Source organism: Peromyscus maniculatus, chromosome 5 (assembly GCF_049852395.1).
Source record: "Peromyscus maniculatus bairdii isolate BWxNUB_F1_BW_parent chromosome 5, HU_Pman_BW_mat_3.1, whole genome shotgun sequence".
NCBI lineage: Eukaryota > Metazoa > Chordata > Mammalia > Rodentia > Cricetidae > Peromyscus > Peromyscus maniculatus.
In genome coordinates, this window is record NC_134856.1 from 85,120,481 (window position 1) to 85,192,569 (window position 72,089).

Here is a 72,089-nt window from a genome sequence, read left to right on the forward strand (position 1 = left end):
TGGCAGATCCTATATATGCCAGGTTTCAAAGAAGGTGTGGCTTGAACTTATAAAGGGATACTATCTAAACCCCAAACATAAAGATAACAGAAATGATTACTGTTATTTGATTCTGTGTAATGTTTTAAACCATGAGTACTCGCTGATTCTCATGCTCATTATAAGGAGGGAATGTGACTCATCTCCATCTCCCGGATGGAAGACAGCTTTACCAAGCTGAAATGTCTTGCTCAAGATCATAGGGCTAGCAATTGGCTGACCATTAGCCCAGTCCCTTGACAACGTAACTCCATTACCCTTTCTACATTCCACATTCTTCTGGTGGCCTAGAAAAATGTGTTCCTGGTAGTCACCAATTAATGACAGCAATTATTCTCTTCAATGTAAGAATGAAGTTCTTTTCTTCCAGACATGTGGATGAGAAATTGCTTCCAAGACCCCAAGCACACCCAATTCCACAGATGCTCAATTGCCTTATAAAAATCAATACACTGTTTCCATGTGATCTTTGCACAACTTCCTATAAATTTCTATCGCCTCTAAACTACTTATAATATGTATTGCATACAAATATGTAGATAGTTATTATACTACAACATTTATGGAAAAAAGACAAAAAATGTGTTCAGTAAATACATACTTTTCTTTTTTAAAGATTTAATTAGTTATATAGCATGTGTGTGTACGTGTGTGTGGGTGTGTGTGTGTGTGTTTGCCTGAGTGAATGTATGTGTACCACTTGTGTAAAGTTCCAGTATGAATGAGAGTGTTTCAGATCCCTTGGATCCCATAGAGTTATAGGGCTGATGGGAAACAAAGTCATGTCCTCTAGAAGATCAATGAACTCTATTAGCCACTAAAACACCTATTCAGCCTCCGATTGCTGTGCTTTCTTTTTCTAAATATTTTCTACTTCCTGAGTTGAACCCGTGGATGCAAACCACAAATATGGAGCCCTGAGACAGAATATGGTAGTGCCCACAACCAACAATGATACTGACTTCATCAAAGCAAGAAATGAAGTACCTTATAAAGACCATTTTCTTATTTGCGATTATCTTTCCTCCTTTTTTAATAGTTATCCATTCATTTATTATCATGCATATGTGCATGGTGGGAGCACATGCCACAGATCAGGAGTCCGAGAATATCTCTGTAGAGTTGGCTCTCTACTTCTACCTTTAGTGGTTTCCGGGCATATAACTTTAACATCTGAGCCATCATGGCAGCCCTTCTTTAACCAATCCTGGAAAAGAGGAGAGAAACAGGACAGCAAGGCAGGAGATGAGGTATCCGCAGAATCTGTTGGATGGATCACAAACGAGAGCATATTCTGAAGTAACTCAAACATCAATTTTTATATGTGTGTTTAATGATTTCCTACCATTGTAGTTGTAGTGAGTTTCTTACCTCCTTACCATCCCCCATACTGGGTAGAAGTGGCAACTTGTTTCTAAGTTTTAAAAGAACTGTCCATGAAGTCAAACAGCACGCACTGCCCTGTAGATACCCCCCCCCCCAAAAAAAAAAAACCAGTTCAAGTAATTCAGGGAGAATTACAAGGTGCAGACATCTATGGTGCAGCTACATGTGTGGAATTGCAGCTTCAGTCTTCCAGAAACTGATGTCATCTTTTAATTGCCCTCCAACAAGTCAATTTTGTGAAGTCAAACTGGGATTTCAGCATATGCAATGTTTTTACTTCAGTTGTTGATAAATGCCATCATATCAAACTCCAAACTCGTGTGCTGAAATGGACCAAGTGTTCAGCTAGATTAAAATTACTGTTACTTAATTATCTGCTTAAGGTAATATTTTTTAAGCCAAGCCTTTTACAGTAGATCTATATAAATAAACACATCTGTGAGAAGTTGCTTGAGGTAATCCATTCTAGCCTTGGATCTCTCTAATTCATTAATGGTTTATCCATTGTTCATGGACCCCTAGAAGTGCCCATAACAATTTTAGGTCAGAACATAAAAACAAATAATAAAACTGGCTATGTATATGCCTTTGATTTGTTGTTGTTGTTGTTTCGAGATAGGGTTTCTCTGTGTAGTTTTGGTGCCTGTCCTGGATCTTGCTTTGTAGACCAGGCTGGCCTCGAACTCACAGAGATCCACCTGCCTCTGCCTCCCAGCTGCTGGGATTAAAGGCATGTGCCATCACTGACTGGCATGCCTTTGATGTGTTTTTGTCTGTATAAAAGAAATACATCATCCTATTCCATACAAATCCCACCATAACTCACAAGTAAGCCTTAAATGGAAAAGACCAATTTTTAATTTTGATGATTTCCTTCATAAGGTTAATCAAGGAGACAGTCCTAGCTGGGGCCACTAATTGCTTACATGGAAGTACAAAATGGCGGTCACCATTGGGATTCAGCTTTGCTGTACAAATTACCATTACCAGTTTGGTGCACAAAAGCTTGCTTCTACACGCGGATCTGAGTGGGAAGCGAGGATCCACAGTAGCCTTTCAGTATAAGTGAGACAAGAAACACAGTGTAGTACAAAGCTAACTTTCCATCTCCTTTTCTCCTCTAGTTTTGAAGGGCTGGAGATGCATCAAAGCAGAATATTCTCAGTAGAAGGAAAGTCATCTGTGAACAGAGCAGAGTTTGTGGAGAAATGTTTCCAAGTCATATGACAGTTGGTGATAGTTGACTCCCAAGTTTAAGTTCATTGGGAATGATTGCATTTAAAGATGAGCACGGTGACATTTAGTTTCTTCACAAATTTGTATATAAACTGGGTAGGTCATGCAAAAGCTTTTAGGGGAGCATATTTGGATGTTTTCAGAGGATGAATTCTGACCAGGTTTGGTGGCACATGTCTTTAATCCCAGTACTCAGGAGACAGCAGGGAGAACTGTCACAAATTTGAAGCCAACCAAGGTTACATAGAGAGACCTTGCCTCAAAAAAAAATCACAAAGTAAATAAATAAGTCAATGAATAGATAACTGGTTTATTAACTCTATGTTAACTTAAAATTAGACTAGCTGCATGTCCCATGGTTGCTCTGTTCTGTTTTGTTGTTGCTGCTTTATTGTTTTAGGTAATGTACATGTGCATAATGAGTTTGATCAACAATGGAAAAAAGAGAAAAAAATGGTTACCATGGAGGATTTTCCTTCAAATTGTCACTTGATAAACATAATCTTTCCATATTCTTGCTTCACTGATCGGAAAGGCTGGTAGTTAGTGGCCTTTTATTACAAACTTCCTTTACTACGCAGCCCAGTAATTAGCTTAGAGCACGTTCCATGTCCCCGCAGTCAACCCAATGGCTTTGATCAGAACTTTGCTCAGTGACACACATCTAATGAGCAGGAGTGGCACGAACTGAAGCCTTAAGGCCCTGATTTATTCCTTAACTCACATCCTTGACCAAATAGGGCTGTAATTAGCCGTTATGCCAGTTGCCAATAGACCCTGACCTCACCTTCAGTTGGGGACTAAAACAAAGGAAAACACAGCAGGCAGAGCGGTAGCACCCTGGAATAAGAAAAAATATAGGGAGAGAATCACAGGGATTTGGGTCTGAGAGATTAAACAGCGTGGTAGTTCAGAGGCAACTCCACTTAGAGTTAGGTCCCTTTGCTTTACCTTGTCTTTAGATCTTCATTTAACAGGGCAACTAAAGAGTGAAAAGGTGGATTTGGAATGATTACACGTGAGATTCTATCGAGCAAACTTCCAAGACGTATAATCTGAAATTATGAGCATTAGATTATAACTCATGGCACAGAGAAACATTTGAGACATGATCACCCTCAATTGCAAATCTAAAACATATGGAAAAATAAAACAGCTCTAATTTAATTTCCTTGTCCAACAATGGAACCCCTGGGGGCAGCATGAGCAGGACAACAAAACTCCCCAAAGTCCAGAGTTCTATCTCCACAGTCTTCAGGTGCCTGTTTCACCGATCACTTGGGGGATCTGATTAAATCACAGATGCTAATTCCTCAGGGCTAAGACAGAATCAGAGCTTGAGCGGTTCTGAAAGGCCTCAGGTGAGCCCAATGCTGCAGGGTTCTCAGCCACACCCAGTAGCAGTGAAGGGTTAGGCAACTGCACAGCCATTTTGGGTTCATTGAGTCTCATCTTGATTGGCAACATTATTTTCTGAATTCCTTGTTGCTGCTTCACTAACAGACTCAAAGTATCAGAAAGTGTTTAAAGTGGGCTGTAAAGAGGGAAATGTAATGTCTTTACAGAGACAGTTCAAAGTAGGACTTCCTAAACATGGGCACAAGGATGACACTTGACGGAGAGGAGAGGGAAGTCCTTGAGGTCACAACCCTACACAAAGAGCTCCAGGCAAGAGAGGAATGCTGAGAGCAGGCGAAATCGTCTTCCCTAGGGAAGAGCCCCAATCTCTCATCCAATACCATATGGTCACATGCATACAAATGAAAACATACATACAAGTACATTAGACAGACTGAGCTGGTTTTCTTTATGTAATTAGGAACATATATATACATGTATGTAATAAAAGTTCATGAAAAAAGAGGTCATTAATTTGAAAAAAAGCCAAGAAGGGTCCTTGAGAGAGTTTAAAAGGAGGAAAGGGAAGGAAAAACTACATAATTATAATCTCAAAATTAAAATAAACAATTTTAAAAATAAGACTTTATGAGATAAATTTTCAAAATTATATTTCTATTACTCTGAAAAATTTGGAAGATATAAAACATTCTAATTAGTAAAACAAAGCTCTGTGACCATTTTACCTTCCAGAAATGAATCAACACATTCATGTTTATTTCTTATGAAAATCAAGAATGTTTCCATACATGGACCAATTCTTCTCTTTCAAAAAGATAAACTTTAGTATTCTTCCCTAGGTTTCAATGCCCATGTTGTTTTACATATTTCCTCATTTTAAGTATCAGAAATTTTGAAAAGAAGATATCTGCCCCTCTTACAACTTACTTTCTGCAAGTTTTCATTTTTGTTTGTTATGTTTTTGGAGAGAGTTGCTCTCTCCCCACTAGGGATCTCTCTTTAGGGCAGTCCCTAAAATACTCCAGAAACCAAACTCACTGTGTGATTGTCTCCATGGTTCAGGTAGAGAAGACTGTGGAAGGATTTACCACCTGGGTTGGCCTCAGTACAACTTAGTTGAAAACCACCAATCTTCCACATGATCTTTCCCTTAGTGGAGAATGTGCAGTCACTAATTTTCTTTAATGTATCAACAATAACCCAGTTTTGGTTTTAGCTAATGGCGCCATGGTGCTGTGCCGTTCTTTGAGGGTAAAAGTCCTCATAAGCAAAGAACAAGGTTAATAACTTACCCATGATGTGACTCAGAGTTCTTTCGCATAATTGGATTTACTGACTTTCAACCATTCCTCCCCAAGCACACATTGTCTTTTCCTCCCAGCTCCTCCTTCCTGGGACAGTGATGTGGTAGTTTCATCATAAATGCAAAGCCTATGACCTGATCATTTTTATAAGAACAGCATGGGTTTTGTTAGTTTGGTCTTCAGTAATAAAAAATACAATTTACAATGATCTTTAAAGGAGAAAGAAGAGTTTATTGACAATGTAACTGGAGTAATTCAGCAGAGAAGTTGTCAGTAGCTGGCAACACGATCCAGAATTGGATGAATGTCATCTGCTTTGTCTTCCATCCCTATATCTCACAGCAATTCTTCTGTCATGTGTTGGCTTTCCTGAGCAGATGTTTCCAACTGAACTATGGGCACAGCCTACAAATGTTCTAGGATTCCATGTCACTTGGAATCTGAGAAAGGGCCTTACAAAAACCAACCTCCTATCACAGGTCATTGATAGACATGGCCAAACTCATGCTCCTGTTTCTGTAGCATTCTGTGTGATTGAGGGATTCACTGAGTCAACCAGCCAGCAGCTGGATTGTGGGTCTATCATTAAGAACATGTACTGGTGTGGTTACCACCTAAAGCACATGGGCTGTGAGAGGAAGGTTATGGTCTGTGAAGGAACACTTTAGATACTACTGTCAAAACAGACAAAATGCACGTACTGGAACGGTAAACAAGGATTTCTCCTGTAAGAGGAATGATCATCCATTGAGTTAGTGTCCTAACAGCGTCAGCATTTGCCTCTAGTGCTTTGTTTTATGCATACACATATTAATAACTGAAGTAAAAGGTGCCAGAATGGATTAGCTACTCTCTTCTCTTCTAGGTATATCCATAAGCTTTTCTCCACATTTGTGGCAGGTTACTCACAATCAGCTGTTATTCCAGCTACAGGTATCTGACTCTTTTGGACACACACACACACACACACACACACACACACACACACACACAATGTATTCCTGCAACCACAAATACACATACACATAAAAATAAATATATTTTAAGTGTATAGTAAATACATAGGAAATAAAAAGACTAGAAATGTATTTCACACAAAAATTAATGATTAAAATTTCTTCTTTTCAAACATGATGTTGGTTGTATAAGTGGTGCCACACATTTTAATGAACTTAGTATCTCCTATGGTTGTCAGAATATCACTGTGAAATGACCAAAACAACCCAGAAACACCACCATATGAACAAGTATTTTCTGGTGTTTCAAACATTGGTGGAAATGTGGAAAGAAAAGACTGTATAAGACAGAAGTATTTTAAGAGCTCCTCAAGAGTGTGTAACCATATTCCTTTGATCATTGTTTTTCATTTAGAGCAAATAACCATTATTCTAAACTCATTTTCTAAGTTAGTTCATTTACAAATTACAAATATTCTTGTACAGGAGCAAGTTCAGTAATTATTCACTTTTACTCTGTGTTTTACATTGTGTCATTGGATGACCAAACAGAAATCAATTGTGGGCTGAGAAGTGTATACCATGCACATGTAAGGATTGGAGTTGAGACTTCCAGAACACATATTAAAGCCAGGGGAGCCTGGTGGCTCACATGGAGCAGAGGTGACTAAGGAACCTCAGTGCACGCTGCTGGTTACCTAAGCTTCAGGTTCAGTAAGACCCTGCCTCAGCTCATAAGAGTGGTCAAGGAAGCTATCTAATATAAATCTTGGGCTGCTACATGAACATGCACACACATGTTCACAACCCCCAAACACACACACACACGCACACACGCACACATGCACGCATGCACGTGCGCATCACACAAATGCATATAGAAAATAACTGAATTAATTTTGAACTAAGTTCTATTTTCAATCCCAAGTATATGTGGAAATTTGTTTTGTTTAGGGATGGTGAAGCACTAGGTATCAGTATAAATGTTATCATAAATCCAGATTAAAACATCAAAACTAAGTACCTACTTTTTTGTGTGTGGGATGTTGGGTTTCAAAACAGTGTTTCTCCATGTAGTTTTGGTGCCTGTCCTGGATCTCACTGTGTAGACCAGACTGGCCTTGAACTCACAGAGATCCACCTGGCTCTGCCTCCCAAGTGCTGGGATTAAAGGTATGTGTCACCACTGCCTGGCTGGACCTACTTATTTTTAAGGTGCTATTATAATTATAAACATTAGTAAAAATATTGCTGATCTGGAGTATCACAGCAAAGTAGTGTCCTTACTACATTATAAATCTGTATTTTAAAAATTATTTACTTCTAAATTAAAATTAACAGTAACATTTTGCTAATGAAATATAGCCCACACTTCTTAAATTTTACAACGGCTGCCATCATACAATCTGTTTTCCCTCTTGCTTCAACTGATATAAACTCCTCTCTCACCCCCACATACACACAGCATTTCATGCCAGTAAACCCATGGTTTTTATGGCTGCTACCACCATGAAACTCCCAAAATGTTGGATTCTTTAATGAATTTCTTTATGAATCAACCCAAGAGTTCTATAGTTATGTTGAACTCTTTTGTAAATGAGTCATTAAATGTTTGGTTCCATTTTATTCAAAGTAAGCTAGAAATATTTAAGCACAGTAAGAAAACAATTGCCCCTTTGGAATTTTTAACAAATGGAAATTATTGATGAAAATATTAGGTAAACAAGAAAATATGGCTGAGTGTTGAGAAATAAACCACATGCATGGTGGGCTTTGGGTGGTTTCACAACTATTGTTTTAGAACATGTCAACTTGAAGGGCATGTTCCCAATCAAAGCTACTTCTGTGTACTAAGCATATTCTATTTTATGTGAAAATACAGTTGAAGAATCCTGGGATGGTTGTATAGCATCTAATCTGTATGAGATATTTGGAAGAGTTGTAAATAGAGACAACTTGTCAGATGGCTTTTAACTTATAAGCATATAATCCTATTATTTTATGTATGTTCTGTGTAAGAGAGAGAGGTAAGGAAAGGGGAAAAAGAGAGAGACAATAGTTTATGTGTGCAAAGAAACACAAGATAGATTAACCGTGGCTAGCCCTGTGTAGTGGGACAGAGGAGTCTGAGAGCAAGAAGCCACCAATGGCTCCTTGGGATCACACTATTTGAAACCTTTTTCTTGAGCATGGATTGCTATGAAATTGGTAAAAAGATTTATTAATTCAGAGTCATAAACATAATGTGATATTTTGAAAAAATCTTGTTCTACTATCCTTCCCAGATGGTATAGGGGACATTAGAGACTTTAAAAATCAATCTAAATAATTGTAATGATAAAAGTTTATAAGATGTAGATGGCCCAAGGGCAAGGAAGGCTAGAGAAAGAAGTCCAGGTGTAAAGGACTGTCATGGATGTGTTTTCATTGATAATTGATTTTGTGACCGTGTCAGTGGCACATAGTAAACCAAGCTTCCTGCATTTAAGAAAGGACACATATTAATCTTGGAAATAGGTAACTGGCTGTTTTAAGACTGGAGAATAACTGTTACCATCATACATTTCAACACCAATGAATGAGAAGAATGAGCCAGCTAGGAATATTTGTTGAACTTACCTTGGCAGCACAAAACACTATTGCTGGCAGTGATCATGTACTTAGCTGATAAAGGAAAAAATATGGTGGGAGACCACATTTAAGTGTGTGAAGGCTTTATTTCACCTGAAATCTTCCTGGCTCTAAAGAATCTGCTACTTACCACCTCAACTTCGACCTAAGCCACTCAAGTGATTCTTTGTCTATAGGCAGTTTAAGTTGATTAGGGATACAGATACTGATGTGGATATACAGAAAGATATCTTCCCAGATTTCAGCACTTGATGTTAAATAAAGTGAATACTTAAACAGACAATTGGCAAATATGTTTCCTAGCTGATACTTTAGCATCAGGACACAGCCATCATTTCTTTTAGTGTACGAACAGTTTTATATCCACAAAGACATAGCTCTAGATAAACTGTTCAGTCCCAGAAGGAATGTAAAGTTCAACTCCTCTAGTCACACACTCAGGTCTAAGAGAAGGTATTGTTTTCCCATCCTTAAGAGGTCTCAGGTCTCTCTGTGACAGCATTACAAACCATTTTAGTCAGAAACAGGTGAAACCGGGAATGTTATAAAAAGAGCCATATTGGATGAATTTGGTGAGCCACTGACAACCGTGACCCAATCTAAAACTATTTCACAAAACATTTACATTTCTCAAGAATGAGCTTCATGAGTTCAAAAGGTTTTGATGGAGAAATTTGCTGAGGCTTGGTCATGAACTTGGCACAGTGTGAAGAGCTTGACCTCCACCAGTGTGGGACCGGGTTGACATTCTCCGAGTGGACTCATTTGCTTAGTCACCATGCAACTGAAAAAGAACAAACAAATGTAAGGTTTAATGATGACTAAGCCTAGTACAATCACTCACATGAAATAAGACAATATCACATGCAAAATGGCTTTAGACTTTGACATATCTAGACTCAAGAATAGTATGACACCCTTCTCCCTTTTGAAATCCAGTTCAAGTATTTAGCTAAATATGATCTCTTCTCCATTTCCAGTTTAGTGCAACAAAATGCTGTCTGTCCATCCATTCATCCTTTCATCATAATTACATTCTAAATTAGGAGAAATAGATACCTAAGAAAAGCCACATAGGACATGGCTTCCAAGAAAGAGTTTTGTCCCACATCTGCTTCTACTGAGGCATGGGTGGGGCAGACGATGAAAAAAGAATAAAGAAATGTCATTCTTATGGATAAGTCTAAGGAAAGAGAAGCTGGAATCTTGACCCTCAAACGCAGCACTGTAGAAGCAGAGGCAGATTTAGTTCAAAGCCTGTGGGTGCTACATACTGAATTTAAGAGCAGCCTGAGCTGTATAGGCAGGTCTCAAACAGAAACAAATAAATAAAAACATTTGATTAACTTAGAGCCTAAATATTCCTAGTCTACATCCTTTTTCCTACATGTCCCATTAAGATTACTGTATTCTTCTTTATGGAGAAGTTTATAATTTTAAACATTTGTATATAACAATATAGTACACAAGACTCAAAAAATGCTAACCAGTGTGTTTATGGGTTGAGTTCATTAGGGTTGAACTTCTGATTTTCTTCTACAGAAAAAGGGTTGAGATGAAGCTATGTACAACTCTAAATTACTCCATGTTGTATAAAACACTGGTGTGTCAGGCTGTGCCTTGCCCTAGGAGACTCCATTTTGTAAGCAGCCTTTGACTCCATTTTGAGGAAGAAGGATGATTGAAGCCCCTTTGTGGACCCTAACTATATACCATGTCATGCACTACCCATCTGTCCTAGGGTGATAAATGAATTTTCTAGAAAATAGAAAGTGAGTCATACTATAAACTTATTGGGGAGAATTGAAACCATGGAGTCTCGTGAACATATTAAAAATGTCTCAGGGAAATCAGCCAAAGAATCTTTCAGATACACCAAATTTGAGGAAGGGTGTATCTCCTGGACCCTATCATGCGATGGATAGCCTACATATGATGGCATGACCCCATCCCAACCATCTGATACAAGGTGTTTTCATCAGGGACCAAGGACTCCTCTGCTTGTGCCCCCCCCATACACACTATTGATACAGCCTACTCACTCTACAGCTTGCCCAGCTATTCACTCTCTGGACTTAGACCTGACTCACCATCTTCTGATCCATCTCCTGCTCTGGACCTGGTTCAGTCTTTCCACCCTGAAGTTGAGTTCTGCAGCTCTCCTCTCAAACAGAATTCTAAGAACTTCAGCAGCATTCCTTCCCAGCTCTGTGCTGGCTCATTAGCTTATCTGCACAAACTCTTTCTCAGCCTCATTCTGAAGCCTCCTGAACTCTTCTGCAGTGGCTTTGGCTTGCATTTATTCTGTAATCCATATACATGTACAGGGATATATAGGTACATTTTCTCTGTCTACTATATGATGTCTGATCTAAGAGTTAATATTAGTAATTAAGATTAGAATAAAGATCTCACATGTCCCTAGGCCAGTCTGCCAATGTAGGAGGATTTTATGACAAAATGCTTCACGGAAACCACTAAGCCTTGTACATTTATTGTTATTCAGTTATCTCTGAAATTGGGAAAAGACACAAGTATGTTGATCTGTTTCTTGCATAGGATCAGCTTTCAACTTTTATACTGGGTTTTCAAAACCTTATGGTGGGTTGAGGAAATGGCTCTGCTGGCAAGGCACTTAACTTGCAAGCACAAGGCTCTGAGTTCAATCCCAAAACCCATGTAAAGAATGTTGGGCAAGATAATGTACACTCACTTGTAATTCCAACTCAGTAGAGCTAAAGTCAAGGTGATCCCTTGGCCACACTGACCAGCCGGTGTAACCTAATTAATGAGAAACTCTAACTTCAAATAGGTGGGTGCTATTCCTGAGGATGACACCAGAAGTTGTTCTCTGGCCTGCGTACACACACATACACACATACATGAACACACACATACAAGCACACACAAGTACACATCAACGTATGGCAATAGAAATAATTTGACAATGAATGTTTTTAATTACAAAATTATATATTATTTCTCTCATAAATAATAGATAATAATAATATAGCTGCCATAAGAGCCTGTTATTACTTCAATCTCAGAAAGAATATATATTCAATGATCCAAGAAGATGAAAATCACATCAAAAGACTGGACTCAGTGTCTGGGAAAGCTCTCTCTTCTGTTCCACCCCTCAAAACCCAGTAGACATAGACATTAGCTTCCCTAAAGGCATGAGAACATTATGATTTCATAGTGTCTGCCTGCCCAGGAGGACGTTTGGAGGAAGAGGTAATGGAGGAGACAAATATACCAAAGAGACTCTCTTATCTCTGTAGAGTGTAGCAATAGACAAGACACAAGTATGGGGTCTCATAGGATCCAAAAGACATGGAAAATGGCTTCTAGTTATCTGTACTTAAATATGACCTTGAAGAGATTCCAAAATCTCACGTGTACAGAGTGGTGCCCTCACCCAGGGCCTTGTAGGCTTAGCCACCCAGAGATCTCCAGTACTTGCCTTCTCCATGCTTTCTATGCTGTGATTCCAGTAGGTGCTCTGCATTATGCAAAAACACTAAAAGTAATAATAATACACTGTTGAGCACACTAGAGAATGGGACCCAAGGTTAAAAGGATGGGACTAATGCAAACGGTAGTTGATCCTCTTCAGGTATGCAGTGGGTATCACACTTCTGTGGCTTTTGGGTGTTCATTCATTGCCTGAATCATTCAGTAGAACCTTGAAATGGCTTAGGTTTCTTTCTCTGTCCTGTCAGCATATGGATTGCAATACTTCTTGGCAGTTTGTGGCTTTCTCCTTTTTGTTTGTTTTCACACGCTAACTTCTTCTAGGAAATCCACAAATTCACCTATTCAATTGGCAGAGCCAGTGAACTTGGTAAATCAGAGCCACAGGCACATGCTGCCTTCTTATTTTGATACAAATTACTAAAGTGCATCTCAGTGATGCGGTGGGATTAGCACTCTGTGGCAGGGCTCTAGGAATGCTGATCAACTTCAACTTGTTAGAACAGTGTCCCAAATCCCAAAGAAGACAATTGGCCTTTTGTGAAGTAATTTGCAAGTATCCTGTTCCACCCTTAAAATTTACTATGCCCTGTTATTATGTGATTAGTAGAGTCAAAGGCAGATGTATGTTTTTTACCTACCTCACATTCTTCTTAGGACCTTACAAAGCAGGCTGTGTATGTGATTCTGTCAGTAATATTTCCTCAAGGTGTAGTTTATTGTGCACTCAGTATCTAATTGCCATAAAGAAGCTCACAGGTAGCACCTACAGCATGAACCAGCATCACAGAATAAGGCTTGTGCAGTGCCTGAGAACACCATCAGTGGAAAGTATTAACAGAAAACAGGGCTGGGAAGATGGCTTACCCAAGGATAAGGACTTGAGTTGGAATCAGTAGCACCCAAGGAAAGGACTGCAGTGGTACCTATCCATAGTCCCTGTGCTGGGAGGCAGAGACAGATGGATGCTCAGAGCTCACTGGCCAGTCACTGTAGCCAAGTGGCTAAGTGAAAGATTCTGTCTCAAAAAAAAAGTAAAGTAGAAAGAGATGGAGACAAGTACCAGATGTTAATTTAGACTTCCATATGCATGCAAAGATAAGTTCATAAGTACTCACACTCAAACACATAAACATATACACAAATACACATACCACATATGCAAGCACACTCAAAAAGTTGTACAAATGACAGAATTCCTTCATTACCACTGAAAAGTTAAAGAATGGTAACAGGAGTCCAATGGTGAGCAAGTTAAAGAGAAGCATTAAGAAGTATTTCCCAGACTTCCATAGTGCAGACAGACAGGGACATGGTCGTTTATGATCTCTTTACCCTGTGTACCATGTTGCCAGAATCTTCAAAGTATACATTATCAAAGGTGCATTTCTGTGCATTTCAATCACCTCTGTCAACTGGATGTGATCTCTTATTTATCCAAACCTTCTTAGCACTTCTGTAGATGGCTCTTAAGACCCATGGGACCAGGAAAATCTATATTATTCAAAGTCCCATCTATAAATTAATGTAGTATCTATCAAATTCTACTGCCATTGTTTTTCATGGAATTAGAAAACATCATCCCAAAATTTTTGTTGAAGCACAAATGACCCTATGGAGTCAAAAACAAGGACAAAACCAGGGATATCAGACTTCATGATTTGAACTATTTTATAAAGCTATGGTACCCAATACAGTGCAGCAATTTCATAAAAGACAGAAAGGCCAAGGGAACAGAATAGAGAGAGGCACCAAAGTAAACTCACACTTACTATATCTAACTTACCTTAGACAAGTATCCCAAGTACAATCAGATGGTATTGTGTTAAAAATGTTAACTATTAATCGGTAAAGTAAGGGTGTTCATTGTCCCACTGGTTCTTTATCAAACTCAAACTCCCTCATACATATACAGACCTCAATATCCAGTACTTGTATGTCTGTATATTTGGGCTGAGTGTGGAGTTGTGCTAAGAAGCTAGAAAGGAGAGCTCAAGTGGAGGAAAGAGAAGTCCCGCAATGGAGGTAGAAGAAAGGAGGCTATGGGGGAGGGCAGATGGATAGAGGGGACCAGGGAGTAGGAGAGAATTAGAAAAGGAGAGTTAACAATTCTTTTTGAAAATGTTATAATAAGACCTAACTGTATATGCTACTTTAGAGAAAGTAAGGGGAGGCGGGGAGAATGAGCATGAGCTAGATTTGGGATTTTCTGGACATTGATTGTCCAATCAGGTAGGCAAGACCACGCAAAACAAACATGGCTGCTAACGGTGAGGGGCCCATGTCTGCAGACAGAGGAGGGTGGGACAGTCACCAAGGACTTGAGATGTGAAGGTTACTACTGCTCATCTTTGAGGGCTGTCATTATCACACATACTATGGTTTGAGTACTTGTGTTTTTTTCAAACTTCCTGTTGAAAGTCAACCTCCAATACAATATTAAGAGGTATTACCCTTGAAAGATAATGAAGTCCCAAGGACTCCTGATTCTTGAACGGCATCAGGTCCTTCTAGGAGATCTTTCACACAGAAGCTTCCTGCCTTCAAGCCATTTCAGGTTGCAGTGTTTGTCCCTGGATAAGGAACAGCAATAAGGCATCATCCAGAAGTAGATGCTGAATCTGTCAGCATCCTGAACTTGGCCTTCCCAGGCTCTGCAAGTGCAAGAAACAAATTCATAAAGTTTGTAAGCGCACACAAAACTGGTCAAATGGCCTGACTAGACATTCTTCACCTAGGAGCTATACATATGACCTACAGGTACACAAAATGTGGTACAAGATCAATAATCATATGGAAATGCAAATTGAAATCACAATATGACGTCACTTCACACCTGCTAGAATCAAAGGTGAGAGATAAGAAGCATTGGCAAGGTTATAGAAAGAAGGGAACCCTTGCACACTGTGGGTGGGAATGTAAATCACTACAGCTGTTTTGGAAAAATGATATGAGGGTTGCTCAGAACATATCAGAACTGCTATCTGATCCAGCAGTCCCATTTCTGGGTACATATCCAAAGTAAACAAAGTCAATGTCCCAAGGAGGTGTATGCATGTCTATCTTCATGGGGTATTATGCTCATGTGCAAGGGGCTTTATGCTTCTTTTTATTATAGTCTGTTTTGGTTTGGTTTGGTTTTGAGATGGTGTTTCATGTAGCCAAGCCTTACCTTGAATTCTTGATTGCCCTGCCTCCTCCTCCCAAGTTCTTAGATGTTCCCATTGCTCTAACTGCTCAGCTACACAAGCATCTTAAACACAGCTGTCTGATCCTGTCTGTCTCTGTGAAATAGAGAATGTATGGGTGGTTGCCTGAAACTGAGGGGTGAAGAGACCAGGAAGGTGTGGTGGAAATACACAACCTTCAATTTTAAAAGGAGTGAATTCTCAGGGTCTAATGAGCACTGGGATGACTCTAGCTATAAACACAAAGAGAGAGAAAGATTCTGAAATGTGAAAAAGACTTGAGACCTTAGGGTTCTCAACAAAGGAAAAAGGACTCACTGAGGACATAGAGGCACTCACTGATTTGACTCTAACCATCTGTATATCTACCAAGTCATCATATTGTACACCTTAAATACATGCTATTCTCATTTTCAGTTATGCCTCAATGAAAATGGGGAAAAGCTACAGAACCTGTAAGATTCCTAATGAAAGTTTGAGAAAGGATGTGTGGTAATCTTTTTGGATGTACTTAGAGTAACACCTTTGAAGAGGCTATTTAAAATAAGTCTCTTTATCTTTTCATCTGTCAATCACCAAGAAGCGTTTCTCGATCTCAATTGATCTATGATTCAGAAACAAATTACACGAAAATCTGACAGAGGATACTTAATGGTTTATGTTTATCACAGAGGGGTTTAGGAAGTCTTACTGTGCTTCACCCTGTCCCATTGACTGGCATTGCTGATTTAAGCTAACCCTGTCCCTAACCAGTCCCCTTTTCCCTAGAGACTCCTTTTTACTAGACTATGGCCAGAAATGATAAGGGACCTTCAGCATGGAGATTTGGATGGTTCTGAACTGGAAGAGGCAAACTATTCCTCCTAACTTTTGCCTATGCATTAGTCATACAGTCTCTGTGGACACAAGGGAGGCTGAGAAACATATTAGAACCCTCTAGTCATACTGGAAACATACTAGAACCCTCTAGTTATACCGGAAACATACTAGAACGCTCTAGTCATGCCAAATGCTCACTTTTCCTTCTATTCTCATATATCAGTTCATCCCCTGTATTAATTGCTTTTCTCATTGTTTTGACAAAATACCCATAAGAAGCATCTTAAGAAAGGAATGGTTTATTTGGTTCATAGTTTGAGGGTATAGTCCATCATGGGGAAGGCATGAGAGCAGAAGCATGTGGTAGATTGTCACAGGAAATCTATAGTTAGGAAGCAAAGACAGATAAAAACTAGTGCTCAGTTCACGCTTATCTTTTTACTCACTCTAGGGCCCCAGCCTAGGGAATGGTGCTACCTTCATTTGGGTCAATTGACCTCATCTAGAATCTCTCACAAGCAAGCCCAGAGGTTTGTCTCTGAGATCATCCTAGAGCCAATCCAGTTGATGATCAATATCAACCATTGTATCTTCCAATTGTTTTATTCCCCCATAAAGGCATATCACTAAGCATTCTGTGTCTGCTCACAATGAGATATCAGGAATCCACAACAGATCCAGGGTATCATAACTAAGTAGTGTTATGTTCCTGTCCCAGTCAAGCTACATCGTTGCAACTGGAATCATTACAGTGATTAAGATCACAGTATTGGAAAGGAGATATCTGAATTTGAGTCCAGTGAGGAATTCTTAAGACAAGAACTTAAATTCCCTGTGTCTCCATGTTCTCATCTATAATATAGAGTTAAACATGCTCATTTCACAGTATTGCTACAAATTTTCAAAGAAATAACTATTATAGCAAAGAAGCACCTGATATAAGCTTGTAAAAACATTCAGCATAATGCTCAAAACTCAGAGGAAATACTCAATTGTTATATCCATCTTCAGGTCACTATGCAAACTATTCAGACACTGAAAAAAAATCCATCAGCAGACCTGTACCAGAGTGTCTACCCTATGTATGTCTCAGAGAGTTCCTCCCTGGCCTCCTGATCTAAAATAGGTCAATCAATCCACAAAACTTTAACATATTGGATTCCTTACAAACATAAAACCTGATTACACACACACACACACACACACACACACACACACACACACACACATACACACACACACACACATTATCATTCCCATCAAATAAAGACAAAAGTCTTGACATTTCAGAAACCATATCTACCCTGACTTATAATATAGTTGCACTATTAATTTGGAGGCTTAATTCTAATACACTGATCTTTGGATTTATTTTTCTTTTCTTTTTTTAAGCTAGCATAAAACTATGGTTTCACTATGAAATCTTGAAACAAAATTTGTTTCTGTTGATTGTCCTCTGCACTCTTTCTCTTCCATGCTCCATCTTCAATGTTGATGAAAACACTACTAAAGGAACAATAATCATTGAGTTTGATAACTCTGAGAAAGGAATTAGCTTGTGTTTGTGTATGTGTTTAGGTATGTAATACATATGTGTGAACACTCATGCAGATATTAAGCTCAGACATTAACTGTCTTCCATAATTCCTCTCCACCTTGTTTTTTGAGGCAAGGTCTCTCAGTGAAGGTGCTGACTCAGCTAGACTGGCTGCCCAATAAGCCCTGGGGGAACCTCCTGTCTCCTCCTCTCAACCCTGGTCACATTGTCACAACCTGGCTTTTGAGTAAATGCTGGAGATCTCCAGATGCCCATGTTTGCAAAGCAAGTGCACTACCAACCACCATCCCCAGAATCAACATTGTCAGCGACTCGAAATTCCTCTGTAGGCTGTTAGTTAATTATAAAAACTGTTCCGGGCACAGAGAAATGCCATTTTCAGGACACTGTATGTCAGTTTTGTTTTCTGGATAAACATTCTTAGAACTTTACAGAAAGGGAGAGTCTTTGTCAGTGGCAATGCATGACAGAAGCCAAAGTGTTCAAAAGTAAACATTCAAAGGTATCATCTGACAGTCCATCAACTAGCCCCTCTTACACTGCTAAACGTTTCTATCTCTCCCTACCAGATTTTAATCAGTAGCCTCTTTATATGCACCCATGTCAGTTCAGCAACCTACCTACTAAGGTTCTTTATGCCCATGAAATCGACTCTGTGGGGCCTCAAGGAAACATTTCACTGTCTTGTTTTGTCTCCCACTCTATTCACATTCACATAATAGTTTTTAGTTGGATTGTACTTGTGATTAGTCAGCAAAGATGACGTTCTTTCTGAAGAAATTGCCTGCAGGACAAGAGGCAGATGATCCAATGGGACAATGTCTGAAGACATCTGCAGAGTGAAAGATGGCTGAGGAAACAGAGAACCCCAATTACCTCCTCCCTACATGATGGAAGTTCATTGGGCTATCCATGAAGGCATTCAGACTTGAATATCTAGAATGTTCTTGTTTGGGTTTATTTTCTGTTTTCTAACCAGCATAGAACTATTAGGTTTTATTAAGTCATCTTTTAAGGAAATGTATTTCTGTTGATTCTGCATCTCTACTCCTTCTCTCCCATGCTCCTGCCTGACTGTAGATCCTTCCACCCTCAGTAGCCACCTTTTTGCTTCCATGTCACATGTGTCCTACTGTGTCCCAGTACTTTTTCTGCTACTCTTGTGCTCTTTGTAGTTGCACAACCTGTACCCACTGTAACACCCACTCGAATGCACACACACTGACAATGTGAGCTAGACTCCACATTTGAAATAGAATGTGTTACTTTTACCTTTCTGAGTCCAAGCTACTTTGCTTAATATTCTTTTCATTCTCCCTCAAGTTTTATGGTTTTATTTTTTCACAGTTGAATAAAACTCCATTGTGTATGTATACCACAATTTCATTATCAATTGGTGGATGTCTACACTGCCTCCACTTCCTTATTATTCTGAATCATACCATGAAAAGATCAAAGACAAAACTACCATATGACCCAGCTGCACCACTCCTGGCACATACCCAAAGGACCCCATATCCCACAGCAGAGATTTGTACACATGTACTTTTATCTCCAAAGTTTTATTAATAGTCAAATATATATTCCCATGAACATCTATGGGAATATATGGAAGAGAAAGGTAAATAGGTACATGTAATTTTAGAGGCAGAGAAGAAAAAGACATTCCCAAGCATAACACAATGGCAGCACCATAAATACAATGGCAGCTACTGAGCAGGAAAAAGGTGAGTGATAGAATGCTCACCTAGCAATGCGAGGTCCAGAATTTGATCCCTAGCAAAATAAAAATGAATAAAAAGTAAGTAAAATCAAATGACTTCGTGTATTACTGTATGTAAATATGATAACATGATTATGTATAACAAATGGCAAAAACTCTGACACATTTATATACATTTATAATGTATTTCATAGTCAAACATTCATACTAATATACGTATAGGCACAGATAGATAAAGCATGAACAGCACATTCAGATAACTGGTATAAAAAGAAATTCACTATGAAAGTTGAATGAAGACATGAGAAAACACATTCTCCCTGTTACTGGAAAATGTATGGACTAAGATAACATTCTTACGCCTCAAAACTGAGAAAACAAGTTGCCTAATCTTTTCAGGGAACAAAGCATACATATCTACATTTTAAAATTATCCCCAGCAATTAGACAAGAAAAAGAAATGTAAAGCAAGCAGATGAGAAAGGAAGAAGAAAAGATGTCTTTATCCACAAATGACATCTTTTCACACAGAGAAAATGCTGAGGAGCCCATCACTAAAAGCTGTTAAATATAATAAGGTAGATTCAGCAAGGTTAAAAAATGGAATCATAAATATTTAGTGTCAGTTATATTTAACAATGAACCATCTGCAGAAGAGAAGTTTAAGAATAAAATTTGACTCAAAATAACATCAAAATGCATATAAATGAAATAAATGCATGTGATGAGTTTAGTAACAGAAGCACATGATTTATAAAATATTAAATACTGTTGAAAAATTAAATAATACCTAATTAAATGGAAAATTAACCCCTGTGCACAGATCAAGATATAATATTGGTAAAAACAGTTTTGATCCTCTAATTGATCTAAAGATTAACAAAAGTCCTTGTCAAATGTTGGCTTTTATGCAAGAATTGATACATTTACTCTAAAGTTCATGGGTAAATTCTTGCAACCCAGCATCACAAAATAAATAAAATATCTTTAATAAGGAACAGGCTTGAAGAATTCCCAGTTACATCACTATAAAACTGCAGTAATCAATACAGTACAACGCCGGCCCAAGAAAAGCCATAAAGATCAATGCATTAGAATTGTTTCCAATTTTACTCTTTCTATCAATAGGCAATCAGTTTTTGATAAGAGCACGTACAGAGACTAGATCTGCCTGTATCCCATTTCTAACTCATTCCCACAGGCTCTCCAGATATCTTTGAAGACAACAAACCTCTCCCTTTAGACAAACACCAACAACATGTATCATTCTCTTTATCACCTCACATATATAGACTGCTACTGGTCAACAAGTCCAACCACTCAGAATGCTCTACACAACCACCAGGACAAAAGAAGAGAAAATATTTGAAACAATCTCTGTTTAAATAAGAAGCCAACAACATAAGAAAATGTAAAAGCTCTGCTAAGGATATGGCTCATTGTGAAAGGTCGGCTAAGGATATGGCTCAATGTAAAAGCTTGACTAAGGATATGGTTCAGTGTAAAAGCTCAGCTAAGGATATGGCTCAGTGTAAAAAGTTGGCTAAGGATATGGCTCAGTGTAAAAAGTTGGCTAAGGATATGGCTCAGTGTGAAAGCTCGGCTAAGGATATAGCTCAGTGTAAAAGTTTGGCTAAGGATATGGCTCAGTGTGAAAGCTCGGCTAAGGATATGGCTCAATTTGTAAAAGGCTCTTGCGGCAAACCTAACTTTGATCCCAGAACCCATGTGATATATGGAAAGAACAGACTCCTGCTGTTCTTGTAGGACTCCCAATAGTGGGAGTGAGGCTGTCCCTAACTCTTTTGCTTGAGCTCAGGACCTTTTCCCTCCTACTGGGTTGCCTTGTCCAGCCTTGATATGAGGGTTTGTGTCCAGTGTTATTGTATCTTATTAGGCTGTGTTTGGTGGATATCCCTGGGAGGCCTGCTCTTTTTTTGAAGGGAAATGGAGGAGGAATGGATCTCAGGACAAAGAGAGGTAGGGGGAAGGACTGGGAGGAGTGGAGGGAGGGGAAACTCTGGTAGGGATGCAATGTATGAGAGAAGAGTAAAAGTTTGCCAAAAAAAAAAAAAAAGAACTGACTCCTGCAAGTTGTCCTCTAACCTCTATATGTGTGCTGTAGCATATGCATGTGCACGTACGTGTGCGCGCGCGCGCACACACACACACGCACACACACACACACACACACACACACACACACACACACATACACGTGTAAATTTCAAATTTAACGGTCAAAAAATTTCAGCAGTAATTGCAATAATTAGTTCAATGCTTCCTTTTCTTTTTACATATAGTGAACATATTCTTTATTTACCTAATAAAAATGTGATTTTTTTATTGTATATGTTTCAGATACAACATTAGATACTAGGAACATAATGAGGAGTATTAGTCAGTACGTACCCGTCATAGGCTTACAACTTATTCAGAACTATAGAATTCACTAGCTGAGCAGATACTAATTTCTTTTTTTATTTTTATTTTATTTTATTTTATTTTTGGTTTTTCAAGACAGGTTTCTCTGTGTAGCTTTGTGCCTTTCCTGGAACTCACTTGGTAGCCCAAGCCCAGGCTGGCCTCAAACTCACAGAGATCTGCCTGGCTCTGCCTCCCGAGTGCTGGGATTAAAGGCGTGCGCCGCCACCACCCGGCCACTTATTTCTAACTATACTAAGAATTGGATGTTATGATTGTTTCTAAGCCTATGATAATACTTAGGACATAGTTCCTAATTTAAGAAGTATACCACCTTATATAAGAATCTATGAGCAAATAATTCAGATAGGGAAAGAGGGGGAAGAGAGGAGGGAGGGAGAGAAGAAAGAAGGGAGGAAATGATAGGAATAAGAGAGTTAGGGAAAGGAAAAAGGAAAAGAAGAAATATGGAAGGGGAAGGCATGAGGGAGAAGGTAAAAAGAAAGGAAGGACAAATAAAATACATGCAAATAAACAGAGTGAACTGTGTAGACGCACTCTAACAAATTGAAAGGAATCTGTGAAGTTACAAAGGATGTTGTGGTGAATTCCATAGAACAAAGAGCATACAAGGGATTTGAACTCTGTCTCATAAGTAATGGTAAGTCTCAGATCTATAGAGCATGCTCCGCCTTCACCTGTCTTCCAGAGAAAACAAGTACCATGGACTTGATGTCACAATGAGTTCAAGTGACTTTATTCTACAAAGTAAAAAAATTATAGAAGCTATTAGAAAGATTTTTTGTAAGCTTTATTTGTGGTTGTAAACTAAACAGATGCTTATAGAAACCACCCACTTAAAATGTGAATTTTATGAATGTTTACAGTGACCAAAGCCTAAGATTAACAAGCCTAAGTAGAAGGTGTTATCAACAGAATGGGAAATTAACTCTGTTTTTTTGTTTTGTTTTGTTTGTTTTTTCTTTGAGACAGGGTTTCTCTGTGTAGCTTTGTGCCTTTCCTGGAACTCACTCTGTAGCCCAGGTTGACCTCAAACTCACAGAGATCCTCTTGCCTCTGCCTCCCGAGTGCTGAGATTAAAGGTGTACGCCACCACCGCCCAGCTCAGTGTTTTAAATGTATGGAAAAACCCTCTGTATTTACAAAATACAAGGAACTAACAAGAGACTGCTTTTTACTAAGTTTTACAGTGGAAATAAAAAGTTAAGAAGTGTATTACAAAAAGTGAAAGCCAAGATTTTACTTAGTAACTTTCACTGATCCAAAGCTCAGCAGAGCTATGGCGGTGGCCTGGGGTCTCGTGTGCTGCAGGGCTCCTCTCTTTCTGGTTCTCACACTTTGTCTGATACTTGAGTGAGAAACTACTCTTCCTATCTCAAACCAATATCATTTTAAACTTATTTTACCATAGGGAAGGCTCTGTGCATACTAGTCGCACACTGACACACTCTCCAATGAATGTGAAGTGTGATTCTCAGGTCTTCTGATCACGCACAGAAGGACTATACACAGTCCTTTTTGTAGGTAGACTCGCCAGGCAAAGCAGTCACAATGCTGTTATCATATAAGACTTGCCCAGTCTCTAATCTAACATCCATAACATGCCATCAGTCAACATGTTAAGCTCATGTCTGAATCAAATCCTTATGTTCAAAATGGAGGGAAATGGTCATCAATTCTGATGGCCAAGGTTGGATTTTCTTAATATTTACAACAGGTAAGATGTTGAGTGTTAGTAAAACAATAATGACAGTAATGGAACAAGACTGTGTCTCCTGCCTCTACATGCTGAGGACATGAGATCAGGAACAGTAAGTGTTGTTACCCAAGTGACACTAAGATAAGTACTTCAAGTACATCTCAAGAGTGTTTCATTTGTTCCTTAAAACAGTTCTTCCACAGTTTGATTTCTCTAGAAAAGAAAAGATATTTAAATCATTAACTGATTTGTCAAAGATGTAATAGATAAATGGCAGAGAAAATATGAGAGCCGTCTAGTTAAAAAAATGGGTTTCTGGACAATTAGGTAAATTCTGACTCACTAAGTAGAGTTGGCTTTTAGTGTCAGTATTTTGCCTCTCGTAGCCTGAGTTCCCTGGGGAAATAGCTGGTTATATACCTGAAGTGCTTCGAGGTTGAATTCAAATCACCATATAATGGCTAAACAGTAGACAGCATGATGCTGCCCATAGCACATATTCTCTACATAAGTGACTCCCAGTAACGCTATGTGGTATATTTTGTGTAATTTCATCTGAAATGATGCCATGAAGGATAGTAACAGTGTCTATGGTCACTGCTGTTTGAAGAAGTCTCTTAAAAGAGGGTTCATAAGTATGGAAGTCCATCTCAAGAATGTAGCAAACATGCCTGCCCAAGTCTTCTCCCACATGGTCCTAGCCCCACCTCTTCAGGAAGTTCTCCTTATCGCATCATTCTCAGGATTCGTTTACCTGGGATGATGTATTTCTATAAAGGCTATTTCTCCCTCAAGAGAAGAGTCTTTTATCAGTAAAAACATCCTTATATTAAAGAGAGAGGGGAAGGAGGAAAGAAAAGAGGGGAGGAGGGGCAGACAGAAATAGAGATCGACAGAGAAAGACAGAGAGAGAAGATAAGGTTAACATTTCCTCTACAATACTATACTCTGCACCCTCAGACAAAATGGTTCCCAAATTAATATACCCTTTATTTCCAATAAATTACTGTGGATTGTTTGCCTTTGTGAGTCAATTTTTCAAAAAAAAAGAAAGAAAGAAAGAAAGAAAGAAAGAAAGAAAGAAAGAAAGAAAGAAAGAAAGAAAGAAAGAAAGAAAGAAAGAAAGAAACAGAACCCAGAAGAGGAGTGGGGTTACACAAGTGTGGCCAAGCCCTGGAACCCCCAATGCTGATCTGGAAGATTTGGTGGGATTTGGGATTTTCTCAGAGATGCCTACCAGCACTCACACCTCACTCATTTAAATCTTTTAAAATTGTTGCAGTGATTTTGTCATCTGAAATCTGGACACAAGTATCACAAATGTTCCCCTGGAAAAATAAATAGAAACCAATAGAGGATACAGAACCTTCCGTTCTTTGCATTGTTTATCTTTGCTCTAAAATCAAATATAAAATTGAAGAAAAAAATGAACCAGGAACTAAAATCAAAACACAAGGAAAAGGAATAAACATTACACCAAATAATAAATTACAAATACCTCTTATTTCTTGAACTCTTAAATTCATTAGTAATGATAATAATATATCTTCGTTTTTATGAAGGCAAAATAGAGCTGGTATTTATCAAACACGTAGAATGTGAAGATGAAAGGATAGTCAGTATCCTATAGGGGATCTGGGAATCATGTTTACAATACACCAAGTATATGCTTCTGCTTAATAAATTAGTTCAGTAAGAGTAAACCGCTCTTGCTGTGTTGATGCCAGAGGGAAATCCAGGAGTGCTGCTGTTTGTGGGGAGCCTCAGCAAAACTCATCCACTTTGACCATCCCTCCTATTACAATGTTTCATAGTGAAACAGGAAAGATGCATAGGAAATACCAAAGTATTTACTCAAAACTGTCTGAAAGAGCCCACACCCTATGTGCCTCTGTGCTGAGATGAGACAAAGAAAGATGAGCAGAAAGTTCCTCATGACATCTGCAAAAGTGTTCCTAAAGACAGGAAAATGAAAAGAAAACACAAGGGACCAAACAAAAAGGAAAGAAAAAGAGTAAGCGTGGTTTAAAAGGGTATGCCCAACAATAAAAGAATCTTCAAATAAAATGTATGTCCAGAGAATTAACATGCACATGGGCACACACGCACACACACAGATGCACACTGTTTCGGGTATAATAACAACACTGGAAATATTTGTAGTAGTGTACAGAAAATAAAAATTCAACTTATGAGAGTAAATGGTTTTCCCACACTCAACTTTACACTTCTTTAATAGTGATGGGAATTGTGGACAGACACGGGCAAATTAATTTTCAGTGGTTCTGCCTAATTTATACCCCCAATTTTAAAAATAAATATGAGAGTATGCTAACTGTAAAGTACACCTACAATCGATATCCAAGTTAACGTGGTTATTTTCTAATGGCAGCATTCTGTTACAATTTATTTATCTTTCTGTCTATCTCTATGATTGCTAAAATAAATGTGTTTTACTTTAATAACAAGAAAACAACTCTAATAAAATAGCAGACATTCAGTCAGCTTTTCTCACCTATTTTGCTGTCCTTCTTTCAAGTATTATTAGGAAAGACTTGGTTATCTTCTTCTGCTGGAAGGGTCTCCCAGACATGCTTATAGTTTTAGTTCCTGCTTTGGAAAGAAAGCTTACACTTTTTAAAACAATGAGCAGAATTATATCAAGTGATGAAACTCCATTAATACAACTTCTAGCTCAGTCACCTTCATGTCCAGGTCATAGACTCACAGGATTGGTCTCTAAGGTAACCCACAATACATCAGGCCACTCTTTTTTATAGCTCATGCCCACCATGTTTGGGGGACAGAGGTAAGAGCTTCAGAGCCAAGCAGCCCTGCCACCCATGCTCAAAGGAGGCTGCGAGAACCTTGCAGTCAGGAAAATGCAAGACACATACATAGTAAAAGGGCTGAGAGATAGTGGTCTGGTTTCTACATTCTTAGAAACAGAGTAAACCTACGAACTGGGCCCAGACCAGTGTCCCTGTGATAGCAGTGCAGAGTAAAGTCTAGGTCAAGAAATGCCGTTGGAGTTTTTCTTTTCTTTTCATTTTTCTTTTCGTTTCTCTCCCTCCCTCTCTCCCCCTCTTTAATCAGAAAAACAGTAAAAATACTGACATGAAACTGTATTACAAAGTAAGTTAGAAGAGGCATTACTTATCTTTGGCCAATGGACACAGTTTTTCTCAGTAGAAGAAGAAATTTTCAGCTAAGAATGCATTTGTAGGGGAGGAAAAAAGGAAACACACCCAGCTTCTTCTCTAAAATGAGAAGTCTTGTTTCAAAGGAATTTCATTTTCCTTTGTTCCCCATTTCATATTCAAATGCTGGAGCCAGGATTGAAACCCTGAGATTTTTCTTTTTCTCAGGTGTCTGCATTTTAAAAGATTTTGTTTGTGTTAAGGCTTAGGTCTCTGTAATTGGTATGTTTTAAGAAAAACATTACCTTTGAGTGACCTTCTGGGATTTGAAGGTGAAACTTCAGTCACAGGGGGGAGAAGCATCCTCTAGGTTGTCATGTGCCAAACCTCCAACCTTAAAGACAATGACATCTCATCTTTGAACGTCTTCCTACAGCAATTAAAACGACGCGAACCACAGCTAGGACACAGTCCATTCGGGTGGATCCTGATGTTTCAGTAGAAAACTACTGCTTAGCCAAAGATAGACACATGGATGCAAAATAAATACACTGAGGGCACTTCATAGAAATGGCAGAACTTTGGGGGACCTGACAGGAAGCAGGCCCTCACCTTCTACTCCTCCAGATCCTTAAATTGTTATTATAAGCTAAGCACCTCACCTCCCAGAGGCCAGAATAAAATCGTCCTGGCTATCATATATCAGACCCACAAAGGACATCATCTGTTAATGATCATTTATTCCCAACTACTTGAAGAATAATACTCAGTAATTATAACAAATGTAAGTCAAATAGTAATAGCATACTTTACATAGTACAGTAATTATAAGTTATGCCCATGAATTCAGGACAAGGGTCTTTTATGCTTGGTATTAAATCTGTTCTGCAATTTATTCTTAATGCCATTGCTGGGGCTGAAGAAAGGAAGCTTGCCTAGGAAGGAGACTCACCCTCCTTTCACATTTCCAATAAGTCATTTGAAGAAAACTGCTCTTTGCATGCTTTGGGGAACACAATTACCACCAGAGACATCGTAAACAAACATTCATTGCGCTTACAGCTGCTTCTTTATAGCACAATGCAAAACGTATTGTTAAATTTAGACCATTTAAAAGGAATAAGTGCTCAGATTCCTGCATTCATTTAAAGTTTAATTGAAAAAAAAAACTCATGCCAGAGCCATATTTTCTTATAAAGAGCTGGCTGCCAGGAAGAGAATCACATCAGACTCCTCAGTCTAGCAAAAGCTCAACCAACATTTCTCCATCTCTGCTTTTGATATTTGGTGGGTGTAAGGATTAAACGTCTCAAACAAACATAAATTAAATAAAAGTTTCATATTAGCATAAGATGAAAGAGAAACATTATCAAATAAACAAATAAATAATCGGAAGGAACCATACAGAATAATCAGTGGATGCAGGTTCTCAGAGGGGCAACTGGTGTGCCCTGAGAACTTCTGAGGGCCCAGGATGACACTAATCAATACATCAATGATACATGGGCATACAAATAGTCTAGAAGGAAAAATACTTATATGCAAATTAAACCCAAAGGAAAAAAATCATCTTTCAAAGAAAAGAAAATTTCTCGTGGCTCCCCAATTTCTACAGACATTTTAACCAATTTCTCTACTTCCAGTAGCATGTTTCTTGAAAGGATTCTTATTTTCCCATGTAGTAAATAGCAAACAATCCCTCTGATTCGGTGCAAGTATCACTTCCTTCAGGAAGCACCCTCTACTCACTCTGCTCCCCTCAACCCCAGTCTTCCATTACTCATCTGTGACCTACTTACATAAAACCTTTCATGTACATTGGGCCTTAGGTGCAAGAGTGTTTTTTAGATATATCCAGTGGGTCTGGGCTCCACAACTCTGTATTTTCATTGGTTGTGGTTTTCTATAGTGGTCTCCTTCTGTGGCAAAAAGACAAGATGTTTCTTTGATGAGGAGTGAAAACTACATTTATCTGTGGGTATAAGGACAAATGTTTATAAATTGCTGTTAAGGATTGTGCTGATTTAGTAAATTAGTGTTCTTCATTCTCCTCCAAAAGCCTTATCTTCATTAACACTGAGTATTTGGCTAGGTCTCCAGTGCTGGGATGTTCTCCTGCTGAGCATGTCTGAAGCCCAATTAGAGAGCTATTGCTAACTGCCAAGGTATGTGTTCTTCTTCCCTATGCAAAGAAGTAAAGACTACTGAGAAAAGTTGGGAATAGGAGAGGTGGTCCTCCCCAGAGAAGAAGATGCCAATCAGTTGTCTAGTACCTAGGGGTCAGCCCTGCAAACATAATACATGTAGCATTATATGTAGTGAGTGGGTTATATTTAGAAATATATACATATATATACATTTATATGCAGATATGCATGAATAATAATTAGTTTTTAAAAAAATAAAAGAGGCCACACATTTGAAGGAGAAGTATATGCGAGGGCTTGAGGGAGGAACAGTAAGAGAGAAATATGGTAATTATAATCTCAAAAAAATCCCCTTGCCTTTTCCTGATTAGAACCTTTATCATACTTCACAGCATCTCTCACTTCTGTCTGTACAGACCCCTTCTCAGAGAGGACATCCAGGAGCCAACACCCTTGCTTACCATCACACACTGAATGTCGATGACAGTGGCTGGCAGGCGCAGGAGTCCAGTACAGATTTGTTTTGTTAACAAATGACCCTAGCTCTGGCTGTTCATTCTTCCTCTCAGAGAGGAGCTTTAGGGACAGAGCTTTAGGGTTGCTGGTACAGACCAAGAACATCCAGATGAGAGGAGAAGACAGCACTATGCTCCTTTACACTTTTGGCGGGTCTATCTCATTTTTTCTGCTTTCTCTGTCCTTAATTTATCTAATTTAACCTACAGGCACTTTCCAGCTACTTTAACTATGTGTTAGTGTTTATTATTAAATTCTATGAAGTCAATTTTCTTATTTTAGTTGTATTTTGAGACAGAGTCTCTGTAGAACTGGCTGGCCTGGAACTTGCTATGTAGACCAGACTGGCCACAAATTCAGAGATCCACCTGCCTCTGCCCCCTGAATGGGGATGCAACACTATCTCCAAATAACTCATTTTATTTTTAACTGAGAAGCAATAATTGCAAATACTCATGAGTCATTATAATATTTTGATAGATGTTTATAATGAAAAATGATTAAACCAAAGAAATGAACAAATCTATTGCCTCTCACTGACCTTTTATGTAGAAAAATCCTTGAAATCTACTCTCAATATTTCTGGACATAGCATTCTTATCATAATCATCACTCTATGCAACAAATCACTAAAGCCCATTTCTCTAATGTAACTAGTAAAGGATGTTAAAAATTACTTTAGTTAATATTCATAGTAAGAGATAAATTTCATAATTACTTGTTCATGGAACATTTTTTTTTTCTGAGAGTAACTACTAAAATCTCAGACAAATGGCTTCCAGGGGCAGTTTGAGAACTGTCCTGGGCAGATCTCCTCATAGCACTTTGCTTTGTAACTCAATATCAGTAGAATGGTGATTTAAAATGCCAGCAATGATCTGGCAAGTACAAGGAATTGGTCGTTACAAATGAAAACATCTATTGATGTCACTGATTGAATGTGGTAAGGATGTGCCTGACACTCTACAGTTGAGACACATTCCTTGAGTGGAGCAAGTAAAGAAGACAAGCCTCCCAGGAAGGTCTTGCATACATTCACGGATTTCAACTCTCTTGCACACCGTCACATATGTGCATCATCAATTAGTGTTTATTAAACATATGGTTGATATATCTGTTTAACATTAAGGAAATGGTCTCCAAATGAGTGAATGATTGATGATGGCTTCCCAATGGTTTGCCCCTCCCTCATTTGCTTAAAAGAACAAGCTTCACAAAAAAAAGTACAATGGGGAGCAAAATGAGGCTGAGAAAGCTCTGTGGTCTCCACTCCGTGGTTCTATGAGCTTCACTCTGTGGCACATAGACATTCACTGATGTTCTCCATGCAATCAAGGGGGAAATTTTGCTATCTTAATTTCAACCTGTGTCTTTAAAGAATTACAATATTTACATAACTGGAGTCATGTTTTTGTTGCAAAACTTTCTAGTATTTGTGTCACTAGAAGAAAGGGAGAGCAAAAAAATTCAGATGAACCGGTATTATGTATGTATGTGAATCAAAGGAGTAAGAAACATAAAATTAAGTACAAGATGATCATGTGATCAATTCATTTTGGGGATCTGGCTGAATTCATCGGTTTATGCTGACATTATGGTTTCCTGTTTCACACCACTACATCACCTCCTGTTGGGGGGTGGAATATTTTGGAATTGTTAAATTAAATTATTTTCATGATTTACTCAATGATGAGCATATAGCAATTATGATGATCATTTCAGGATAAAAATTTAAGAAACAGATCTGAGAAGAGAAAGAAAAAAAGCCACAAGGTTCTCTATGAGTCTATGTTAGAAATTTTCCAAAATTAATAAACAGTTAAATAGCATTATAAACATAGAGGGTACAACCAAAATTTTCAAAACTGTTACTTTCAAAAATGGCCTATCTATTATCAAAATATCAGGGTAAAAATCAAACCCTGAGCTTGTGTTCTGAACACTGGGAGTAAAGGTTACATCCTAGCACTCAGAAGTGACTAGCTCTCTGTACTATATGACTTTATGTTTAAGCCTTTCATAAACACAAAAGAGCTTTACAGATTCAGACCCCAAGCTGGGCATAGGGTCACATGTACTGGGAACTACAGACTTGTGACTCTATGCCCAAATTGAGGTCTGAGAGGTAAGAGAACCACCCTGAGTTCAAGGCTAGCTGCATTGAGAAAGTAAGTTCTAGTCCAGTTAAGAACAGCATTATATAACCCAGTCTCAAATTCAGACCCTAAATATTTGGATTATCTAAATTATCCCCATTTAATCTGGATATTTATGGATCACACCGGCTATGTGTCCATCTAGAGACTGGCAAAATGCTCCATGGGGCACCATTTCTGCAACTATTCTTTATAACTCTGTGAGTAACTAATGATGGGGGAATGTGGTTCTGTATGCTATGAATGTGTTGCTCTGATTGGTTGATAAATAAAACACTGAGCAGTAGCCAGGCAGGAAGTATAGGCGGAATAAGCAGACCAGGAGAATTCTGGGAACAGGAAGTCTGAGTCAGGAGATGCCAGTCAGCCGTCCAGGGAACAACATGTAATGGCACACAGGTAAAGCCACAGAACACATGGCAACATATAGATTAACAGAAATGGGCTGAGTTTAAGTGTAAGAGTGAAGCAGTGGTAGGCCTGAGCTAATGACTGAGCAGTTTTAATTAATATAAGCCTGTGTGTGTTACTTGCATCTGAGTGGCTGCGGGGCCACGGGAGCTGGACAGGACCAGGAAAACTCCAGCTACAAACTAAATTAGGCTCCATATGATTAAAAGATTTGGGGGATCAGAGTGGCGCAGCAAATTGTCTTAGGTATAAAGTAGAGTGGCCATAACAGAATGCATGGTGAGGTTAGGGAGGAAAGGGAAGGGAAAAATGTTGTAATTACATTATAATCTCAAAAAAGAGGAAAGCTTTTGATTTTTTTCCCTAAGAATGTCTGTGAAGACTCAACCCTTTAGACCCAGGCACAGTATCTCATCCATCTGCATGCAGCCTGCCTCTTAATCTCTGCCTCGACATTGATTCCAAACACTACACCACATTTTAAAACACCAGTGGTTCCTTTTTCCAATGACTGTTTTATGAATGGCTTTAACTCAGTAGAATCTTAGAAAGCAAATATGAATGAACCATCCTCTGAAAGTTAATAATATAAAAATCATAGCTGAAGCACATTTTAAGCACCACCTCAAATATCCAATGGTTATTTAAAAATAAAAGAAGAAGAAGGAGGAGGAGGAGGAGGAGGAGGAGGAGGAGGAGGAGGAGGAGGAGGAGGAGGAGGAGGAGGAGAAGAAGAAGAAGAAGAAGAAGAAGAAGAAGAAGAAGAAGAAGAAGAAGAAGAAGAAGAAGAAGAAGAAGAACTAAAGAGCAAAGACACAGCTAGCCCTCCAGTGAAACCAGAAACTCACAAGGCTGCCTGTGTGCTTAGCCAGTAAAGTGTTTAGTGTGTAAGTACAAGGACCCGAGTTCAATCTCCAGAACCCCCAAAAAAAGTTGGTGGTGTGTGATTGAAAACCTAGAGGTAGAGATGTGCAGACATGAAGATCCCTAGGCCCAGTGACTCCTTCCTAGACTAATCTCAGAGCTACAAGCCTGTGAGAGAACCTGCCTCACCTTGCTTGTCTTAAGCAATGACAACCAAGGTTGACCTCTGGTCTATACATACATGTTCACACACATACATCCAAAACCTGCACAGGGTTATCACACAGATGCACATATAAATAAATAAATAAATAAATAAATAAATAAATAAATAAATAGAAGTGAAAATAGGGTTTATTTTGAAACAGAACTTGGATATGTGAAATGATCAACAAATACATATATTAGTTCACACTAAGGTGAGCTTCTTTAAGCAGACTCATAGGTAAGCAGTAATGTTCCAGAAGACAATATAAATCATTAGACAACTGTGAGTAAGACACAGGATAAAAACACAGAAACTGACTTTAAGTCATATTATTTAGTAATTAATTACCTAGGTTTGAAAAATTTAAAGTGGACTTAAATTCAAATTTAAAATAACAACATAAAGTCGTAAATGTAATAGTGATTCACACGCATTACATAGCATTTCCATTTGAGGTGTATCTCTAGGCTTTCACAGTTTTTGTTTGTTTGTTTTGTTTTGTTTTTTCTAGATAAGGTTTCTCTGTGTAGTTTTTGGTGCCTGTTCTGGATCTCACTCTGTAGACCAAGCTGGCCTGGAACTCACAGAAGTCTACCTGAAACTGCCTCCTGAATGCTGGGATTAAAGGTATGTGCCACAACCGCCTGCCTCACAATTATTTTTTTTAAAGATCCCTTGCGATCACTTTGTTTTGGTTCTATGTGCAAAATATTCTTTTTCCAACATGACACACTAGTGAGAAAGATGGACACCATCTAATTATCCACAAACCAATGCAGCTTTGAGTTACCATTTGCAGTCCCTATTTTTGTGAGTTAGCAGTCTAGGTACAGCTTCTCTGGGTTCTTTGCTGAGGACTGCACAAGACCATGATGAAGGTGACAGTCATGGTTTGGTGATCACCAGACACAACTAGGAAAGGATCCCCTTTTGTCTTCCCTGGGGTTGTTGGTAGAAGTCCTTCACCTGTCATTATAGGACTCCTTGAAACTTGCTTGTCAACACCAGTCCAAGACCTTGTCTAATATGATTGATGAAAGTGTTAGTGGAACTGTTGCCCTTACCTTACTTACTATATATAATAAAAGCAAGTTAGTGTTGGCGAAATGCAAAGAAAGATGATCACATAAACTCAAAAACATCAGAAATAGGACTCTGGAGATTGAGAGTCTATCCACCATGACCAATTCACCCAGTGAATTTTAAGCACTTTTGCTTTGATTATTGAAAAGGAGCAAATTTTTCTCTTGCATGCTTGCTTGCTCTTGCTTTTTGCTTCCTTTTCTTTCCCTCCCATCTCCTTCCTTCCCTCTGGTTCTGGTTAGGAGACCTTGAAGGATGTATCACAACTGGCCTGAAGTCAGAAGTTAATCAGCAGACCATTCACTGACACTAACAACACAAGTTTTCAAATCAAGTAGAGGCCAAGACGGTATCTAGGAAGTAGAAAATTCAAGTTCTAGTTCCTCAGTCCTTGGTCTCCACAGTCAACTGGACCTATTAGGTGGTTGTAACCATTCTTAGGCCTTTAAAGTTCTGTTTTCTTTCACTGTTTCAATCAGACCAAAGAGAAAGCTAAAGATGCTTCCTTCTACACACACAGACTGACTAACCCATCAGTCTGTAATCTTAGGCTACCGAGATAACTTATAAGATCTAGTGCTAGGAAGATCCAGATCTGGTTCAGTTGGTGGAGTACCTGCTTTGTCTGTGTGAACAAATAAATGAATAAATCTAATATAATGACATTATTCTGTAGCAAAGTAGAATACAATACCTCTGAGGTGAGCCTTGCTGCTATCTCTTCACATGTTTGAAATAGTTTATAATGGTAAAGTATCTATTTACTTTCTTCTTAATAAATTATCAATATTTACCTGTACCACAGAAAATTGGAAATTATAAACACTGTTTTTTTTTCTCTCAGATGTTTTCACTATGTCTAATTCAAAAGCAGTATTAATATTCAGAAAACATTGACAGGCATTTTTTCACTTCAGTGTGGCTTCCTATACATACCAAGAAAAATAAACAATACTATAGAATTGAAGTATAGAAACAGGGATACAATGAATAAATAAAATGAAAATTGAATAACATCCCCTAGAAACAATAACTTTCTGTATTTCAAAATAAGTCTATGTAAAACAGTATCTTAATTTTGACCTTTAAAGGATATATAGCCACTAGTATTTACTTTTAGAAATCCATATCTAATAAAGACTTTTTTGATCTGTAACATTTTCAACTTTTATATTTAACACTTGGATTAAAAAAAAAAAAGAAAGGAACAATGCCTGAGCTTTGGACGATGGCAGGAAGACACCCATGGAAGCACCTTCCAAAGGAAAAAGAAAGCTCCAAACCCATCAGTTCTGTGATGCAAACTTTAAGAACTGCTGAAAACTAAGCCTCATGAAGGGCTCTTTGAAGATCTGTTTTTGTTTGTGTGCCATGGTAAATGAGAAAAGTAAATTGCCAAATAAAGCCGGAATCATGAATTAGCCCAAGGGACAGCTAAGACATCTTTATGGAAAGATAAAATTTAAGGGTCCAGCCTCGGAGTATGAAGATGGGGTTAAAGGGCACAAGTTTGCCTCCTATCAACTAATCCTTAAAGACAAGAACAGTGATGTTTCTCAAAAAAAAAATGCCACTTTCAGAAGATTTCTTTTTATATGCATTTTTCAGAGCAAGGGTGAAGTATGAGGCCAAGTCTTTATTGGAGTGGCTAATCTGTGAGACAAAAGCTAGACTTCCTGGAACCAGGATCCCAAATATTAGCAGGAATGACCCAACCTCTCACGTTTCCAAGTTGACATTGCCCTGTATTTGACAGTGTGTTCTAGATGAAATCTGAAAAAACAAACAATGGTAAAAATGCACTAACCCGGGGGAAAATGTACCCTTTCTGCTTTAGGCGTATTTAGACCATTATGGTGAACTGCAGAGCTAGCAGAGATTTAAAAAGCAAACAATAGTTATGGGGAATAAAACAATGCTTTGTGTGATTTGAAAATTCAGGTTTTGTAGACTTTCTTTCTCAACTTGTGGGTCTTGATGCCTTTGAGGGTTGGTTGAATGACCCTTTCACAGGAGAAGACTAGGACCATCAGAAGACACAGATATTTACATTGCAATTCATAACAGTTAGCAACATTATAGTTATGAAGTAGCAACAAAAATAATTTTATGGTTGGGGTCACCACAACATAAGAACTGTATTATAGGGTTGCAGCATTAGGAAGGTTGAGAATCACTGATCTAAGGAGATGTAATGACATCAAAATCTTTGCTAACTTTTGGCTAATAATGACTTAAACCTTCATCTAATCTGCAGTCTTTTGAATCCTCTGCATTTAGACTAGCCATGTAAAATAGGAGAAACCTAGGCATGGTGGCTCATATATGTAATCCCAGAACTCGGGGGGCTAAGGCAGGATTGTGACTTCAAGGCCAGCCCGGAAACATCAAACCCACCATTGCAAATCAACAAGAAAGAAGAGAAAAGAATTAAAGAGAGGAGATGGAAAACAGAAAGAATGAAAATTAGATAAATGTCTTCTTAAAGTCATGTACAGCATTGGTTTACTGGTCAATAAATAGCTATGGATGGTCCCTAGAAATTTGCACAATAAAATACGTTTTCAGATTGTTACATGGTGCACAGCAACTAATGATACAGACCTAGAAGTCTGATCTGCATGTGAACCTTACTGCACAGATAGCATTTTTATGGGAGGAGAAGACAGATGCATTTCTTTCGGCATATGAAGGTCATTTGGCAGTGGCTAATCATAACTATGGCCTATGTTCTAGTTCCCTTCTGTTGATCTCACAAACCATTAACCAAAGCAACATAGAGGAGGACAGAAATTATTTTATTTACTTTCCCAGGTGACCGACCATCACTGAAGGAAGTGAAGGCAGGAACTTGAAGAAGCCATGGAGGAATGTTGTTTGCTGTCTCGTTCACAGGCTCCTGATTAGCTGGCTTTGGTATACATTCCAGGGCCACCAGCACAGGGAATGGTGCAACCAGTGGGCTGGGTATCCTTATAGCAATTAACAATCAAGACAACCTCCCAAGGATGTGCTCACTGGCTAACGTGATCTGGACAATTTCTCAATTGTGACTCCATTCACAAGTGACTCCAGGAGGTGTCATATTTACAGTTGAAGCTAAGTAAAACAACATATATGTTGAACTAGATGGATTGACAGTCTTCACTTCTATTTTCTAAGTGATATTCAGCTATGTAAGTGTCATCAGAACAAACTGCTGGTTACAATAACAAGATGCTGAATTCACATGGGGCTGGAGAGATGGCTCAGTGATTAAGAACAATTGCGGCTAGTGCAGAGGACTCTTGTGAACAAACACCACAGACACCAGGAACAGGTATGATATATGTATCCAAGCAGCTCTCTTCTTCCAACATCAGCTCCTAAGAATATGTAAGCGTGTGTGTGCGCGTGTGCATGTGTGTGTGTGCGCGCGCGTGCGCGCACACACACACACACACATACGCTTTCATGCAAGCACACAGTAGCATTTGTGTTTTGGTGGTGTACATACACATGTGTGTATATAAGAGGACAACTGCAAATCTCAATCTTCATGTGCCATCTTAGCGTCATGCATTGTTTATTAGTTTTGTTTTGAGACAGGGTTTCTCACTAGCCTTGAGATTGCTGTATGGACTGTCTTCGCTGGATAAAAAGCCCCTGAGATGCACCTGTCTCTGATGGATTTTGTCTGTATCACCATGCCCAGTTTTTTGCAAAGGTTATGGGGCTTTGGGCTCATGCTTCCACAGCCAGCATTCTACTGACAAAACTACTTCCACAGGCCTTTTCATTTTTTTTAAATTATGTGTAGGGGTTGGGGATTTAACTCAGTAGTAGAGTGCTTGCCTAGCAAGCACAAGGCCCTGGGTTCAGTCCTCAGCTCTGGAAATTTTTTAAAAAAATTATGTGTATAGTTATTTATAAAAGTGCTAATAACTTGGCAGTTATTTCCATACAAACAAGACTGAAATTCCATGTAATAAAACCCAAACTGTACCATTCATGTAATTTCTTACAAAATCATCTAAACTCTCAACATGATGAGTCTTTTAATATTGTCTTAATTTTTAATGGAAACCTTTTGTCAACTACAGGAAAGTTACATAAAAAGTTAACAGTTCTTCAAAAACTAAAGAGATATTTTTCAATTTCAGAGTAATCTATTTTTGAACCCCACATTGTTAACTTTGGGTTATGTTCACTTTGCAGTTTGGGCATTTAAAGTTCCCTTAGGTTGCATCTCTTATAAGACTCCTGTGAAATAAAGCAGAAATAGGGAGGGCCAACAATATTATTTTACTAATCAGATAACCAATATAGGTAAAAATGTCCATTCAGACATATTTCTCAATGAAAGGAGGATTAGAGATAATGAAGCATATGTACATGATAGATCATTAACCAAAAATGTGTGGAATTAAAATTAGGAATTGGAAAGGAGATGTAAGAATGAAAGAGAAAGACTCAGCTAATGAATTTCTCAGGATACTCTTGTGGTGCTAGTCTAGGAATGCTTCTATCACTCTTATGGCAATCACTTAGCAGTGGTATTACTAGCTTAGTATGCACTATAGGGTCTCAAAACTTCCTATGTGTCTGATAGGAAGCATGGCATAATATATAAAATCATCTTGTTATAAAACAAACTGATTGGAAATCATGCATACATTTTCAACATTCACAAAGTGCTAGTCTAATACAATATATTTTTACTTCAGTTAATTATGCTTAGCTGCTTTGTCTTTATTCATAAATGCCTGTAATAAATATTGTCCTCTGACTTCCTCATGTGCATCATGACACACAACTGTACACACTCACTCACTCTTACACATACATATTCCACATTGAAAGTGATGCACTACTATTGTTTAACAAAGGTGATGCATTGAAACACTTATTTACATCTGTTAAACAATTTGGAAATATAACTTGCGGAGTAAATTTTGAACTTATGAATCCAATGTGAAAACACTACTTGAATAGAGAAAATGAATTCCAGGCAAATAAAATTAGATAGTCAGTGTATTATTATATACTAATGAGTCTGTAGAATGAACACCATGACAAGATCTTACTTAACTCCTGAGTAAGAAGAATGTTATGGTGGTTTGAATAGGTATGGCTCTTATAGACTCATGTGTTTAAATGCTTGGCCCTCAGGGAGTGGCACTATTGGGAGGTGTTATTGAGGGTCTGGTATTGTGATTTCTTTTATCATTTTATTAAAAAGTAAAACTCAAGGGTAAATATTAGGGAATAAACCTGAGGTATCCATGGAGCCACACAGAGATGGATCAAAAGGGCTATGCTACCCATTGGCTCCTCCTCCATGTGCCTCTTTCTATCTCCATATGAGCTGGCTAGGGGATACTATAGTCCACTCTGCCCAGCTGAATGTAGACTTCACCCTCCAAACTGAGGTTTAAGTCTATTGGTGGTCTCAGAGCAATCAACATAAGCAAATCTCCTGTAACATTCCCCCCCTTTTTCTCTAAATAAAAGCATGGATTTTAACTCTAACATAATAAAACTATATGCAATAAGAACAATTATCAAGTATTGTCTAAATAGAAAAGAAAGGTATTAACTTTAACAAAATGAAACCATATACAGCAAGAACAATTATTATGTAAGAATTGCATTCACAATGTGCAGTCCATTTGTATTTGGCAAATTTATAGAAAATACTCCATTATTTATCCTCTCTTGATGAGTTCAAAGTTTTGTGCATAATTTACTTTCTTTCATGACTAAGAAAAAACTTCCAACTATACCTGTAGGAGAATACATAGAGGGTAATATGACCAGGATACAATCAAACTCCAGACCCAAGAGATCCACATGTGCATCCTGTAGTTTCTTTTCTACCAAAGCCAATTCTCTTTCATCATCAGCTGATAATTTTCTTGGGCTATTCAAGTTCTTATCACCTTGTAATATTTGAAATAAATTACTTAATTCTTGAGTTGTTAATCCAATTATGGGCTGTAGCCACAATTATCTCTCAGTTGTTTTTTCTTTTTTCTTTTTTCTTTTTTTTGGTGTTTTTTTTTTTTCAAAAAAAAAAAAGAATCCATACTTGATATCTCTTGATTTGTACTTTCTGAAGTTGACTCTTTTGTAAACCTATCTTATATCCTAGGTAGTTAATAGAATCTCCTCTTGGTGTTTTTTCAGGAGCAATTTGTAATACCCAACAAGGCCAAATTTTCTTTGTTCCTTCAAACATTTTTTAAGGTATTGTATCTGAATCAGCTAGTAAGATATTACCCATATAGTAATAAATTATAGATTGAGAAAACTTTATTAATTATTTCCAATGGCTGTTGTACAAAATACTGATACAAGGTGGGCTGGTTAACATCTTTTTTGGAAGAACTTTCCACGAATACCTTTTAACAGGCTGAGAAATATTATAAGTAGGTACTGTGAAGGCAAAGTTTTCTCTATCTTGTTCTTGTAAAAGTATAGTAAAAAAGTAATCTTTTAAATCAATCATTATAATAGACTGTCCTTTAAGAGAAAAGGCAAGGGAATGCCAGTCTGTAAAGAGCCCATTGGCTGAATCACCTTATTTATGGCTCTTAATCTGTTCACGTTCTCCATTTTCCATATTTATTTTTAATGACAACTATAGGAGAATTCCAAGAATTGATCAATTCCTCAATATGTTGAGCATTTAGTTGTTCCTATAAGAGCTGTTCTAATTCCTGTAATTTTTCTGATGTCAAAGGCCATTGTTCCATCTATGTAGGTTTGTCACTTAACCATTTTAAAGGTAGGGCTTTGAAAGATCAGCAACTGTTGTGCCCTGCTTATGTACAGTCTGTGCAGTCTATGACTGTTCTTGATAATACCTTTTAATATTTCTCTCAGAAGTATTTTTTATTTTACAGTTTGCTGAAAGCCACAGGAAAAATGTAATAGAATTCAGCTACTATCGCAAAAGCTACTACTTGGAAAAGTCAAGGATTTTTCTGAAGGTCAAGCTATGGCTTAAGAAGTCTTGGTGATATTTTTGCTTTTGTATATATATTAGCTGGTTCCTACAATAATTTTCTTGTAATGCTGTGCATGCTTACAAGAACTCCTAACAGTGTATTTACCTAAAATACCTATCAAACATCCAAGGCCAAACAATCTCCTGAACTAAGGTAACACCCTTGTGGAAATGATGCCTGTTTCCTAGATCAGGCAGATAGCTTTATTTCTTGTGCAATCTGAGACCCTCCTTTTCTATTACTAACATTATGGACTCCTAACTTCTTACCTAACTACTTCTAGGAATGTAGACTGAGCACATAGATCCCCTTCTTGATATACTAACTGATCAATATCTTTCAATTGCCCTCCTCCTTTTACCACTCCATTTTTAGGTTGTAAAAGAAAGCCTGATGGTCACTACCTGAGGAAAATTCTTACCTAACTTTATGACCCTGTAAGAATTCAAGCCTGGTGTCCTTACTCTGCCAGAGGATTGCTATTGCTTGAGTTTATAACTGAATACCCTAGAGAACTTGAGAACGAAGAACTGAGGGATATAACGAGATTGAGGGTAGGAATTTGAGGGAGAGGACTTGAGGACGAAATGGAAAAGAGAAAAGAGAATGGAAGAACTACGTGGATAAGTACTGGAAGGAGATGGGAGGAGAGCTAAAATGGGAAAGAACTAGAAGGATGAGAACCTAGATGGGGCAGAACTAATATGAGAGAATTAAGATAGAACTTAGAGAGTATAGCAAATATATGTAGAGAGAAATCAGGTAAGAAAGGAGCTAGGCACAAGAGCAGAATAGAAGCTGTATAGAGAAAGAACTGATACAAAATAATAAGTGTATGGAATAAGGAGTTTCATGTATGTAGATTCATTTCATATCATCAAAGATTAAATTATCAGCTTGTTGTAGATTCTTCTCAGACCCTGGGAGGAGACTATCAAGGGGCTGGACCCCCATAGTCCCCAGTAGCAGTTTGTTTTTGAAATTGGAGGAATGTTAATCTGTGTTTTCCATTGCTGCAACAAATCACATCCCCATAAATTCATTGCTATATTTGTCACATATGGTTTCAGTTTTCCTATCTGTCCTTCTGGACCTATATACTTGACCCATTTTGCACTGTTTTACCTGGAATAAAGTTCCAATCCCTAGAAGTTGAACATTTATCTCTTGAAGAGGCCAATTTGGATGGCAAGAAACTGATGAAATTGTTACATCTGTCCCCATGTCTATCAAACCCTCAATTTCAATGCCATTTATTTTTAGCTTTGGTCACTGATCACTTATAGAACTTAGCCAAAATATTTGTTTTATGGTCTCTCTTGAAAATTTTGTTTTATCTATTGAAGGTGTTGTGTCATCTAGAACAGTATGGTTTTTAACAACAGGCATTAGGTCTTTTAATTGCTCTGTGGAAGAGTTTCCCCTATGTTGACAGGGAATGATTGAACAAAATTTGGCATGGGGGACTGCAAGAGGCCCCCCCAAGGCATTTCCAAATGGCAAAAGGTTACCTTGCCTATTCTTTGTTGATTTGCATTCATTAGCTGAATGCTGGCTTTTGCCATACCTTCTGCATACTCCAGAAGGCTGGGGTCTTCTGTTTGGATTATCTCTAGAAGAAAAACATTGTTTCTAGAAATGCCTTACCTTCAATCCCCTTTTAGATGACCTTGTTTATCACAATTAAAACATCTGATATTTTTATTTTTCTTAAAATTTTTAGAAATTACTTCTCCTACCAAAGCAGCATCATAAGCCTGAGATCCAATATCAGCTGTATTTTGGATCCATTCATCTATGGGAGCTGTCCCTGCCTTTAAAGGCCTAATCGCCCTTTTGGTTTCTGAATTAGCATTTTCAAAATCCAAGAACTCACTTAATATTTGTCTAAGTAACTTCTGGGTCTGATATCCTTCTATTTACAGCCTGAGTCAATATTTATAAAAAAAAAATCAGTGAAGGCTTTTTTTAGGCCTTGTATAACTTTAATAAGTGACTCATCTATCTCTCTCTCATGATTCTTCAACCCTGTCCCAAGTATTTAAAGCTACTAAATGGTATAGGGCCAAGGTGAGATGATTAAATGTAAACTGTCTTTGCAAATCAGTGTTATGACCCTCATTGAGAGCTGGTCTTGGGAAATTTCAATATCTCTGGCTTTACTTTGTTGTTCTATTACCCTAGCTTCCTCTCTCCACCATGTTTTCCACTGTAAGTGACAATAAGCTTCCAATATTGCTATAACTAAATTTTTCCAATCTTGCAGAAACTTTCCCCAAGTTGTCCATGAATTTAACATCTGCTTCACGAAGGGCAAATGTATACCATATGAAATGACTATTCCCTTAAATCTTTCCATTTCCCTATAAATCTAACATTTCTATAGTATTCCAATTAACTTCTAGATAGCTTTAGGGGTACCTATCATCTGGTGGTCATTCTTGAATGGTTATTGGATAAACTAAGGTTGTTTTCCTAATAATCTTAAGCCACTCCTCTTCAGTTTCATAATGCAATGGTGGGTAGGTTCTGCTCTAAATTCCTCTGTCTATGTCTGAGTATTTTTCTTATTTTCATTAGTAGACCTTTCTAAGACTTGTATCTTATCAGTAGTAAATCTTTTTTAAAGCTTGTATCTTATCAATAGTAAGTCCTTCTAAGACTTGTATCTTATCAGCCAACTTTTTCTTATTTTCATTAGTAAATCTTTCTAGGCATTGTATCTTATCAGTAGGAAGTCTTTCTAAAGCTTGGATCTTATCAATAGTAAATCTTTATAAGGTTGCATCTCATCAGTCAAATTATTATATTTAGCACAGTTATCAAGCCACTTTTTAAAGGGTAAAATACAAAATACCAAACTGATAATAATTATGGTCAACATTATGCTAATCCCAGCTAAGTTGTTTATCCCTTATCTCTTTTCCATGTGTTAGCCACCCATAGTAGCACTAAACTGGGCCCTGACTTCCTGAATTGTGATATTTCCAATTCCTAACATGGAAAGAAATTTTCCCTTTTAAAAAATGTATTTATTTATTTATTTATTTATTTATTTATTTATTTATTTATTTTTACTCATTTGTTTTTAAGCCTTAACTACCCTTTGAAGAATTCCCAGGATTCTCACCAGATCTGCTGATCAGCAGCGAAAGCAGAGCTGTGCATGGGGGTAACCAGCTGCGTAGGTGGCACTCGGTTGGGGAGGTGCACAGCTAGCTCTTGGTGCTCTACGTCATTGGGCAGACACAGGCAGTGCCTGGCTGCCAGTGGCAACAGCAACGGCAGGACCCCTGAGCGTGGGCAGCATTGTGTGGGGGCCACAGCGGTGGCTGTAGGCTGTTAGCCAGGCAGCTGGACTAGCTTTGCTTCACCTTGGCACTAGCTAGCCACTCAGAACTGGCCATGAAACTTGCCCTGCTTTGCCCTGGTGCTTGTGTGGGCTATGCAGGGATGGAGAGGGAGAAGCCTGGGAAGCAGGTGCTAGGGGAAAACAGTCAGGAGAATCCCACTTGGCTAGGACACAGCGTGGGGTGAGGGGCACCAGGTGGCTGTCTCAGGAGGCTGCAGAATTGGTGGGTGGTGCCAGCAATGAGTGACTGACTCAGGAGGCTACCGCACTGGCAGGTAGCTTCACCCGTCATGGCACAAAGTCACACTGGGAAGTGGTAGCTTTGCCACTGTGTGATTTCACCACACATTGAACACCAGATATTGCAATTTCTTTTTTATTAAAAAAATAAAACTCAAATGTAAATATTAGGGAATAAACCTGAGAGATCCACAGAGACAAAAACCCTCAAAAAATAAAACTCAAGTGTAAATAGTAGGGAATAAACCTGAGAGATCCACAGAGACAAAAACCCTCCTCTCTCCACTTCCATGATGGAAAATGCATGGCCTTGTTGGGTAGGTGTGGCCTTGTTGGAGGAAGTATGTCACTGTGGAGGTGAGCTTATAGGTCCTCCATTTGCTCAAGCTATACCCAGTGTGACAGACTCCTTCTGCTGCCTGGAGAACAAGATGTACAACTCTTAGCTCCTTCAACACGATGTCTCATCATGATAATGGACTAAACCTCTGAAACTGTAAGCCACCCCCAATTAAATATTCCCTTTATAAAAATTGCTCTGGTCATGGTGTCTCTTCACAGCAATTGAAACTCTAAGACAAAAGGCAATAGCCAACACCTATTTAGAGGAGCTGAGGATTTAAGTCAGGCAATGATATGCTCTGATTTCAGAAAAGACTACATTAGAGATAGATCACTTCATCAGCCTGCAACCATAATCAATAAGAACATCTTGATGTCAGCTGGTACTATAGTCCCATTGGTAAAGCCTTGCCTCGCTCACCTTTCATCTTAGCTTTGAAACAAGGTGTATCAAAAACAAAAACATGGGCTCCTGCCCTAGCGCTATTTAAAACTAGGCATGGTGGTATATGTCTATAATCCCAGGACATGGGAAGGAGAGGCGGGCAGATCCAAAGTTCAACAACAATGACTGGAGAGATGGTTCTGTGTTGTTAAAGAGCTCTTGCTGTTCTTGCAAAGAACTCAAGTTCGGCATCCATATAGGTTGCCTCACAACCAACTAACTCCAGATCCAAGGATATCTGATGCCCTCCTCTGCCCTCCTTAGACACACATGCAACATACAGACACAAAGACAAACATACAACACAAATATTTTTTCACAAAAAATTTAAAATCCTTTAAAAAGGTTCGTGAACATCCTGATGTCACACAAATCCTCCAGTAAAGATGGTGTATCAAAAATGTCATTCATCCATTCACTCAAAAGCCTTCATCTGAGTGCCCACAAAATGCTAGAATTATGAAAGACAGTGTCAGTAAGATGCTGAGCTACACAGACAGCACCCACACTCATTAAGCTTTCACTCTAATAGAAATGATAACAGATAATTGAATAGTCACACCTAGAAGTTAATTATAGATAATGATATTTTCATGAAGGAAATGGTTGGGAGATTATAAAAACACAAAGAAATGGGCTCAGGGCAATGTTGAAGCATACCCCAAGATCATGCTTATAGGTTTGGAATAGAAAAATAAGCAATCACATGTTTCTAGAATGATCTCTATTTGTATTATCTTTGTGTCTGTGTATAAGTGAGTGTTTATGGTGTGTGTACATGTGTGTTGAGTGAGGGAATGCATACCATGGTGCTTGTGTGTGTGTGTGTGTGGGTGTGTGTGTGGGTGTGTGTACGTGTGTGTGTGTGTGTGTGTGTGTGTGTGTGTGTGTGTGTGTGCCTGAGAGGAAAACCTTAAGTATTGGTCTTCGCTCACCTTTCACCTTAGCTTTGAAACAAGTTGTATCCTTTCTTTTTTTTTTTTTTTTTTTTTTTTTTTTTTTTTTTTTTTTTTTTTTTTTTTTTTTTTTTTTTGGTTTTTCGAGACAGGGTGTATCCTTTCTTATTTGCTGCTACAAATGCCTGTCTTGCTGGCCCACAAGCTTCCAAAGTTACTCCCTTTTCTGCTATCCATTTCACAATACAATCTCTGGGATTACAGATACACATTACCATGCCATGCTTTATGTGGGTTCTGAAGATTTGAACCCAGATCCTTACACTTGTACAGAGAGCATTTTACCTCCTAAGACATCTCCCTATTCTTCTTAGATAGATCTTTCCCTGTTGTTGAGTCTGTCATCATTCATTCTCACCATTCATTTAGGTACTCTTGCCATAACCTATCCTTTATAGTCAGTATGAACAGCATGCGTGGAAGGGGCTCCATTACCATGTGTTTTCTCTGTAGTAGTTTGTATCTTTGCATACCAAAACTGGCACAGTAAAGATTATGAGAGTGCCTTTGTACATGAGACAAAAATATAAGTAATCTATCCCAAATGTAACAAAATCATAGATTCTAATTCTATTTATAGATTTTTGTCTGTTTGCTTATTTTTATTTACTTATTATTTATGTGAATGTATGTCCATGAGTGTGACACATGTTTATGGCATAATTGTGTGTAAGAAGTGTGTGTGTGTGTGTGTGTGTGTGTGTGTGTGTGTGTACCAATTATGAGCATGCAGAGGCCAGAGGAAGATGTCAGGCATCCTACCTATCATCCTCCATTTGAGACAGGGTTTTTCACTGAACTTAGAATTGGAAATCAGCAAGTCCCTGTGACTCTCTTGTCTCACTCACCATCCCCTGTACCTGGCCCTGGGGTTTAGGTACCTGCTGGAATAAACATAGGTGCTGGAGACTAAAACTCTGGCTCTCATACTGTCAGCTACTCGTCACCACTAAAACCTCAGCCTTGGATGTGGGGAGTTTTGAAACTGATATAATTCCCTATAAACCCAAAGGGAATGCAGCTCCTTAAGTTTCAAAACAAAATGACAGTTCTTGGTGGACTGGTGTCTAACATACAGCAAGCTCCATCTTAAACATGCTTTAAAAATGTGATGTCATTCTGACAAGTCAGACTTTGCAACTTGGCAGACGCCAAGTTTTTGAAATGTATTTCTGTGTGTGTTGGGCGTAAACTGTCATTGTGCTGGAAAACTTCTTGAAAGAGATTTTTATAAGTCTCATCCGTCTCTCTCAAGTGGCTGTTAAAAATAGTTTCTTGGCAACTCCCTTTCCCTGTGTGAGAAAAGGATTAGCTTAATCCTGGGGAAATATCTTCACACTTCACTATGCTCAGTTTTAAACAACTAAACTTTATTATGCGCAATATGAAAGTAAATGCCCATGTTCTAAGTGAGTCTAAAATTATACACTTGCCAGATCTGTCTTCACAGACCATAAAGACTAAAACCCTCTCCTCAATAGAAGACAATAGTTTGCTATGCAACCTACACTTAAAGTGTCTTAATATCAGATTTATGCTTATTTTCTCTTGTTTATTTTTACTTTAAAATGTTAGAAACTTTTTTCATATTCATACTCTCATACAATGTAGTGAATTGAGAGACATAATAATCTTGAGTAAGGTGTGTAAGTTACAAGGCTATTTTCTTTCTTCCCTTGAAAATCACTCCTATTCAGATGTAGAACACCAGTGAATACATGAAGAGCAAGAGAACAAGGAGAGGAGGACTCAAGGGACCAGCCACCCAGCTACACAGCAAGTCATGGAGTAAGAAGTAAAGGAAGGAATACAGAAACAGAGAAAGGTAAAAGCCGAAAGGCAAAAGGTAGATGGGATCATTTAAAATTAAGAAAAGCTGGCAAGAAACAAGCCAAGCTATGGCCAGGCACTTATAATCAAGAATAAGCCTCCATGTCTGATTTATTTGGGAGCTGGGTGGTGGGCCCCCCAAAAGAGCAAAAACAAACAACATTTCTCTTTTATCCCTATATTCTGAGACAGTCCAAAGCTATATTAACTAGACAGAACACAGCAGGTTGTTGCATCATAATTTCATCTTCCTTTTTTATTCCATACTTTCATGTTTGTGAATGCATTTCCACTTTCATTTTAAAATATGCTCTGAGCATGAGAAAATATGAGATTGAGATGGGAGTCTGCCCTTCCCATCAACAGACCAATTCTTGTCTACTTCCCTGTGTTCTGGACTCCTGAAGCATTTATCTTTAAACTTGAAAGCAAAAGAGTGTGTCCTTGTTAACAACTTTCAAAGAACTGTTTCAGCCACACAAATGTGTGCACTTAGCACTTGGCTCTCATTCTTGGAGCCCCCAGTGTCTATAGGAATGGAAGAGGTGGTACAGCCCACTGGTAACTGCAATATATGGTAACCATCATATTCTGTTTCCCAAGTCTACTGCTCAGGAACTTCCCCACCCCTCCACCCAATGCCAAAGGAATCTAGGAACCCTAGGCAGGGATTGTTGTTTGCAGAGAGGTGACTACATCAACTCCTTTTCTGTCACCTCTTTTCCCTCCACATAAGACCCACCTCACCCTCTCTAAAAGAGATGCTGGTCATCCACTACACCCAGTTCAGAAGTCTAGAAAATGCTTTGGTGACTTCTTCAACAACCCTCAAGGGACTTAGCTTGATCTGGAAATGCATGAGCTAAAACAAGTATTTTCTCCACACTCTTACACCCAAACCCATGCAAAATGGTGAAAGAAAAAAAACAGAGTCACTGCAGTGAGCACTCACACTGGGAAAGGAAGAACACAGCCAGCGCAGTACAGTTGTGGTCACAAATAAAGTCCTTGTAAGGCCTCCCACCTCAAAGGGTTGAAATGTGCCTCCTTGAGGTCCCCTTTGTCTTCTCAGATCCTACCTACCTTCTGGCACCTTCTTTCTTCCTATCCTCCAGCCTGGTCACAGATGAAGTGAGCATAAAATGTGGTTTCTCTGAGGACAGTGAAATATCATCAGATGTCACACAGAGTGTTTCTAGGAATGCTTATTCATTCCCCCCAATAATTACATTTCTGATCTTGTCTGAACGCATTAGGATGCCAGCTCAGAGTGATCAACAACAGCTCTCTAACCACACTTGCACACAAAAAATCTAATTCTTTGAACAGTACTAAGACTAGAGCATTGACATGTTGAGCATTTTCAAAATTCTGAATGTGCTATTTTGAGAAATATTTTCTTAGAATGCTTTAAAATATGCCAGTTATTTGGCCCACTAAAAAAGTAAGTCACAACACAATAAAAATAAAATCTGAAAACTGGACTCTTACTAAAAGATGCAGTGCTTATATGTGTATATGTTTTTGAATTTGTGCTCACATCAGGCTTTATCTCTTAGAGGTCATAGAGGTTCGTGTACCGAGGCTGACCTCAAACTCACTAAGAAGCCAAGAGTAACCTTGAACTCCTGATTTTCTTGCCTCCTTCTCCATAGGTGATGGGTTAACAGCCTCTGCCACCATAAATGTCCTCCTTATGAAGTGCTGGGGATGGAACACTGAGTTGTGTACAGTTCTCTCCCAGTCAGCTGCCTTCCAAATGTAATTCAGCTTCTTGGTGGTCTGTTTACAGGCTAATCATTGAGATGCTATAACTCTGTCAGATAGGCATCCACATCCACAGTTGGAGTGCATCATGAGATACTGGCTACCACCTAGTTCTCAAAGGAAGAAAAAGACTTCAGATCATGCCTCTTACAACTAAGACTTAATAATCCGTGGTTTCCTGGTTATATAAAGCATGTCATCATTTTTGCTGTTTACCTCATTGTCCTGTTGGTGACCTAAGGGGCACAGACACAGTTGAACATGGCCTCCGTGTCCTTGTTCTGCCTCCTCCCTGTGAGTTCTGCACAGCTCACACTGTGGGACTGACATATCCAGGTCAGAGTCACGAGGCATGGCCAAGGCTTTTACTCGTGGCTAATTCCACATGTCACATGCACTAACTTTTCTGAGGATAATTTTGTTTCAGAAATGAATTGCATAAAAGACACTTTAGAAATCACTGATGTAAATCCTTCCCTACCAACACTCTTTGGAAGATTCTGTTGTAACTTTGAATTCCCCCATGCAACCTCCACTGGCTTTATTTTGAAAATTTTCATCCATCCTTCTCACTCCCTTTAATAAACCTTTTCCCTTCTATCTTTTTATTCAGTTAATTATGACTCTCTTAGAATGCTTGAAAATATAATGTACCTCCCTCTAGGTAAACATTTCTGCATAAATGGCAACAGGACCAGCATTCAAGGAGGTGAACGAGGTACTGGCCTAAAGTGCATAATCTGAGATGGTACAAAAGTGCTTGTTAGTGCACTTTGGAAATATATAAATGCTGTACTTAAAACCAAAGCAAGAATCCGTGATGAAAACACCCTGTTGTTTAAAGATGTGCTGTTTATTTTACAGGCCCGCATTACTGTGTCATCAGACTACTGGTCTCTAGCCATCTGTGGGTTGCAAAGATGCCAGTGCATTCCTACAATGAGTTTGTAAAGGTTGGAAAGAGGAGAAGATACCAAGAGATTGAAAATGGAATTTCTTACACAGTTGTCTTAGGGTTTCTACTGCTGTGAAGAGACACCATGACCATGACAACTCTTATAAAGGAAAACATTTAATTGGGTGGCTTAAGTTCAGAGGACCAGTCCATTATCATCATAGTGGGATATGGAAGTGTGCAGACAAACATGATGCTGGAGAAGGAGCTGAGAATTCGACATCTTTGATTCACAGGTAACAGGAAGTGAACTGAGACACTGGGCATGGCTTGAGCATATATACAAGGCCTAAAAGCCCAACCCCACAGTGACACACATCCTCCAACAAGGCCATACCTATTGCAACAAAACCACATGTCCACTAGTGCGAATCCCTGTGAGCTTACGGGGCACAATTACATTCAAACTACTACAATAATTTTGCTTTTAATTTAGAGCTGAGTTACTGTTCCTACTTCATTGGCAATGTGAGTAGGTATTTGGGTAAGTGAGAATACATAGGGGTGCATAGTTTTCCTATTGCCTCAAGTTTCAACCTGACCTGGTCAGGCACTGACTAACAGCCACCCTTTTTATGGACATCAGTCATCCAGTTAACCATTTCTCTAGCTTCAGTTTCTCACGCCTCAAAATTGTGCTGACTTTTCTCTTCCCAAAACTCTAGCCCTTGAGTTGCTGGACTCTAATACGGGATCAAAGTCATTCACATCTGAAGCCACATTTAAAGTGGCTGTACAGATGATTGGATTTTGTTTTATTCCCACACACTCTGTTCAAGTTTGTTGTGGTAAGGTACTGAGGGGCTGCCTGCTGCTTTCTTGAGCCAGTCTGTCTGGATTGCAGATACACACTGATGTGCAAGTGAAGCTTAAGAGGAGGGCTCTTAAGAGGCTGACTCTAAACTGGGAACACTGTCAACTAGATGCCAACATGATCCCCCAAAATTAGAAAACATAAAATATTAAAGTTCAATCAAATTGCCATCTAGCCTACTAGACCAAGTTGGCCAAGAATTTTGTGTTATCACTTAGTTATTCAGGTATTATCCTAATCAGTTATTCTCCTCGAACTTCATGTAAAAGCCACATGTCCTTTGATGGTGTGGTGCTGGCTTTGAACTTGTTTCTTTAGTATAGTTTGATGATTATCCACCTGTAAAATTCTATGGTTTTGTGTGTGTAGAGTGTGTGTGTTTGTGTGTGTGTGTGTGTGTGTGTGTGTGTATGTGTGTGTGTGGTTACTTTTCTTTTGAGCATTCTACTTTTCTGTGCTTTGTAGTTGACATTAAACATCAATCCCATGAATGAAAAGTGATTGCATACTCAGATCTTCATTATTCTTACTAGTTTACTTTGCATGTGTCTAATTAAGCAAAGTATATTACTTCAAAACTATTCAATGTAGAAACATACTCATTGAGAATGTATGGCATATTTTGCCCATGCAATTAGATATCTGTTTATAAAATTACTTTGTATTAATATATATCACCAATATTGGCTCAAGTTGGCTTAAGCAGAACAAGAATTCATTCCATGATCACCAAGACATTACTCTCAATGAGAAGGTTGTAAATGACTAAATAATCATAGTAATTGCCCTAGGTCTATACGTCTCAATGGACACAGAGTAAACTGCAGAGCATTTGGTGAAACAAGTCACTGACTGTTCCTTTTCTGACTCATAATGACTGTAATTCAATTAGGCTTATTGTCTGTTATTCAATATGATACTACTGTAAAATTGGTCTTTTTACAATAGAAAGTCCTGAGCAAGAAATGCCTGCTTTCCTTCTAAAATTCTGTGAGCCTTCCAGGGTAGGAATAGGATAATATTACATTTAAATTTTTTCCTACAGATTGCTTTATCACTAGGGACTGAGTAAGGACAAAGAGTCAAAAAAGAGTCTCTTGCTAGGAAAAGTGAGGTGATTGGAGAGAAAACACAGCAGAAATCCATTATAGATTTCCTTATATTTTCATACTGAAAAAATCACAGAAACATTAGCATTGTATTAATAATAATTATTATCATTCTAAAATACACTACAAATGATTATCAGATATTTTGATGTCATATATTTAAATAGTCATAAGAAGTCACGTTTTCTATCTCAGGTTTTTATTATTAAAAAAGATAGTTTCCAGGCTGAGCCTATCCAAAGAAATGTATTTATAGTCTTCCTCATCTGAGCATGAAATATAACTACATGTGTCAATTATATATATATATATATATATATATATATATATATATATATATATATATATATAGAGAGAGAGAGAGAGAGAGAGAGAGAGAGCAATTTTACAGGTTTAATCAATTTTCATGTAATTAAAAAAATGATCTAAGAATGTAGGAGTCATAGGATGGTCTGCTACTAAGACACTGCCTTGTGTCTCATCCGGGGTTTTGTCAGGAGAAGGCAAGTTCATGTCCATGCCTCCATGTGAAGTCTTTGGAGAGTCTCTGGTGCTGTAAGGAATGGGGGGACTGTGAGCATTCTGCCTCACTTCCTATTACTGTCATCACTGGGAACAGCATTCAAAGTCTGACTGCCATTAAAGCCCTCTTCAATGTGACACCTCTGCAGAAGTCACACGGTGTTGGATGCTCTCCGATGAGCTCAGTGGCTACAATCCATTATCCATAATGCATGCGGCTGTCCAGTTACATGGGTGGGTATGAGCTCCCTACCATGTGACTAAACCAGTGATGAAGAGATTTCTAGCATAGTTCACGTGTCAGTTGAAGTACTGGGAACTTCACTCACACTTTCTCAGCCAGATTTTCACTGTTTGTGATACAGATGGCCATGCACACTCATATCTGTGTATACTGCTAAGTAATTTCTGCAATCTTTGGAAGTAGCAATGCAGACATGTGCATAGTACCCTCTGAAAGCTGCTTAAGAAGCATTTCATTCATTCCTGCTTTGACAACATTCTGGTCAACTTGATTATTTCATATCAGTGCAGTATCTAGATCTGAAGACATAAATCAATATGAAATGTTTGAATATTAAGGAGTAGATATGAGAAGCCATAGTTCTCTTTCTGATTTGCTTTAGAAAATGTCCAAATATCTCCTCGTCACTCCCTCTCCTGAGCAATGGAAGCCTAAGCCCTTATGTTGCTCAAGGGTTCTAATATCTGTATTATTTGGGTTTCTTGACATTGTATCCTGTTGACCTAAGCCAAGGTCACTACTTCTGAAATTACCATGAAGTCATAGGGAATGGAATTTACACAGAACCGTTGTAACTCTCTCTTGACATCTGTGCTTTGTATACAAGTATCTTTTAGTATTATCAAGGCAGGAAACCAGTCAGCCTCACATGGTAAAATGTCTTGGCACTTTAGACATCATGTTAAAAGTGATAAATTCAATTAGTTTGTTGAACGTATTGGATGTCAATCAATCTGCTCTGTTTCTTTTTCTTTACCACAGCAATAAACCAATAGCTTTTCTTTTCTACCCTCCACCGCTGCTCCCCCACACCTCAATGATAGAACCCGGCAGAAGCATCAGCTTCAGGAGAGTGTGGGATTGGACTATTCATCTGTCACTCATCAGCTACGTTTTTCTGAGACACAGTTCCCCTCTGCTTTGCAAATTAATTATGAATATTAGATGAGATAGCCACTACCAGTCACATTTACAATACATAGCTTCTTGGATTACGGGACTAAGAAGTTGCTTGCCAGGCACAAACACAACAAAAGATCTGGCTGTAGGTGGTTTGAAGGACTCCAATGAAGGAGCACAATGAAGAAGATTTGACAGTGATTATGAACCTGTGAGGCCAGCGCTTTCAGAAGATAATGGTAATGACTTCAAATTGCAGAACAAAAAGAGTGTGGAGACCAAGTTAGAATAGGAATAAAACATAAGTCTGAAAAGGTTTGCTCTAGTCAAAGAAGCTGAAGTCATAGGTGCTTGTACACCCCTCCCAGAACCATTTGTGGCTTTGCTTACCTCACAGAATCTGCTCTCGAAAGCAATCTTTTCAGTGTTTCCTACTTCTGATAGAAGTTGAGATACAGTATCAGACCAACCATCTAAAACCAATATGTGCCTTTCACGTATGGCATTCACCTTAATAACTCATGCATAGTTCATATGCCAGCCTGCGAGACAACTCTGTTCCTCTTAAAGATGTTTTCAGCCAAATCTTTAAGTAAATTGAAAGTATATGGAACTCCAGCAAACTCTTCCCTGAGGTTTTGAAAGCTTTTGGCAGGCTTCCCTCTCCTTCCAGAGGGAATGCAGACTCAGAACAAGATGAAGGCAGATCCCCTGATATTGCTGCAAGGCAGATAATAGAAGTGTTCATGGAAAAACATGTCTTTGAGTTTGCCTGCATGTTACTTCAAGGCATATCCGTCGTTAGACTAGATAGAGAATTCTAAATCTCTCCTGGGTGGCTTAGATAAACTTTTCCATTTATCTAAGCACTGGACTAGAGTTAGGGAAAGGGATGATGTATTCATAAGGTAAATTCCTGCAAAAGGACATTGACTCAACATCTTGCTATGGAAGGTCAGCACAGTTCTTTGGATCAAAGCTCTGCATGTCCTTGGACCATCCATATAGTGGACCCAGCAGCTTGCTACCTGAAGAAGCTAACATTGATACTGCTTCTGGCTATGCTGGAACCATGACTTCCTAGAAAATTAGGTTGTTCGTCAGGTAAACTAATGAGAAACACATTCCCTTTTTGACAACTGACAGACTTATATGTCCAAAAATACCAGTTAAAACTCATGCCTAATTATTTTATAAATTATGCTGTCCCATCACACACATCTGGAAATCAAGCATTTATTCCAAGTATTTTCACTCCTCCCCTCCCTGGGGCTGAGGGAAACTTACTGATTGCTACCAGGCTTGTCTATCTCATCCTGTTCATCCTTCGTGGAGAGCAGTATTTATCTTCCCATCAGTGGGTGGTCCCTCCCGCCTGTCTGGGATCAGTACATTGGGAAATCCAGTTTGACTGCCATGATAAATGAAAATATTTCTGAAACATTATTTCCTTCTGGAAAGGAAAGATAGAAGTGTGTCTTGGTCTCCAGTACATTTTCTGTCCACTCTCTTTCTATCAAAATGACAAGAATAATAACTGGGTTTTTAAAATAAAGTTGGAATTTTGATTTTCAAAATAAACCTCATGAGCAGGTCTTTGCATTGGGAAGATCAACTTCTGCTATGGAGACCTTGTCCTTGAAAATGTTTAGTGCTAGAAAACACCTCTGGACTTTCCCAAAATGCCACCTGAATGTCACCTTTCTTCACAATTGTACACACTAGAGCACACATACCATCATATAATTCTTTTCTGTGTGTAATGCTAAGGATTGAAACCTAGAAGTTTCCACATGTAGGCAAGTACTTTCTCACTGTGACCACAGGCCCCGGCCCATGTAATTCTTAAGAGATTTCAAATTCTTAAATTTGGATGAGTGTGTTTTATTCACAAATAGAGGCCTCATGTATAAATGCCCTTCTCAGAGAAAATAAGTGGCTAAAAGTCACACTGAACACCAGATAATTAAGCAGGATTCTCTTCTGACAATATGTAATAGTTACCATGCTTTTGACTGTAATTTGTAGAAAACATGACAGATATCAATAAGGAAAATGTTTTACCAGAGAACATCAGAGAGAGAGAGAGAAGTTTCAGAGTTAACTAAGCCAAGCACAATGCTTCCTATTTGCTTGCTTCTTCATTTCAGTATGCCTATATTTACCTCAGAGTTTGTCCCCTTAAGGTCAAACAGATTCTTGGAGCAATGCAGTATCATGGAGTTACTCTAGTGACGGGCAGACAAGGGACTCTCATTCTTGAAAACTCTTCACGGTAGTCTGAATAGTTCATTAAAGTACAGATTGCTGAATCTTACCCCCTGAGGTTGCCATGTTGGCAGGTCTACAATTGAAGTTTAAAGTTCTGGAATAATTAACATCATGAGATAACTTCAGCTTACATATCACACTGACAATCATTATGGTAGGTTCCCAGTGTTAACCTGTTGGGACCCTGAGGAAGGGCCCTTCCTTCCCTGATGAATATCACCACATACAACCTGCAGGGAAAGTAAGTTTTTGCTAACACAGAAGAGGAAGAAAGTAGATTTCAGTATTTGTCCATCATTAGAGCAGGAGGAAGAATGCAAATGTTTACAGGACATGTTGATTAACTGGGTTACTGAGTTCAGAAAATTAAAAGTGGTCAAAGATTTTTTAAAAAAATAATTAAGCTCATTTTTTTTAAATTTGCAAAAATAACGCATTAACGTTAATCAGACAAAACGTCTACATGTCTTACTGAATTTCTACACAATTAGAACAACCATTGGAGTGAAAGCTGTGGTGCTTCACATTGGATTTTACCCTTTGAATATTGAATATATTTTTGTGAGTTTACCACCAAAAACAAAAGATCCATGACACAGTTAGAACTAGAAAAACAGTTAACTTTACATCCTCTCTCATAACTCAGTCCATTACCTTCATTCAGTCCTTCCTCTTCCCTTATTTCATTTTTTCTTGTTCTCTTTTCTGTGTTATACTGTACACACATACACGTGTGTGTGTGTGTGTGTGTGTGTGTGTGTGTGTGTGTAAACACTGGATTAGTAAAACTTTACCAAGGATCTCTACAATACTTTCTAAGGTGTCCACTCTTGCCACGTACTATGTAGCTCACTTGTGCCTCATGCCGTTTGGTTAAGTAGCATACCACCTCGGGGACTGTGGGGACAGTACCTCTGTGGTGTAAGTGATGACTCTTGTCTGATCTACTCCTCTGTGAGACCACACCAGACCCTGACCCTGACTCTGACCCACCCTGGGCACACTGTTGTTTCACTTTGAGTCTCTCTTGTTTGCCTACTGTTCAAAATGGTTCAGAGATTCCCCCTGCTCCTGGGTCCCCAGCCAATCGTGGAAGTCTGCTGCTGGCTCCTTTGCCACTGAGCACTTGGTCTGGAGAAATAAACAGACACAAAGCCGTTCTCAGAAGCTGCACATCTTCAATCACATCCCTTCTGCATTTTTTCCTCTTGTACCATTCCTGGGAAGGTTTAACTGCTATGAAAAGAAAAAAATTACTCAATTTCCTTCATTGAATTCCTGGATCTATGTTTAGAAACTAAAGACACAGTGTCTTGGATTTTTTCTTTTCTGTATTTTTTTTTTTTTTTTTTTTTTTTTGGTTTTTTCGAGACAGAGTTTCTCTGTGTAGCTTTGCGCCTTTCCTGGAGCTCACTTGGTAGCCCAGGCTGGCCTCGAACTCACAGAGATCCGCCTGCCTCTGCCTCCCGAGTGCTGGGATTAAAGGCGTGCGCCACCAACGCCCGGCCCTTTTCTGTATTTTTATGTAGCAAATTTTCCTACCAACTGGGGAGCATAAAGAAAATAGCAGAAACCCAGAAAGCAATGTTCTTTTCATTAAAATGTGCCATAATGATAAAATTGTAAACTGTAGTCCATTTCCTGAGCCTCGACCAAACATGGTTTCAAAAATGCCACATTATTCTATGTTTGGGAAGGCTCAAAGCACAGAATTACCTATTCAGTGAGGCAATAATAGTGAGGAAGACATACTGGTTTATCTTCACTGTTGGTTTAACTGGGTTAGAATCATCACAGCACCACACTTTTGGGTGTGTCTATGATATGCTTCTGGGAGGGTTTATTAAAGAGGGAAGACTCACCCTAAATGTGGGTGGCACCCACATACAGGCTAGAGTCAGGAACTGCATAAAATGGAGAACGTGGGCTGAGTGCCACCATCCATCTCTCTGCTTCCTGACAGTTGATGCACTGAGATCAGCTGCTTGGTTCTCCTGCCACAATCATCTCCCCACAATTATGGATTGTATCCTCAAACTGTGGGCCACAATACACCCTTCTCATCTTGCATTTCATTTCTCTGATACTCTATTATAGCAACAAGAAAAGTAACTAACGCAAAGGGAAAAAGGAAAGTATTTAATCAGAGCCTTACAAAATCACTACCGTTTTCACTCATTTTGATTTCTTGGCTTCCACTTAGTTTAAGAAGATTCCTGAAGAAATGTGAATTCCTGAAGAAAAAGAAAGATGTGAGTTTAGCAACTTTCAGCTTCAACTATGATATAAATTCTAACCAAAGATACTGCACTTTGGGGCGGTGGGGGTGGGGGTGGGGTACAAAACTGATAAATTCTGATGCAATAAAACCAGAGAATTTGCTTGTAAACTTTGGGTATGTTTAAGTTTTAGATGAGTCTCTACTTGATTAACCATGCCAATATTTCCGGCATACCAAGGACATCCAGTTTGTTACATAAGAATGTTATCAACATGTTGATAGAGCAATGTATATGGGTGAAAGCCTGTAACCTCATAACACAGGAGCTGAGTTGAGAGGATTAGAGTTTGAGGCCAACCTAGGATACAGGGTCAGATCTTCTCTCGAAAGATCACTGTAGTCCTAAGTAGGAATATCTCAATTAGAAAATTACAAAAATAAGCAAATTAGAATGAATATATTTGCATACAAGACATAATATTTAAAACACAGAGCAAATATCCTAATATAAATCATTAACATCATTACATTCAATGACATCAGTGTTCATGTCTCTGATAAGTTCAAAGATTCAGCCATTGTGGTGCAAACACCAATCCAGTTTACTAATATTGTCATCTAAATTATCATTATTGAAAATAATCAGTGTACTATGAAATATACAGTTTTAGAACTTCATGCTAGTTGTATAATTTTTAACATTTTCTTTGAATTATTTTTTGGAAGATCTCTTTATATGATATGCACATTCACAGAATACTGTGTAATGCTTTACCTTATCACTAAATTATAACACCAGATATATTCTTTTAAATTACCATAAAGAATGTTCACACACACACACACACACACACACACACACACACACACACACACACTCGCACTCATGTCTAAGGTGTCAAAAGTTAGTAAAAGCAGAGAAAATTATTTTCAAACTTTTCATCAAGTTTCTATCATCTGTAATTCTCCCCCACCCCACCCTGCCCCCTGAAACAAGATTTCTCTATGTAGCTCTAGCTGTCCTGGAACTCATTCTATAGACCAGGCTGGCCTTGAACTCAGAGATCTGCCTACACCTGTCCCCCAAGGGCTGGGAATTAAAGGTGTGCCCCACAATTGCCTGACTCAGCTGTAATTCTTTAAAAGAATGGCTCTTCTCAGATTGCTAAAGAACTCTATGTAGAAGGGAAAACCCCGAGCCAGCAGAGATTTCCAGGGACCCACATTTGGCTGTCCTACAAATGCTGGCACTTCATTGAGGACTTGTGGCAGCTGGGACAACTGGAGCCCCTGACCCTGAAGTGCAGACATGAGGCAGGTGATTAAGGAACTGTCTCCAAGCTGTATGCACATCAGTTTTCAATGAATTCATTTTTAAAAGCCAAAGGGTCAGTTCTCTTCCTTCTACAATATAGGAACCTAAGGAACAAATGTCTAAGTTGTCAGGCTTGGTCTCAAGCATTGTTATCGCCTGAGCCACCTCATTTACCCCAAAATTTCATTCTTTGGCCCAGAATGTCTTTCAATTTGCCATATAATCCAGACTGAGCTCTAACTCATAACAATACTCCTGCCTCAGTTTCCCATGTACAGGGATTATTGGGTTAAGCTACCACACCCAGCTCCAGTTGTTTCTTTTATAACATTTGCTGTTATTGTTATGATGTGCTTTGGAAATCTAAATATTGGAAAATCTATCAACACACTCTAGTAACTATGTCCATATTCATAAAAAACAATTAGCTGAAAATTGTCTTCTATATGTGTATAGTTTCACATAAAAAAAGCTATGACATGAATGTACAAGATTTTCTCTGTAATTATCAAGGTATTCATTATGTCACAATTGTTTCAAAAAACAAACTTTTCTCCTACCAATCTTTTGTTTCTGCCATGCAGCAACTTTAACAGTCCTAGATATTGTCTTCTTGGGTAATTCTGTATACCAACTATACACTCACCACTGAGTTGAAGTGTTCTAGTTGCCTCTATTAAAGACTGTCTTTCAAAAACTGGGACACCTGTCCCCACAGAAATAAAACAGACCACATGTGTAATGTTGTGTTTTCTGATAAATGTACTTGAAAAATAGGTTTAACCTGTCATGGTAATGAACACTTCTAACCCCAGGACTTGGTAGGCTAGGCTGAGGCAGGAGGATTGTTTAAAGTTTAAAGTCATCCTAGGCTACATAATAAGTTCCAAGCTAGCCCAGGCTAAATAGATACCTTGTCTCAAAAAACAAAACAAAAGTGGTTTAGGTGAAAATAATTTTTATAACAATTTTATTACAGTATAATTGCACGTTAAATAGAACTTATCCTCATACATTGGAGAGTTCAGTAGATTTCAGTGGGTTCAGAGTTGTTCTGACATCACAACTGGAACACATTGCTTGTGTAGGTACCTTTTAAACCCATAGAGGTGATGTAGTCCTGTACCAAACCGAAAGTGTTCCCCAGTGGCTTAAACAGGAGGGATCAGAGACCAGAAAAGCAGCTGGGGGATGCTTCGATAGGACCTAGAAGAGCAGTGAGGAGTTGGTTGGAGGAGGCAAACATAACTCCCAGTGTGACCTGCAGCGGGGGAAAGAAAGGCACCGTAACTCAGAAGGCAGGGAAAGTATATTAAAATATTCAACTTTAAGTGGTCTCCAGAAATGTGATAAAAATGTCAGCTGCCCTATTTTAGCTGTGTATAATGTATTCTAAAAAAGAAATAAAGATAAGGAGATATTTAACTCTTTTTGCTTTTTAATTTTTATTTAATGGGAAGGTTGGAAAGTCAGAAAAAGATGCTAAAAGTGAACAGTAGCTTCTAGCATAAAACAAAGACTGGCCAATAGATCATCATAGCCTAAGGTCATTGTTAAATTAAGGTGAAACAAGATCCTCCCACCTCAAAAAGGTAAAGACCTCATAATGGCAATTATCAGTGGATCTCCTAGATAAAAGCTACAAATTTCAAAAATGCCATCTCCTACACAGCCCAACCACAAAGAAGGTTATCTTGAAGAGGTGTGTGAGCAAGACTTGACTCCAATGGATTTGATGACCACAATTTGATTCATAAGAAGCCCACCACATTAATTGTTTATTACATTTTATTTATTTGTATATTATGTGTGGATATGTGCATGCCATGCCATGCCATAGATGCAGAGGCCAGTAGGCAACCATCAAGAGTCTGTTCTCTCCTTCCACCTTATAGGTTCTAGGAATCAAACTCAAGTCTTCAGGCTTGGTGGCAGGCTTATTGATCCGTCTTACCAGTCCAGCCCACAATATTTTTAATGAGTTTTAGTGGATGAACTAGGGAACTCTCTAGTTCAATAAATGAAGAATGTAAAAGAAATTAAATTTTTATCATGTGAACATTTCAAATTATAAATTGAATGTGAATGATAAAATCATGTGATCAAATATGAAAAACATTGCAAACATAGTCTCATATCTGTTTGTAAAAAACATCTCTTGGCGGCCCTCATCAGTAATTAAATATTTACACAAAAATTATATGAGAATTCAAGGCATGGTTAGCTCAGTCTGCATGTATACAGATATTACATGTATGTTTACATCTGAACTGTCCTATCCTTTGTCACCATGAAACATCCATGATAAGGAAATCCATTGACTTAACTTAAATAAAGACCTAATTTGTCCAAAGCAGCACTTCCAGGGCCTTGTGTTAAGGAGCTGACATCATTGTCCTGTTTCTTTCTCTCTCTTTGCCATAGTCTGCTCTTTGAGAGATGAGTCATCATTTGGAAGAGTTCACAGCCATAACAGATGAAGAGAAAGTAAAGGATGATTTGAAGGTCAGCTATTTGAGCTATATCTGTTGAAGCCATTTGTGGCTTAGGCTCCACATTGTCCAAACATGGCTGGAAGGGTGAACTTGTAATATGATTCCACCACTGTCACTTATTTGATTATTAATTTTAAGTTAATAATTAATTTTAAACATCTTGAGCTTTACTAAGAAAACAGACATGCCAACATTGTCAGCAATTACCTCTAATTTTAAAAAAATTAGTATTCAGTTGACAATTTCTTTATGATAATTTGCTCATTACAGCTACATAGTATTAAATTACCGAGTACAAACTTACATACATACATAGATGCCCATATATTCAATATTATCAGATACTTAAGTTCCATCCTTTCTATGCAACTTGCATAGAAACAGTGGATCTAGGCCTCACAGTCAGTAACTGAAAGGGTCATGATCTGCAGTACTGTGAGCATCTTTCAGGAGTCCCATCATCTGTAAAATGATGCAGTCTATGAGTGGGCTTGGAAGCTCCATGCTTGTAAATGCACATAATACACATTTATAGGGAGAAAGGGGTTGAGGGAATGAAAAACACAATTTCTACTTGATGGTCACTGTACTTTTTGCTGATGTCTTCTGCTCTCCCATACTAGTATCAAGTCCTCTTCACTAATCAAGAACCAAGTTCCTCTTAATAATCACCCCAAGGTCAGGATGATGCCAGTGTCTGTTAAACTCCCTCCTGTGTGATGCTACTGTTGCTCCTTTATTGGAATCCATTGCTTGTCAGAAGCATTTAGCAGCCTTGTTGGAACACTCTTGTGAATCAGCCCGAAGTCCTCAGCCTGTTCCTATTCCATTTGAGGCAAGTCTGCACTTGGCCAGGTTTTCTCCTCTTCTGGGGACATATGATTTTTCTCTTCCCGAAGCATGTAGCTGACATATGGCTTGCCCTTGGGGCAAGATCATTCGATCATTGTGGATTACTTGCAGGTAGGTCTCACCTGGGTCACATCCTTTCAAGGACATCCATGGTTAGGGTTGCCTAAGACGTCCCATTGGAATGTGCAAACGCTGCCCTGGCTTGCCTAACTCTGAGCTGCTATTTTTTTCCAGGGCTAGTTTGCTCTAAAAAAAAAATAATGTCACTTTGACTGAATCTGTCACATTTTTAGATTTTATTCTATCCTTTATGATTTTTTCAAGCTGCCATCAGATATACCAGAAGAAATAAAAGCATGCTTTGAAGAAGTTTCTGAGTCCTAATTAAAATATCTCTAACAAATTTTAACTTTGTAATTCCAGCCTCATTCCTAAATTCATTAAATAAACAAAGGAATTAAATATTTGTATATAATTGGAATGTCCCCCAAGTGTCCTAGATGTGGCATAGAAAGTATCTTCTTAAATCGGGAAATTTTGGATGCCAAGCATAATATTTTGATGTCCAAAAATCTATTGTCTAGTTTAATATTATATACTTTGTGTTGAAACTAAGTTGTATTATAAAAAATCCTGTAATATTCTGACGCATATTGACCTTGATAAAAAGTATCTCTTAGCAAGTAATGTAAGAAACCGATATTAGCAGAAATGTGGTTTCCTCACATTGAATTAGCAATTTTTAACAAGGAAACTATGGTGTATAGAAGTACACATGGAGACCTACCAATGGCTTTGGGAGATGTGTGAACTGCTTGATAGCATAAGGACATAGTTGTATGTAGATGCATTCTGGGACTTGTACATACTTTCTGACACCCTCTAAAGAAAGTCTATCTCATTCAAAAATTAATATCTATTACTGTGTTAGGTAAGCTTGTGTTTAGAAAGTGCTAGAAGTACAGATATAACATGATAGCTTAAGTGACAAAGGACGCCACTTTTTTTCTCTTATCATCTGTACATGATTGCCTGTGACGATCTGCATCTCAGCCTCCTTTCTCCACTCATCTTTTCCTGGTTCTTTATCGCATGGAATCCACTATTCAACTGAACCTCATGTTCTGTGTTCCATCAAAGCCAGCTTAAAGTTACTGCCAGGAGTTCTTGGACAGAATCATTTGAAAGGGAATAAGGAAGTGAAAAACATTGCATAAGTATAAATAAACTCTTCACTGCTTAAATTGGGGGTAATTTGTAGATGGTAGCAGAATGTGAATATGGTAATTCTGGCAGAAAATAGTTTTTAATAACTAAAAACTAAGGAATATATAAAAGAATCGAAAATTTAAAACTCATAGGCCAAGATAACTTCATATGTTTGACACAATCAGTTTAATAAATTTCATTAGTCTATTTCATGGCATTTTAATGGTATATTTAAAAGACCTAATATCCAATTTATCTTTCTTGTGATATGCTTGCTAGTCAGCTATGAAAACTCCATATAAGTCTTGCAAAAGTAGTATGTGTAACGTTGCCAAGGTGTTCAGTTTTTACAAGTAGGATATAAAGCATTTCAGCTGTCACTTTGGGATTCTATTCACAGAGACGAGTATTCACAAATCCTTAAGGAATACAACCAGAAACAGACTTTTCCAAGAATTGGCATACAAAGTGTCCTCCAATATTCTGTCTCCTTTAATGTACATAATTGTGTAGTTTTTCCTGACTCCAAGTGGTGTCAGGGTCATGTCCCCAAAAGAGCACAAGGACTTGTTGATACATCATTTACAAGTTCAACTTCTCAAGACACCATAGTTTCTGTCTTGTTTGTCTTGTTGCTCTCTCACACGTATTTCCCTCCTCCTCCCACCCTTCTTTCTCTTCCTCCTTCTTCTCTTGTTCATCTTCCTCTTTCTCTTCCTCACTCTCTCCTTTCTCCTCTATTTTTCTCATTATTTAATAAAAGACACCTACCATTAAACACAGAGTCAAAAGTGGCTTCTTTCCTGCTATTGTCATGTGACAAATTTGAAAAGAAGAGATTTCTGCTCAACTAAGTCTTTAAGTGCTGTAACTTTGGGCATCTTGACTCATTGTCATGGGAAACCCTGAGACAAAACACTCAGATACACTGCTCTTAGGTTCCTTATACACACAAACCATTGAAGAGAATAACTAGTTCATGATTTAAGCAGTGAAATTTTGAGGCAAGATATTAAATAACCTTAGATGCCTAGTACAAATTTAGGTTCCTGAAAGTGGTGTGCTGCTGTAAGAAATTGGGAATCGATTTGGAACTAGACATTGAGCAGACAATACAATAGTTCATGTTTAGTTGTTGGTGTTTGTTTCATAGAAAGGGTAGAATTTGAGAACATGTGCTACATCAATGGTATATCCATATGTCAAAAAATAATCACTTGAATCCATGCCTTACATCATATAAAATTATAGATACAAGTAACATTATGCAGACTGAGCAGGTTGTATTTGGGAATGTATACATATACATAATATATGTACGTAATTATGACTAATAAGAAAGAGTCCACAAATTTGAAAGATTGCAAGAAGGGATATATGAGAAGTTTTGCAGGAGGAAAGGGAAGGGAGGAATGATATAATTATGCTATTATCTGAACAAGTAAAAAATAACTTTAAAAAACCAACTCAAAATCATTCCTCATTCTGTTTTGCTCTTTCTGCAATAAAGCACCTGAAACAGGGTGATTTATAAGGAAAAAACTTTAGCCCACACTTCTGGAGTTTTAGATATCTATAGAAAACTGGCTGCTTCAAACAGGGGCCAAGTGAGGCTTTTTTATATTGCAGAAAAGTGGAAGAGAAAACAAGTAGACACAACAGAGAGGAAAGAGAAGTGCAGCCGTGCTTTGGAACAAACAGCTTTCACAGTAACTAAGGTGGCTCTGCAATGATGGCATCAATCTGTGCATGAAGACAATGTCTCTCTTAAATGCCCATCTCTTAAATGTCCTACTGCCTCTCCCAGTCAATACACCAAGTTCCAAAACGAGTTCCGGAGAGGACAAACCACAGTCGAACAGCAGCCAGGTCAACAACTGCAATATGAAAGCAATGACTATAAAAGTATAAGAAGAAAATAAAACATAGAAGGAGATCCTCATAATCTTGGCTAGACACAATATTCTTGAAAAGATAGAAAACAAGAACATATAAAATAATAAACAATTGATTCATATGTAGTATTTTTCAGAATTCAATAAAATACACTGATGTGAGAATTAAAACATGTCAAAATAGGATCAAATATTTTCAAGACAAATATATCACTAAGAACTTTGATTGACCTATTTAAAATTTCTCAAAACTCAGCCAGGAATGGTGTTGTACACCTTTAATCTCAGCACTCGGAGGCAGAAGGTGGATCTCTGAGTTCCAGGAAAGCCTGTTCTACACAGTGAGTCCCAGACCAGCCAAAACTACACAGTGAGACCCTGTCTCAAAAAAAAGTAAATAAATCCCAAAACTATAAAAAGAAAACAATAACCATTCCTATGTTTAAAGAAATAGGGGGACTATCAAGGGTAAAATATTTATACAGCTGCTTTACCAAACTGAATATCTACATGGCAAAACCCTGCTCATTGATGCCAGCCTTTAGGGTAGGAATGAAAAGTGTGGTCTCACTATAGAACCACTGGAACAGCTGACGTTAAATACCCATCACATCCACTTAACAAGGATGTGAAAGAGCCTGGAACTCACCTTTTCCCACTTTGCATGGTGGAAGTACATCTGGTTACAGGGTCTATAGGAGAGCGTTTGGCACCTTTGTTTTATAGTGCTGGTGTCAAGCCCAGGACAGCCTCGCACATGCTAGGCAAGCTCTCTGCCACTGAGATATACCCTTGATCCTTTAGTTTGACACTTTCTTAAAATGGTAAAATAAAAATCTACTATGTGATTTCCATATTCTACTCTACAGCATTTCCTGAGTAGTAACAAGGTGTATGTGCAAGCAATAGCCAGTACATAAATATTTATAGCAGCCTTGTCTGTCATAACCGGGAATGCCAATCAACTGTGTAAATAGATGAATTTCAGTATGCTCCTACAGTGGGATACTATTCAATAGTAAAAGGAGAAATACTAGTATCACTACAAATACCAAAATTAATAAGGATGTCAACAACACCTCATCACAATATGTTATATTTTTGTAAAACTTGAGAAAATATAGACTATGGGCAGAAAGCAGATGAGTGGTTTCCTTGGGACAGGGCCAATGGGAAGCTAGCATGAGAATAGTAATAAAGTGAGAAGAAACATTTTTAAATGATACATTGATGTTTTGTGGTGATGGTTTTGTGCTATGTACACATGTCAAAATGCACTTATGATTAAGCCTTAAATATATACATAAATTGTACCTTAATAATCATATTTCAGAAAATGATAATTGGCCATAAGTGTCTACAGGCAGGAAATAAGAAAAAATACTCAGTTGAAAACAAGCCCTTTCTTTCCTGAAGAGATAAAAGAATGACTTGTCTGGAGCACCACACTGGAGAAGAAGAGGGGAGCGTGGGGGAACAACCCAGACACAGGAGTTAGGATGAGGGATTAGCCTGTGACTTCCAACACTGACCAGACGGATTTGAGCACTGCTGGACACATTAGTACCAGTGAGAGTGGCATATTACCTGTCCCCTGAAGTGGAGTGAGATCACAGTTTTGATACACCCATTCCAACATCATATTTTGTGAAATCCAGGGGAGCTGTACTTGAATGAGCCCTAAAGAGCATCATCTGTCTGTGGACTTGCCTAACATTGCTCTGGAATGAGTTTTTGAGTTCATGCTATAAAACAATGACATGAGAGGCTCGCTTTGAAGTTATCGAGTATTGTAATTGATAGCATGGCTCTCCAGTGGCATCTGCAACATAACCCCTGGGACCTGTGGTCCACCTTTACTGCTTAGAAAAGAGATTTTTATAAACATGATACAAGTTTATCCCAATTTGATCCCTCATACCACATAAAATGGCTGTGGTGGTGGACACCTATAACCCTAGCGCTTAGGAGGCTGAGGCAAGAGAGGATCAGAAGTTATAAGTCATCCCTGACTACATAGTGAGCCCAAGGCTGTCCTGGGATAAAAAGACCTGACTTACAAAGAAGCAAAACAAAGCAGTAACAATAACAACAAAACCCTACTAGCAGTGCATTTTGTATGTGGAAGGGACATGACTCACTGAGTGAGAGAAGGCAGATTGTGACAACCAGTGTCCACGAGGATTCCAGTGATCTCTCCTTCCCGCTCTTCACACCCTTGTATACCACTCTCCCATAGAGTCTCAGAGGTAATGTACCTGGCCACTAAAATAATGTCAGGAGGGATGGTATGTCCCTGTGCTGGTTACTGACTTATTGTCTCCTGCCTCCAAAGCTTTGCGTGTCATGTGGAAATAAATGAGTCCCTCATGTGCTTTGATCTGCCGCATGTCACTGTGTTACACTCTATCTAGGGGGTGGGGCTAGAGAGATGGCACAGGAGAAGGTCTCCATTTCGGTCCTAGGGGTCTCCTTCTCAGGCTCCTGAAGCACATCTGCCTTAGTGCACAGCTCCTGAAATTGAGCAGCTTCTCCAGCATCCAACTACACCCAAGGATCCATTCTTGGGCTTCATCAGCTACTTAAGAACAAATGGAATGTCTCAGGTAGAACACCATCCTGGAATGAGCATTTCATGGAACACTAGATAAATTTCTAGTAAGTTCAAGAAAGTTTGTTTACACTAAGTCCCACAAGCGAAATTCCGTGAAGAATCTTGTAGTGCTCAGGCATGGCCACACCTCCTCCACTGAATTCTCAACACTGTGGGGGGGGGGGGCTTCACTGCTCTCTCAACCCCAGACATGGTCAGTCTTTCTTTCTTCCATGTCTATGGTCTTTCAAGTTCTCTTTACTTATTGTTCCTTAATTTCAGTCCCTGAATTAAGCTTAATAATTCTTTATTCTGAAAGTCTTATTTAAGTATTCACGTAAGACCTCTGATCTGAGGTAGACCAACCCCCAGTTACTTCTGGGTTTGGTTATAAAAGATACCTCAGTTTCTGTCTCATCACACGCTCTCTGATCATGTGCTTTGGGTGAAGCTGGCCATCAGCGTGAGCAGCAACTGGAACGTCAAGTGTGAGCCACTAAGGCTTCTGGCCAACAGCCATTGAACGAAGCTTGAAAGTGGTTCCTGTGTGTCAGTCAAGCCTTGAAGTGGGAAAGCAGAAGACATGCATCTTGACTGCATCCACTAAAGAAACTCTGCCCCAGAACACATCCAAGCTGCTCCCAGAACCCTAGCCTCAGGAATTGAGATAATCCAAGTTTAGTTTTAAAGCCACTGGGTTTTAGGATGCTTCATTATGGAGCAATAGCTTTCAAGGAAGCATGGCTTAAAATTCATTTTCATAATAAATGAAATTATTTTAAAAGTCAGTATGATGGGCCCTTCTTCGTAATTTAGAATTCTGCTCACTCATTGACCATAATTAGCTCACACGAGACTCAAGGAGCATTTGTAGCATGGTGCCATGATCACAGAGTCTTCAAACAACTGTCAAGGTATCACCAGGGAAAAAAAGCAACTGTACTCCACTAAGCTTCAGTTTCAAAACCAGCCTCTTGCCACTTTTTTGTGCCGTCATGGCTAAATTACCATAAAGAATTTATTAAAAACATGCAATAAGTGCTGCATATCAATTAGAATTAAGATGATAAAAACTACATGAATCTATGCATAGAATGGAAACAATTTACGCTGGTTTGTGTAAGGACAATTTCATCTGAAGTATATGTACCCTATAAACTCACCTTCCAACCACACTAAGCTAGATTGCCATCACCCCTGAACTATTCATCTGCTTCATCGTAACCCCCACTTGATTATCAGCTTTACTGGAGAAATCCCACTCATCCATAATTATAGCCTCAGCACCTGCAATCATATCTGACAAAGGGTAGTAATAATAAAATAGATGTTAAATAAATAAGATTTCTGGTGTGTTAAATATTCCTGAAAAAATTTTAGTTGTTACAGTCTTTTGTAGTGTCAAATTAAGTTGAAAATATGTCTTCTTTCTTGAACATTTATAATACAATACATTTCTTTAATAGTAGATGCTAGTGAAAGTATATTTGGTAATCTTTTATAGACATAGAATAATACTACATTTTTAAAGGGAATTTTAGCTCTTTCCAAAATAAGCCAGCATTTAAGAAACTCCGTGATACAACTGCTTAAGTTTGTTGCTTTTAAGCACTGAATAATAGATTTGGACATTCTGGACAACATATTTTTATTAAAACAATGAACATTATAGAATAATACCTTTTGTCTTTGACAATGACTCTCCTTAGCACTGGCTGTGATAGTGTGATGGTGGCTAATGATGTCACCTCTATTCATCATACGAAATTTAGTACAAGGTCAAGGATGTCAGGTTCCATATTTACAATGAAATTATGGTGTCTTCATTAAAAGGCAAATCCTTCATTTCAGAGATATGAATGCTTCTTAAAATAGAAGATGGGATGGCTAAATGCAGGTGCCAAAGAAAGTCTGATTCAGGCTTTCTCTCTGGAACCATTCCCAAAACATTTTCATTTGATTATGGATTGAATATATTTTTTCATTCATTTTGAAGTCTTGCTTCCCTGTATGTTGTTGTGAGATAGGCAAACTAACATTGGTAGGCACACTGGCCTAAAAAACCATGCCACTCCACTTAATTGATCCTTTTCAGTTGACATATTGGAAGGGTGAATGCCCTTATTCTTGTTTATAGTTGTCAAGGTCACATATGTTCATGATAACTGCACATGGATGCTCCTCTGTCTCCCAACAAATAGAGATTCCTGACTTCCACATGTGAGCCACAATCCTCCAAGGTAACAAGGAGTGAGGAACTGCTGTGCACAGAGCATTATCTGACATGCATTGGCAACACTTCCTTTTTTTTTATATTTTGCTTCTATTTGTCTTATTTTTGTTGTGTTTGTCTTCCTTTAAAAAATAACACTATGTTACAAGTGTCCTTTTACCCATCCTGCCTCTTTTGGACACTTAGGGTGAC